This window comes from Vigna unguiculata, chromosome 8 (assembly GCF_037176805.1).
Source record: "Vigna unguiculata cultivar grain cowpea cultivar isolate G323 ecotype 2 chromosome 8, ASM3717680v1, whole genome shotgun sequence".
NCBI classification, from domain to species: domain Eukaryota; kingdom Viridiplantae; phylum Streptophyta; class Magnoliopsida; order Fabales; family Fabaceae; genus Vigna; species Vigna unguiculata.
This window is the reverse complement of record NC_140799.1, coordinates 3,769,342-3,830,289: the sequence shown is the minus strand read 5'-3', so window position 1 is coordinate 3,830,289 and position 60,948 is coordinate 3,769,342. Positions and strand designations below refer to the sequence as shown.

The following is a 60,948-nucleotide window of genomic DNA, read 5'->3' as shown; positions in this document are numbered from 1 at the left end:
CAAATATATCACTTGACTCACGAATTTTCATAAACTTTCATCTCAAATATTTTTATTTACCACAATTTTTTTTTTAATCCAAACAACTATTTTTTTTTCAAATTCATTCTTCTAAATCCATCTTTCGAAACAAACATCTGAAATCCATCTTTTAATTTTAAACATTTAAAAAAAAAAATAGAGGGCCTTTAAATGATCTGCCCTTGATTAAATTAATTAATTGGGTTGGTTATATTTGCTTTTATTAAAATCATCTGAAAAATTGTAAAAATAACTTGTCTTTTATGAAATAAAAATGCATAGCCACTAGATATTTTAAAATATACAAATACATTGTAATTTAATAGGTGAAAAAATGTTTTAAACATATTAGCCACATTTAAGCTTTAGGATAAACAAACAAGTTACATTGTAATACAAAGTTGCTTTTTCAATTTTTGAAGACAAAATCAAATACTTTAAAAAATATGAAAATGGTAAATCGAAACAAAAAATGAGATTGATTTTTAAGAAATAAAATCAGCTGGAAGATAAAATCTTATTTGTGTTTTTGTTGAAAAATAAAAACAAAAATTCAACTCAAGATTTTGAAATTATATATAAAAAAGTGGGGTTTAGCTTGGTTTAAATTGAATGTGATATTAAAAAAGAATTGAATTAAATAGTTTGTTGTGATTTAGTTTTTTAAAATAATGTTATTAGTATGATTACTTATTATTTTTAGTCATTAGTTTTCGTTGAAATATTTAATTAACTATGTTAGATAAGATCTTTTTTTAAATCATATATGTTATTTCATAAATTCAAACTAATATAAAAATGATGAAGATTAGGGATGAACATGGGGAATCTAATATATTAAATTTGCGTACCTTTCAAATAACAATTTTTTTTAATAAATCATAACCAACCAGGTTTTATAACTTTGGATAAACTATTATTTAATATGCAAACATTTAAAAAAGTTGAATAATTAAAATGTTGAAAAAGTTACGTGACCCTTTATTTTAAAATATTATGTTTTTGAATAATGTCTATTTTAGACTTCTCGAAACCCTTTCCTCTTAAAAAACAAAAGAGAAATATAAAACGTACACGTGAGTCTAAGAAACTAGGGACTAATGGTTCGTAAATAAGGAAACATCATAGTTTGAAGATTTTCCTCGTTTAGTAATGTCAAAGTTCATAAGAAAACAAAACACCATATGAATCCACAAATAGGAAAAATAAAAATTTCTTCTACCATATCATCTCAACTATACCTGATTGTTAAGTAATTATAGCTACACACAAAACTTGAGTCTAATTTGTCTTCATTAAAATTAATTTTCAAGTCATAGTAATTTATATGTCAATTATCTGTTTAATATTAATTATGTTAAAAATCTCATGTTAACTAAATATAACAAAAAGTTATTTTCTGTAAATTTTACACTTTAATATAATATCCTAATCATCATCATCTAAAGTGTATCTTAATTGACTATTGGACATATGTTAATATCTACTGTCAGCTTAAGATTATTTTGATATGTGTTGAAAATCTCGTATAACTTATCATCTAAAAATTAAATAAATTTAAATTATATAAATATATAAAAACATCATTTTACACACTATTTTTTATAAAATAAACTCTTGATAATATCAACATATATTTTACATTGATAGAGATGCAATTTGATTTAAAATTTCCATTAAATTTAACATATACCTTTTGAACCTGACATAATGTTAGCTTTTGCTCCTTCTATCAAGCAAAAAGTCTCAAAAGAAATCAATATCCAAACATCTAACATGTGTTTGTCCTAAAACCAAGTTTGTCGGAGGCAAAATCGATTCTCAAGATTCCCACATGTTCATGCTATTAATCTCAGCTGGATTCTCCATAAATTATTATTCAGCAAAGTCAAAGATGGAACTCAAACCCCAACAAAACCCAAATCTAGTGGAACAATAACAACATATTACAAATTGCAACAATGTTATAAGCAAAAACTAAATAGAAACAATAAGAACACATATTCATTCATCAACATAATCCAGAAGGAACATAACCAATTCAGAAAAGAGAAAGAAAACTTACTAATTTTACAGCTAGTTAAAATTTAACAAAAAAATATTACACTAAATAAAATGTAACAAAATTAAGATTACTTTCATAATTAATAATTGTTAATTATTTGGCAGATCCTCTGCCAATCATTTCCTTGTACCTCATGATGGAATCCAGCCTCTGCAGTTTGAGCTGCTGCTTGAACTTGTTGATGAAGTCGTCGGCTTTCGCGTCCACCTCGTCGTCGACGGCGGCGGCACTCACCTTCGCCTCCTTCACGGTGGCCGGGCGGCGGCTCTCCACGATATCCTCCTCCTTGAAGTGCGCGAACGCCGACTTGCTGCTGGCCGACTTCTTCATCTTCCGCGGCAGCTTCACCGGAACCTCGCCGGAAGAAGGCTTGGTGTCGGAGTGCGTCCTCGTGAAATGACCATCCTGCCCCTGCTGCTGCAATTTGCTGTAAATCTCGTCCAACGAAGAACCCTCCTCGCGCTCTCCGAGGCTGTAGTCGTAGCCGCCGTTCACGACAGGAAAGTCGTCGTCTTCCTCTTTTTCCTCGTCGGTTTCGACCACCTGGGGCGGCGGCACGTGGGGCTTGTCGGGCGCGTGGGAAAGCGTGGCGGCGTGCGGAGCGAGTTTTGAAGTGAAGGGTTCGGTGGGGAGGTAAGTGTAGAGGTTGATGGATTTGAGTCTTTGAAGGAGTGAGGGAGATCTAGCAAGTTGGAAGCTTTCATTTTCATGGGTATGGGTTTGGGTGTGGGATTCATGAAAGTGTGGGTATGGAGGGTCTTGGGAGGGGTAGAAGTTGATGGATTTGAGTCTCTGCAAGATTGAAGGGGATCTTGGGAGGTGGGGATGTGGAAAGTCATTTGCTTGATGATGTTGGGCATGGGGGTCATGGTGGTGGTGGTGTTTGGCAAGGTTGGAGATGATGAAGATGGTTCCGATGACTAGTTGGAGGAGGAGGAAGAAGACGGTGGGTGTGAACCAGCTGTAGATGGTGGCCAAGAATGTTGGGGAAGATGAAACTGCTTCCTCAAGCATGGTTTTGGTTTGAAGGTGAAGAAGGTGAAGAACAGAGGAAAAGGTTGTTGGTTGGTTGGGTTTGATTTGGTTATGTAGAGTGTGTGTACTTCTATGATGTTTTTGATATTTAGCTTAGTATGTGTGGATGGGTCACTCGGGTGTTATTGAGGGGTCAGACAGGGTAAATTATATGTACGGTCGTGAGGGGTCACTTGCATGTTGTTTAAATTTATGTGCTTTATTCGATCACCAAATATATAAATAGAAAGAAATTAACTTTTTACATAATATGAGAATATTGGAAAGGGTAAAAAGTATTTTTATTTATTTATTTATTTGTTTATTTTGTGTGTATTGAATGCTGTATGTATGAAGAGGCATGTGTGAAATAAAAGGATTGGTTGAGAGAACTCGAAGATCGAGAAAAGCGTGGTGGCATATGATGGGTCTGCAGCTAAGGGACAAAATTAGAGGGTAGATTTGTGAAACGTGGGACACTTGTTGGTTGAATTTTTGGATATTCATTTCGACCTTGACTTCAACAAAAGGGACATATTTTCTTTTTTCTGAATTCAATTTCAACCCATCTTATTAATCTAAAGGTATGGGTTATCACACCAACCACTCTTCACCTTCATTATTTTCTTTCATGATTTTTCACTTCTCTCTGAAAAAAAATTAATTTTTCAATACTCATATATTAATTTCTATCATTAAACTCTATATACAAGTATAGGTTAAATGATATATATATATATATATATATATATATTATTCCGATAGTAAATATGGTAGTATAGTTAAAAATAACTACTAAAGGTATTGTGCTTTTTAAAACGTTCATTTTATTATAACTTTATTTTTAAAAAATGTCTCAGATAATGAAAAAAAATTATTTAAATATTAATTTTTAAATTATGTGAGACTATTTCGATTAAAAATATATATAAGTTGATATATATGATATAATTTGAATGTTTGGAAATTTCTATTTTGAGCATAAGGATCTGAACTTACCGAATTTAGATAAATGCATGTTACACTCTGAGTCTATTGTCTTCTGCTTTTGAAATCGAAATCATCAAAACCTTTCCTAAACACCAACTCCACATTTTTCATCCCCATTTCAAATTCTTGTTCTTCCATTATGTCACTTATAAAGATAAAAGGCAAAACTAAAATAAAATTATATTTTCTCAATATATGTTTATCTTTTTACTATTACAATCAACACTGCACATATAATGTTTTTAAAAGTTAAGAGAGCACATGTATAATGTAGAAAGAAAAAAAAAGGTTAATAACTTATTGTTTTTTAAAATACATTAAAAGTTAACATGGAATTTTAAAAATACTGATAACATTATTAGAAAAATATCTCAAGAAAAGTGCAAGCGTGATTTATTAATATGGACAATTCTATTAATTTGTGCACATGCAAATCCTTATATGGTGGACTTAACAGGTGTGAAACGGTTGAATGATATAACTATTTTGGTATTAACTAATGGGTTGGTACAGTAGTGCCTTTCTATTTTAATCTAATTCTCAATTTTTTATTCATTTACTTACTCATGAATTTATGCCTTAGGTTTGTGTCGGTTTATCCTTACTACCACTTAGTTGTCACAAAATTAGAATACAAGTATACTTATTACCTTTTTTATGCTTCTATCTGTTTCCAGTTATTTAGATTAATCACATGACAGAGTTTATATATATATATATATATATATATATATATATATATATATATATATATATATATATATATATATATATATAAAAGGAGTAACAATATAAAGGAAGCTAATAAAAATAGATGTGACATCAATAAGAACAAGCATCAGTGTATTAAGGGTTTTTTCTCCGGTTATTTTTTTTATTTTACTCGGATCTAGAACCGAGACATATTGGGGTGAGGCCAAAAGGTACTTTTGACCTCGGTTGTTACCCGAAGTCATAGATATAGTCCCTTTTCTGTCCCGGGTCCATGAGAACCGAAGCCATAAGATAAATTTTTTTTTTTTAATTAAATTTTTCGCGGCACAGATCTGAAAGCCAGCTAACATCGGACCAAAACCAGAATCCTTTCATCCCTTCAACACCAGAATCAGAACGCGAATGCGAACCAGAACGCGAACCAGATCAGAACCCCCATCCCAACAATGAACGCTAACCAGAATCCCCCATCGACGAACCACCATTGTCGCAGCGATGAACGCGAACCACCACTGCAAGCCATCATCGGCGCAGCTGCGACGAACGACGAGAAGACAGATCCGGTGACGGTGCAGATTCACAACCTCTATTGCGGTGACGGTGGCTTTCTGCAGCGGCGGAGATCTCGACGGAGGTTCCTCTAGTGGAGCGCGATGGTGATCTCGCGAAAGGTGCTGCCATGGTGGATCGCGTCGCCGCGTTGCAGATCTGGTGCCCTGTTTTCGCGTCGCAGTGGTGGTTCGCGTTCGCAATGGAGTTTCACGGTGGCTAGGGTTTAGGGTTCCCATATGGTTCTGTGCGCGCGAGGAAGAAGATGGAAAAGATGGAGAAGATGCAACAGCGTGCGAGGAAGAAATAGAGGGGTTTGCGTTTTTGTGCCCTGATTAAACTATTTGGCCCCGGTTCAGTGCCACCCGAGGCCAAAGACGTAACCTTTTGGCTTTGGGTTTGTTCAATAGAATCATATAAGCACCTTTAGGCACCGGTTTTTTTTGAACCGAAGCCTATAACCCATTTTGGCACCGGTTTTTTTTTTAACCGAAGCTTATAACCCCTTTTGGCCTCGAATTTTTCTTGAACCGAGGCATAAAAGTTGTCTCAAATTGCAAAAATGTCACCGCGTCGTTATATGCTTCGGTTCCTTGCCAACCGAGGCCTATAAGACAATGTAAAAATGCAATTATGCACTAGTGAAGATAAAAACATGAAGTAAAAAAAAATAAAAAAAAAAATAGATTGGAACAAATAGATACTCATTTTATATTCAAGAAATATATTTATCTTCTACGTCAATAAAAAGAATAATCATCGATTGACTTTCACAAGTTTTTAAAATTACAAATTTTTTGTGTACTCCAAATGTTTTGCTTTTGGTGAATGAAGGTGATTATTTATATAATATGTATGAATTTCAAAGACTTAATTATCATGTACATGTTTATTAAGTGAAGCCTAAATGCTAACTCTATTTTATATCTTTAAACGTGTTTTAGCCAAATTGTTAAAAAAAGTTGTGAAGGTTATATCTTTTTTGTTTTTTAGCCAAATTGTTAAGAAAATTGTGGAGGGAAGATTTAAATTTTGAAATTTAAAATAAAATATAAAATCTTCTCTTACTTGGACAAGATTTGGAGGTGTACAAAACATTTTTTAACTTTTATTTATTCATATTTTTTTCTTACATTTTTTAACTTTTTTTAACTATTCCCTCCCTTCAATTTTGTAGAGATCTCCCATTATTTAGAAATGTGACCAAATTATGAAATATGAGTGTACAAACTTTGTATTACAAAGTTAGTTTTTAGGGTTGAGTTAAATTTAAATTTTACTTTCTAAATCATATTCAAAATTATGAGGTACGAAAGATTAATTTCAGTTAATTTTAGTACTCTCTCTTAGAGTGACTCAAATTTAAGGTTTTTGGTATAACATCAACAAAAACAAGTATGTTACTTCATAAAATAACATTATTCTTAGAATAAATACATTAATAATATAGTTTATTTAAAATTAAATTATATTTAAAATAAAAATACACATTGTTGTTTGCTTAGCAAGTTTATTAAAAATCTTGTCCAAACTTAGTTTTGTGCAACAATAAACACAATTATTTGAAAATAATAGTCGTTAACATACCATAACAAAATATATTGTTTACCTTGGATGTTACAATCATAGTTGGGTTGTTTAAATTCATATTATAGGTGACCAAATATCAGTATAGACTAAGTACTTGAAAGAAGATTAAAACAAATTTTGATCGATATAGTTAAAAGTATCATAACTAATAAATACAAACTATACAAAATATTGTTAGTCTTAAGATAAACAAAATTAAAAACAAAAAAAAAAATTCTTTGCAAAGTATATTACTTGAAAAGTAGTTTTTTCAATGGAGAACAAAAGTTGTGTGAAAAAACCACTATATTGTGACAAATGTTATTTGAGCAAACAAGAAAATATATTAAATAAAATTGTAAGAAATTTTTGAAAAAAAATAAGGACAATTAGCGGCGGCGGAGCTTGGTTAGAGCAGGCGGGGGCCACGGCCCCCCAAAATTTTCAATTTTTTTAAACTTTTTTTATTACTTTTTTAAATTATATATATTTATAATTTGTTAAATTTTTTAAGTTTTTAAATTTTTTAAATTATATGTATATTTTTAAATTAGATAATAGTATATTAAAAAATTAATGAAAATAAAATTATGTTTTTTTTTATAGGGTATAATATTTAATGTTAATGAATAATAAAATATTAAATCAAATAAAGAAAACAAATTATTAAGATAATTTTATGTTTTATTTTTATTGTCTTTTTAGTTTTTTCACGTGTTGTATTTATCTCTTACCCTTACCTGATTTCTTTTTATTATGTTACCATATAAGAACAAAAAAACGTAATTTTCTCATGTCTCACCTGTTAGTGAATTGATTATCATAATTTTTGTTAGTAATTATGTCTCTCAATTATTAATTATATTATGATAAATTACTTTTTAGTCTTAAACTTGTTTTTTAAATAGGTATATTGATGAAAAATAAAAGAATAAATTCATTTTTTAGAATTGATAAAAGAAGAGTAAAGGTCAAAACATGACAATACGGTTGTTAATCGCATAACAATGAAATGAAATGCGACTTTTGAATCGATATGTGCACATTAGAAAAATGGGAAATAAATATTTTGCAAATAATATGATTATTTATATTAAAAAAATAGCTGAAAATTTTAGTTATGATTAAATTATTTGATAAGTTTAAGAATATGAAAAAAGGATGGACAATCCGTTAGTTAGTGTAATTTGTTTTATAGTTATAGCTATACTAGAATATTATTTACTTTCATTGAATGAGTGACGACAGTAATATTAAATATGTAAATTTTAAGTATATTATTTTGGCTCCCCTAGATATTTTAGTCAAGATCCGCCACTGCTGGCATGGGTCCTATTGGTGTAAAGAAACACTTGGCACCATTTTTACCTTCCCACCCTATGGTAAGCACTTCTTTCATAGTTGTTGATATATTTGGTCATGTTTTTTATTACATCCATTACAAAGTGCATGGACAAAACCATACTCAAGGGAATATGCAGCCTTCCCAACTCCATGGCTCCGTGCTTCAAAGTTCTGGCCTACCACAGGTAATCATGCAGCTGTTTGTTTATATAAAACTATGTGTTCTGATTGAAATCTCACTTCAATTAGTGATAAGACAATTTACATTATATAAGTAATTGCAAACCTCACCTTACAAGTTAGTTTTATAGGACTAATTTAGACTTAAAGTTCACTTCTAAGATAGTATCAGAGTCATCTAAAACAACCTATCATAGCAAGATTTGTTGTATATTGGATCTATCGTGTGCTATGTTGTTGGAGCATCCATAAATATCTAGTCACACGTTTGAGATGTATACGACATGAGGAGGACTGGTTTTATAAGGTTGAGTTAGGTTTAAAGTCTAATTCTCAATACGTTCTTATGACATCCTTCTCATAATTAACCTTACCACCATTATCATCCCTTGTTTGATATTTTGTGCAATGTTGATATCTCTGCATAATTTGGTTTGACAGAAAGTAAATGCTTAGACTAACAAATGTAACATGTGTATCAGGACGTGTTGATAATGTGTATGGAGACTGCAACCTCATTTGCACCCTTCTCCCAGCATCACAGGCTGTTGAAGAAGAAGCTGCAGCCACAACATAGTGTGCTCCATTGACAACTATTTCCATTTCATGTTGTACATAAAACTCTTCCTATTCATATAGTTCTTACACCTCTTGAATATTGCTTCATCATATGTGATAATGATGATAATCCTTTCCTCTTAAGTTTCATCCAATCACAAGAAACAAAGCTGCTCCCAAGGAAAAAAAAAAGAAATCATTCACATAATTGCTGCTTCTATTATTAGGTTTAGAAATGTATTTTAGGCCTATGTATCACAGTAATGTGAAAAATAAATTTCATTCATATAACATAAGTGTAAAAAAAGAAAAAAAAAGTATTAGTTCCTTTCAATAAACAATGCATTTGCCATAATCAGTTCATAGAAATTTTATATTGTTGTGTTGTTCCGGTTGTCTCTCATCACCAACTATGACTTACTGTGTCATAGTAAACACTGTATTTGGATAAAATTTCAGAGTATAGTGTTGAATTTTTCAATGTATGTATGCAAATCTCAAGACAGTGAAAAACAAAGAATTTTGCTACTTTGAGAGTAACTATACTTCTTAAAAGAGCTGACATGCATACATGCTCTAACATGCTATGGTGTCTTTTATTTAATAGATTGTATCTTTTATAATAAAATAGTTATCCTTTTAACATTTTTTTTTATTTTAAATTATCAAAGTATATTTATTAAATTTTCTAGTTTGATATTTTTTTCGAGAGTTTATTTTAAATATAATATACTGGTGATCTTAAAAGTAATATTGATTATTAAGAATTTATAATCCAAATTAACGAAAATAATATTAAAATCAGTTTTAATTTTAGGAGAATTATTGATTATTAATCTATATGTACATCGTTTAAAAATGATAATTATTTTAAATAGATGAAATATTTCATTTAACAATATTATTGATGTAGATATAAATATAAATTATTTAATATTTTAGACTTAAAAGTTCAATATGTTGATGTGATAAATAGAATTGGTAGTCTCAATCTTTGGTTAATTTCTAATTCATTATATTATTGGATATTGATTGTATACCAATTTAAATTCTCAATTTATACTGTTTTCCACTATAAGTATCTTCATAAATAAGAAGAAAAAGAAAAACAAAGAAAAAATGTTAATTCTCATTTGCCATGGTCCGATAAAGAAAATGATAAAATTTTTATATAATAAAAATTAGGATTAAATATGTTTTTTTTCTCTTAACTTTTAGTGAATTTTAGAATTAGTCCATCTCGAAATTTTGGATTAATTTAATTCTTTATCTTTCAAAATACATGAATTTAGTTATTTTAATTAAATTATTTTTTTTGATTTATTTTATATTTTGTACGTATTTCAAGATTGTATTTGAGTTGTTTTAAATGTTTGGCACATTTTCGCTTTAGTGAGTCAAATACTATTATGAAATGCGCTTGAAATGTCAACTAAACTTAACAAAATTTGATTAAAATGACTAAATCCACGTATTTCGAAAGATGAATGACTAAATTGGTCTAAAATTTTGAAATGAACTAATTCCAAATCACTAAAAGTAAAGAGACCAAAAACATATTTAACCCTAAAAATTATATTCATCTTCTACTCATACCAAGTAAGGTTTCAGTTATTTAATTTCCCTTTGTTCTTTTTATTTGACTTGTATAATATACAATTCTATATTTGACTTGTATAGTTGAACTATCTATCTTAGTTAAATAATTAGAATCGGAAAAGGCTTAAATAAGTCTCGTATTTAATCAGTGAATTGTTTTTTTTTTTTTTTCTGTTGACTAAGCTATATAAGCAGTGGTGGAACTTCATGTAATATGTTGGGGATGTCAAAATTTTGGTTAAATTATTCTTTGGTCCATTTTTTTTGTCTAAAAATACCACTTTGGTCATCTAGTGTTTTTTAGTTTCAATTTAGTCTCGATTTTATAAAAATTAATGTATTTTTATCTTTTTTGTTAAATTTCTTGAAGCAGAACAAAATTTTTTCATCAAAATTGATACCAGGATTATGCCAATTACACCAACAAAGCAAATCATTCACAACTTAAATTTTGATGAAAAATTCTTGATTTGATTTAATAAATTTAACGAAAAAAGACAAAATTACACAATTTTTTAAAATTCGTACCAAAATTGAGATTAAAAAAAACTAGATGGCCAACTTAATATTTTTGAATAAAAATAAGAACCAAAAGAGTAATCCTAAATTTTTTAGATAAACTAGTCAAAACATAGTATTTAATTTTTTTATGATAATAAAAAAATAAAAAAATTATTATTATTATTATTATAAAATTAGATATAAATAACTTTTTATAATTTTAGTATAATTAATTTTCATTTATAATGGTTCAATTTTAAAAAATAAAAAATGATTAAATTAAACAAATAACCATTTAAAAGATAATATTAATAAAATAATTATTTTTATTTAAAAAATGTTTAAAAGATTAAATTGAAAAATAAATACTAAAAAGAAAACTTTTTCTTATATATATAAATGTATAAATATTTATTAAAATATTAAATTTAAAAAAATTATTTAAAATCATATATTAAATTATATAAATGTAAAAAAAAAAAATGGGGCCATAACCCCCTTAGTTCCAACATTGTTCCCATTGTATATAAGAATTAGCATTCTATAGTTTATAAAATAGAAAAATAAAATAAAAATTAATATTTCTTCCTAGTTTGAGAGCATTTGGCCCATAATTATTATAATTAAATATAATAATATTTTATGCATATAAAAAAGTAATGCATCTAGGATAAATAGGAATATATACAATGATGCCACGTAACATCTATCCACTTTGCAAATGTTTTTATAATAGATTAAATTACTCTGTAATAACATTTTTTAATTAAAAAAGACGAAGACAATTTATTTCTCTAAAATTGGTAATGTACTTTTGCTCTCTCCAGAATTTTTAATATATTTTTATTTTTACAAAAATAATGCATCGAAATTAATTTTGATTCAACACCTACATGCAAATATTTAAAATAAATATGCAGGAAAAAAAATTTAGCATATTTTAACATTGCAGAAAAAAAAAATTTCAAGAAATTAAAAGTAAATTATCAAAATTTTAATTTTAGAGGATCAAATCATATTTTATCTAATTTAAAATTAACAATTTAATTTTATATAGGATGATATAAAACAAATTACCTAAAGTATGTTTTTTTTTCTATTCTATTTATCTAAAGTGCAATTATTTTTATGTCCCGGTCTGCGAGGATAATATGATATTCTCATAGTTTCTTTGTGTATTTTCTAATTTTTAAAATCATCATTTTACTTTTTGTAAAAGTACTTCTGAATTACTTATAATAAAAAATTTCTAAATCTTCTGAAATTTTTGGGATGGGAGTTTTTAAATAAGATTTCTCGATTGAGATTTTAAAAAAATTCGTTTTCAAAAAAAAATCTAGAATAAGTTCTTTTATTTATTTTTGCATAGTATTATGTTTTTCTCTTCTTTCTCTGCAGAGATCTCTCTGTCATCTTCTTTTCACTGCGCGGAGGCAGCAGGAGTGTTGTGCACTAAGAAAGGATATTTTAGCCTTTTTGATACTAATATGGTGTGCACTTAACAATGATGGGGTGCAAGAAGGACAAACCATGTGCGAATTCTGAAGTGGACGCATTGTGTTTGGGCAAGCCCAATCAAACCCAATTTCATTGTTAACAAAAACCTAGTTTCACTGAGACAAGTAGTGGCGGCAAACTCCATTATTATCGTTGTCACTTTCATCCAAATTCCAAAACCCAGACAAGGCTTAAAGGTATTAGGGTTTTCTTTCTCCATTATTATCGTTGCCACTGCCAGACTTATTCCTTCATTCCTCTCACACTCTCTTCTCCTCCTCCTCCACCACCCGCGTTTTGGGAAACCAGAAGAGAGCACCCTCGTTTCTCCTCCACCCACGTCAAGAAACACGAAGGCAGAGTGCAGGCCATTCACGGCGTCTCCTTTCTCCTCCACCGTGACATCCACCACGTCGCTGGCAGGGGCAGCAGCGAGAGAACGCAGCGCCACCATCGGACTGCGATTGACGGACGATTCCGACCGCCACGACCACCACGAACACAGGTTTGTTTGTAATTTGCGTTCTGGTTCCCTTTTCTTTCGATTTGTAACCTAAATTTATGATTTTCGTAACCCTAAAATTGGTTTCCTGTAATTGGAAGTTATGGTGTATGTGTGGTTGTTGTTGCTGCGATTTGCCCTTGTTTGGATTGGACCCATTCTGTGAATCATAATTGTTGTGCTGTTGTTGGTTAAATTTTCCCCCAATTTCAATTTCGTAGTTGTTGCCGTTTTGGTCTGGTGGTGATGTTCATTTCTTTTTTCCTTGTTTTTCTAGTGTTACTATTTTTTATCTGACTGTGTGATAGGCTGATAGCTGTGGTTGTTTTCTTTGTTTGTCTGTTTATCTGTAATCATGTTGGAGATATGTGGAGAACATGTATTTCATCGTTGCACTGTGATCAAATAAATACTGCCACTGTTTCATATTATTCTATCATCTTTGAGACAAAATTATGTTCTTCATTAATGATTGAATTATATGATAGAAAGTACCAAGTTGCAAAGTTGTATGTGCCGTGTTTGCAAAGCTGGGATTGAGTTGTTTGGCATTAACTTAAATTGAAATTTGCTTATACACTGCAGTATATTTGATGTAGAACTATAATGCCACCTCCTTTTTAACTGTCAAGAGTACTCTAATTTGTTTGAGGCATCTCTACCGGGGTTTGATGATGGGGAGATTTCAGAAGATGCTCCTGTTGATTTGGATGGTTTAGATGCTTCTGCAGCACATGTTGCCAAACAAATTATACGACCTCTCATCCATAATTAATGCTTCTGTTTTTTTTATGTACTTGCTTGCACTTTGGTTATGCTCCATGCCTAAAGTACTCTAATTCAGACTTGTTATTGATGTTGCAGCAGTGTCTTGATGACTTGCAGTGTCATCTATAAGGATGTTTGATTTAGGAGCCAGTTGGTGCCACCACTTTATGCACCATAACATTTACCTTTTAGGGTTTTTTCAATGAGATAAACTTAGACCCAATAATTACAAGGTATATGGAACAGCTAATGTGTATATCAACAAAAAGGAGATATCCTGTGATCATTGTCCATGGAGGATGTGTTTATAGGGTAGGGGAGAAGTAGCAAAGGGAAGAATGGAAATTGGCTAGGCATTTGCACTGGGGACAGAGTTGGCATCTTGCAACTATAGTTGCTGTCTTCTTGCCTGCTTGCCATTTTCTGTCTTCCTGGTTTCTTTTTCTAAGCTGGAATTATATTGCTGCTGTAAAAAAGTTCTCTTAGAATATCATCTATTTATTTTCATATACTACCAGTTTCCATTAGGTTTTGTTAGGTCATATCATTTAAGATTTTTTTGTTTATTTTTAAGAATCAAAAAAAAGATGTTTGAGGACCGTGAATCCTAGTAATGTGTCACAAAGGAATCGAGGTGTGCTTAACGTGAGATATATGATTTTATCTTCCTGCTCAATGCTTTTCCTTTTGTAACAACCAAGGTGCTCAGAAAAAAAAAAAGCCACTTGTATCAGAACGGTTGATGATCTAGTCCTCCAGTTGTGCCTTACTAAATTGGATTTTCTATATCTATGGGAATTTTTAATACATATATTTGGTATGACACTTGTGAAACATGCATAAAGCCTGCCCCAATTGAAACTTGGTAGCTCGGGTTGTATCTTCTCTAGAATCTCACTCCCACAGGCTTGGTGGGAGATTTAGCAAATGAGAGTAGTTTTATGTAATTCGGAATGGAAATACGAGAATGGGCCCAGCGATCTCTTTGCTAACATGTTCACATCAACAATTCAAGCCTTATCATATTTATAGTACACACAAATACATAAAACTATGGTAAGATACACTTTACTGTCATTGATAAAATAGTAAGGAACTCCAAGAGATGCTTTCTTTCAATAGGAATCAATCTTTAATTTATTATACTCCATTATAAAAAAAATTACAGATTTTAACAAGTTCATGCTAGTATTACTATTATTTTAGCTGGGAACAACTTAAGAATTTGTTTTTTTGACTAATGCGGGTGGCGGGGCTTGCTTGGTTGCTCACGTTCAGTGCATGTAGCTTCTCCTCGTTGTTCCATCTTCTTGGTTCCATAATTTCATGTCCAATTGGCTGTGCTATGGTATCTTGAATCAAACAAATCCAACATATTAGAAGTAAACAACAGTTTTATGTTTGATGCCTCTGCAATTCTCGCTCAGTCTGGGAAAACTAAACCAATTAGACACTTTATCAACTCTTGCTCTATTGTTGCATAGAAATCATTCAAATAAACCATCATCTTCTCCATTCAGTTGAATCCCTGACCTGCCCTTTTAGGCCTTTATTTGATGGCCATTGTGGTTGTGGTTCTGACTTTTCTGCCAATATCGGTTGACTTTGACATCTAGTACAAAAGCCTCAACTTTTTTAACTGTTGTTTTAAGGTGATTCACAATCCCTCTGGAATGACTGAAATGTAGAACTGGAGGGAAAAATGTGGTTGTTTTGCCCTTAGGATGGTAGTTGTCCACTGCTGTTTATCACAATTTATGCTTGGAATTGGGAACTTATTCATGCAAATATGTTTTATTGACCAAATACATTTTTCTTGGTGCTAAATCATTGTCAACTTGATTTTGATCTGAGATTGATAAACACAGTAGGATATGTTGCATAATATATAATGTATGATTAAATTTTTTTCCATAATTATGCATAGTAAAATTGTTAGTAATCTTTCATGAACATTTTCCGTCGTTATTTTTTTATGCAACCTGGATGTCATAACCACTAGTAATTTGGTGTTAACATGTAAATTCTGCTGTTGAAGTTAACACTTGATTTTGGTTCGGGAGTTGTGGCATCATATTTCTCCACTACCCTGATTTTAGCTGGTTCTGAATTTTCATTTGCATTGCTTTAGTTGATGTTTTGGCATTGAAACTTGTACAGGGGTGAGATTGTTATCTAGCTAAAAAGCATGTCAGCTGGGCCTGGACTTGAGTCCCTTGTAGATCGTAAGCCATCTATAAATATTTATGTTTTGCTATGATGTTTTATATTCTATACATAGCTATGTTATTTACTGTGCTTATCAATGACAATTATTTTAGTTAATTAAGCATTGGTAATTGCTATCCCTTACTGAATCTTTGGGTTGTTGACAGAGACAATTTCAGTCATTACAAATGATGGACGGAATATAGTGGTAAGCTTTTGTATATGAACAAAATTCAGCTTTTTTGTCAGTTTGTTGTGTTTTAATAAGTGTCATTGCTCAAACTTCTAATTTCTCTGTTTTTTTGTTCAGGGAGTCCTGAAGGGTTTTGACCAGGCCACAAATATAATTCTTGATGAGTCCCATGAACGTGTTTATTCTACAAAGGTATGCTGAAACTATGCAGTTGTAGAAACATTCCTTCAAAGATTAATGAGCCATAACTTTAGTGAACTTTGATATGTAGCTTCAAAAGTTAGTTCCTTAAAATTGGACATTCTCACTAGTGAGGGTAAAGTAAGCCTATTTTTGCCATTCAATGTTTTAAGACTTAGATTGACCCTTTCCGTTATTATGAAACACATAAACCTTATCCCTCTTGCCCACTTGTTCTCTCTATTAGATGACAAGGGAGGCTATGCAGTATTAGATTCTGCATTAGGCAAAGGGAGGCTATGCAGTACTAGATCCATGTCCACCACGCCAAATGTTAGATATACTTGAGAGTGAGGCATTTTTCCATGACTAAGAAAGACCTTGCAAAACTGGTTTGGTAATTCCAACATTGGCAACAACCACAATATTTTTATCTTACTAGGAGAGGTCTGTTACATGAATTACACTACACCATTGCCTTTGGTGAAAAACCAAATTCTGAAGGATACTATTCATCATGAGACTCCTTTGAGTAATTTCCTTCTATGTCTCCCTTTACTCATTTTCACAAAACTGAATCATATGATATGCTCTCTTCATCCGTCTCTAATAGCCTTTGAAAATGTCTGTTGGTATGGCATCTATGATTTACCAAATATTTTTCCTCTGTTCCTTGTAATTGCACTATATATAATCACTTTTACACTTAATGAAAATCCCTTTGGTTCTATAATTCTCACTCCCAAAATTTAACTACTTTTTCATGATTCAACTTGTTAATTTTCGTCCATTTTTGGTTGAAGAAAATTTACTTTCTTTGCATTTAATCAATGTTCCCCCTGATATTTTTGTCTGTTTCATAGATATTTGTCTCTTATATGTTGTTTGTGAGCACTGGAATTTTCCCCTTCAATTTGAGGACAAGAACTTCCTAAAATAAAGATAAAATGCTGGAATACTTCTCCGCCTTTTTTGCATTCATTTCAGTGTTTTTATAGGAAGAGAATTCCTATCCATCTATTGGCCTTCTGCAGCAAGGAAGGGAATGACAGAATTAGTAATAATGGAATGAAAATGGAAGCTTGTTAAGAAATCTTAAATAACAAACTCAGAAAATAAATTTAATATTCTAGGAATTTAGTCTCTGAAATGCACATGTTTGGAGACATTTCTCTTGAGCCTGATGACTATTGACCCAATGAAGCTTTGGACCTTCCTTAGCATTTCCTGAATTCCTGAATTCTTCTCCATGTTGGGCTCCCCATCATATTATTGCTACTTCTATCTTGAAAATTATCTCTCAATATAGGCCTCTGCCCCGACAATGATTGTTGCATTTTTTTCTTCTATTTTTTGTTGTGCTCTTCTCTATTTTATGTATATGCTGCATCTATCTTTTTCTCCATATCTGGATCCTTGAGTACAAGTGATTTTGTGTGTAAGGGAAGTAGAATGCAAGGTGAAGAAAAATGAAATGGAAGAGGGATTGTTAGCTTAATGATGAGACTAAAAAAACTAAAGCCTTCTGTTTTTGGGGGTTCACAAAGTCTAATAATGCGTGCTTGTCTCCGGAAGCCCCATTGTGTCTTTCCTAATATACATGCATACATACATAACTATGTATATGTCTATAGATTAAAAAAAAAAGAGTAACATTACAATTTGAAATGTTATTCTCAGGCATTAAAACTTGGGACAGTAAAGTTCTGGTTACTTCCTACAAAGTGAGATTGTTCACTTTAGAAAAGTCGATCCCTAGCTTTGAGATATTGATTGCTCTACCAGGAATTGTCAATTGTTTGTTAATTCTGCTATAATCTCTCCCGACCCTAAATTTTTGTATCAGCTGCATATTTTTTCTTGAATGTCACGCTTTAAGTCTTTCCTATTTTTATGTCTTCCTGATGGTTCATGTTTCTAACTACAGGAAGGTGTACAACAACTTGTTCTTGGTTTATACATCATCAGGGGTGACAACATGTATGACCCTTACTCCATTTTTCAAGTTGTTCATCACTTAGATTTCATGTTGTGGCACTATTTACATGCCTTAAATTATGTATGATGGTTTCCCTTTGGTCATTGCAGAAGTGTTGTTGGTGAACTGGATGAAGATCTGGATTCTAATCTGGATTTATCAAAACTTAGAGCTCATCCCTTGAAACCTGTCATCCATTGAGTGAAAAGAGTGGGTTTTGCGGCACTTTATACCAAGTACGCTGTGAAACTCTCTAAGAATATGCAGATAACAGAACTTTTCTAATATTCTGATTCTATTAAGCATGTAAGTTTTGTCAAACAAATGAATGCAACAAATTTGTGACTATCTGACGTGAAGAACTGTCCTCTATTTGGTTAAAATTGATACGGAAGTTATTTACAAGTGAAAAATGTGTATGATTATAGTTATTTTAAAAAACTTATATTTTACAAAAAGGAAAAACTCTTTCTTTTTTCTTTTTCTGTGTGAATTGAGTGCAGCATGAAGAAGGCATGTGAAATTGATTATTGAGGGGGAAGAGGATTCGAATGTTAACAAACACGTGGTGGCGGCATAAGAACATAATCTTAATTGTAGAGGTGAATGTCATTTTAATCATAAATTGTTTGACTCAATAATTTTAAAAATATACAATTATATATTAAATAATTAAATAGTATTAATATAGGAAGAAGCTAGTTGTTAGATATCTTATATATCTTTTATTATTATTTTCTTATCATTATTTGTATCTTGAGTTTAGTCCAGAATTTTTATTATAAATATAGTATCTTATTTATTATAAATAGAGTATCTTATGTCTATTTTTGACATAAAAGAGATTAATTCTACATCTATTTTTTCATTATATTCAATACTAATAATGAAAAAAAGAATGAAACTAAAAATGTAGAACTGGTATAGGCATGTCCTTTATCGATATGAACAAAATAAGAATATGAAATTAAACAAAATAAAAGAGAAAAAAAAAACTGAGATGAAAGAAGCAAGACACATCATTTGAGATGCTAGAAGTATCTTCATATTATAAATGTTGAAAAGAAGCATTATTAATTATTAAATATCAAATGTCATAAGTTGAATAATCCAAAATTTTGTTGTTTTTTACAGCAGGTAAAGATGGTTCTTTATATAATATATCATCTGATATTCCATGGTTAATGCTTACTAAATTAAACCTAAATACTAAATGTAGATCCTTCCATACCTAAATACTAAATTAAACCTAAAAACTAGCTTTTCCCGGGATTTTTAGAGTGTAGTTTAATTATTGTTAATAAGAAATCAGTAACTTCATTTACCATATTTGAATTAGCATAATTAACAATTCGTAATGTTTATAATATATTTGTCGTCATATTTTGTACAATAATTAAACAAAATATAATATTATAAAATGAATAAAGTCCAATTCAACATAACTCTCTAAAAAAGTGACATAATGGAAGAATGAGGACGGGTGGTGCTATCGGTGGCTGGAGTGAAGCGGAGGAGCTAGGGTTCAGAATGAGTCGCGATTTCTCTTTTGGGGGTGCAGAAAGAAAAACGTGGGATGCAGGAAGCAGCATCCCAATCTACTATTTACACTCCCATTTCCATCCTTATATTAAGCCTAGTTAGTTCCCTTTATTACTGTATTTTATTATCATTTACCATTGTTTTATATTTTTTGGTTTTTTTGGTCGAGCTTCTTTTATTTTAAGTTCTATTTCAATTTTTATACTCGCAATACTTTTACTATTTGTTATTATATATTTTTTACATACAGACCAATTTTTATTTTTTTTAAATCAAAATTACATATTATGAAAATTCAATTAATAATATTTAGAATTATTAATTATTATGTTGAGTTTTATCTCATTTGATAATTAAAGTTTTTCTTTATCTAAAAGTTAAGTGAAACTCTTTCAAGGTAAATATATAGTAATTTTTCTAATCATGGATAATCGGTATTATGTTATGATCAAAAGAAACTAGTAGGTAGATGTATAATGTTTTTATTTTTAAACAATAAATATAAAAAATTTTTTTTTTTGTGTGTGTGATAGTAAGTCATTCAGTAGTTTTATCTTAAAATAGAACATATTTTGGGACATTTTAAAATTTTTCATTTTTTTTTTTGCCGACTTTCACCGTTTTTCGTATTCGTATATATTTATTAAAAATACTTTGAACTTTTAGTATATACATTATATTATATATACATATAAATTGAAATAAATATCTTAAGAAAAATATTTGTAATTTCCACCCAGCGTTTTTAGGAGGTATTTTTTCAATGATAATACTTTTAGGATTTTTGATAGCATTTAAACGTGTTTTAGCCAAATTGTTAAAAAAAGTTGTGAAGGTTATATCTTTTTTGTTTTTTAGCCAAATTGTTAAGAAAATTGTGGAGGGAAGATTTAAATTTTGAAATTTAAAATAAAATATAAAATCTTCTCTTACTTGGACAAGATTTGGAGGTGTACAAAACATTTTTTAACTTTTATTTATTCATATTTTTTTCTTACATTTTTTTAACTTTTTTTAACTATTCTCTCTCTTCAATCTTGTAGAGATCTTCCATTATTTAGAAATGTGACCAAATTATGAAATATGAGAGTGTACAAACTTTGTATTACAAAGTTAGTTTTTAGGATTGAGTTAAATTTAAATTTTACTTTCTAAATCATATTCAAAATTATGAAGAAGGAAAGATTAATTTCAATTAATTTTAGTACTCTCTTTTAGAGTGACTCAAATTTAAGGTTTTTAGTATAAACATAGACAAAAACAAGTATGTTACTTCATAAAATAACATTATTCTTAGAATAAATACATTAATAATATAGTTTATTTAAAATTAAATTATATTTAAAATAAAAATACACATTGTTGTTTGCTTAGCAAGTTTATTAAAAATCTTGTCCAAACTTAGTTTTGTGCAACAATAAACACAATTATTTGAAAATAATAGTCGTTAACATACCAGAACAAAATATATTGTTTATCTTGGATGTTACAATCATAGTTGGGTTGTTTAAATTCATATTATAGGTGACCAAATATTAGTGTAGACTAAGTTCTTGAAAGAAGATTAAAACAAATTGTTGATCGATATAGTTAAAAGTATCATAACTAATAAATACAAATTATACAAAATATTGTTAGTCTTAATACAAACAAAATTAAAAACAAAAAAAAAAAATTCTTCGCAAAGTATATTACTTGAAAAGTAGTTTTTTCAACGGAGAACAAAAGTTGTGTGAAAAAACCACTATATTGTGGTAGATGTTATTTGAGCAAACAAGAAAATATATTAAATAAAATTGTAAGAAATTTTTGAAAACAAATAAGGACAATCAACGCCAAATAAGGATCTTTCGTGTATAATCCTGCATAATCTCGAATGTTATCAGTTCCGGTACGTAGACCAAATGATACAATGCAAGCAAAAGTTCCTAGATTCATCGAGATATAGAACAACATATAAGTTATCATGCTTGCATATCCACCATTGGAGTCTCCAACAATTATTCCAATAATTACATATCTGATATGACCTATGGACAAATACGCAAGCATACGTTTCATGCTTGTTTGGGTAATAGCAATCAGATTCCCCAATATCATGCTAAGAATAGCTAGGATTTCCAGAAGAATTTACCATTCGTTTGATGAGAAATAAAAAGGGATATCGAAAATTCGAGTGGCTGAAGCTGAAGCAGCTACTTTCGAAGTAACAGAAAGAAAAGCAACGACTGGAGTGGGAGAGTCAGAGTCGAAAAGAAGATTCCTCACTTCTTTCTCTCATTCAAAATCGTGCATGAGACTTTCATCTCGCATGACTCCTAAGTGATAAAAGAAAGAGGATGAGTTCTTCTTTCTTTTTTGATTACTTTCCTCGCGTATGTATAAGACCGAATCCTTTCTATTTTGAATTTTCAAAAGGATTACTAATCCTTAACTTTTCGAGGAATCCTTCATCAGTGGTTGTGAATGATCTATTTTTCTCAATCTCTATGACTTGTTCCTACGGAACCGAGATCGAAAACATTAAGAATAAGAAATAGAACCATCTGATTTGATTCGTTCTCAATAGCCACGAGATGATCATCTTAGGATGATCCTTTTGTTGACGGATGCTCCTATTTCGGAGCTTGGTTAGAGCAGGCGGGGGCCACGGCCCCCCCAAAATTTTCAATTTTTTTAAACTTTTTTTATTACTTTTTTAAATTATATATATATATATATATATATATATATATAATTTGTTAAATTATTTATGTTTTTAAATTTTTTAAATTAGATAATAGTATATTAAAAAATCAATGAAAATAAAATTATGTATTTTTTTTATTTTTTTATAAGGTATAATATTTAATGTTAATGAATAATAAAATATTAAATCAAATATAATAAAGAAAACAAATTATTAAGATAATTTTATTTTTTATTTTTATTGTCTTTTTAGTTTTTTAACGTGTTGTATTTATCTCTTACCCTTACCTGATTTCTTTTTATTACGTTACCACATAAGAACAAAAAAACGTAATTTTCTCCTGTCTCACTTGTTAGTGAATTGATTATCATAATTTTTGTTAGTAATTATGTTTCTCAATTATTAATTATATTATGATAAATTACTTTTTAGTCTTAAACTTGTTTTTTAAATAGGTATATTGATGAAAAACAAATGAATAAATTCATTTTTTAGAATTGATAAAAGAAGAGTGAAGATCAAAACATGACAATACGGTTGTTAATCGCATAACAATGAAATGAAATGCGACTTTTGAATTGATATGTGCACATTAGGAAAATGAGAAATAAATATTTTGCAAATAATATGATTATTTATATTAAAAAAATAGCTGAAAAATTTAGTTATGATTAAATTATTTGATAAGTTTAAGAATATGAAAAAAGGATGGACAATTCATTAGTTAGTGTAATTTGTTTTATAGTTATAGCTATACTAGAATATTATTTACTTTCATTTAATGAGTGACGACAGTAATATTAAATATGTAAATTTTAAGTATATTATTTTGGCTCTCCCAGATATTTTAGTCAAGATCCGCCACTGCTGGCATGGGTCCTATTGGTGTAAAGAAACACTTGACACCATTTTTACCTTCCCACCCTGTGGTAAGCACTTCTTTCATAGTTGTTGATATATTTGGTCATGTTTTTTAAATTACATCCATTACAAAGTGCATCGCTTTCAGAGAAAAAAACAACTAGTCTTTAGTTTAATTTTCTACATTGGATGGCATTGTTCCTTTTTATTTAATAGGTAGAACTTAAACTCCTGTGAAGATAAATCATTTGTGTGACTTTGTTCTTGGTGTTTATTATCTGTTTTCAAAATGAAGATATCAACTGGTGGAATTCCTGCCCCTGAAAACCCTCAACCACTTGGTACCATCTATGTTGCACCATGGGGATCAACACTCATATTGCCAATCTCTTACACTTACATAGCTATGATGGGTTCTCAAGGACTCACTGATGCATCAAAGATAGCCATTTTGAATGCAAACTACATGGCCAAATGATTGGAGGTTTGTCCCTTTCTTCCCTTGTTCTAGTTAGTTTCATATTGTTGTGGTTTTACTTACACTTTGATTCCTACAGAACTATTACCCAGTTCTTTTTCGTGGAGTTAATGGAACAATTGCTTATGAGTTCATTATTGACTTGAGAGGCTTCAAGGTTCACTTCTAAGATAGTATCAGAGTCATCTAAAATAACCTATCATAGCAAGATTTGTTGTATATTGGATCTATCGTGTGCTATGTTGTTGGAGCATCCATAAATATCTAGTCACACGTTTGAGATGTATACGACATGAGGAGGACTGGTTTTATAAGGTTGAGTTAGGTTTAAAGTCTAATTCTCAATACGTTCTTATGACATCCTTCTCATAATTAACCTTACCACCATTATCATCCCTTGTTTGATATTTTGTGCAATGCTGATATCTCTGCATAATTTGGTTTGACATAAAGTAAATGCTTAGACTAACAAATGTAACATGTGTATCAGGACGTGTTGATAATGTGTATGGAGACTGCAACCTCATTTGCACCCTTCTCCCAGCATCACAGGCTATTGAAGAAGAAGCTGCAACCACAACATAGTGTGCTCCATTGAACACTATTTCCATTTCATGTTGTACATAAAACTCTTCTTATTCATACAGTTCTTGCACCTCTTGAATATTGCTTCATCATATGTGATAATGATGATAATCCTCTCCTCTTAAGTTTCATCCAATCACAAGAAACAAAGTTGCTCCCAAGGAAAAAAAAATCATTCACATAATTGCTGCTTCTATTATTAGGTTTAGAAATGTATTTTAGGCCTATGTATCACAGTAATGTGAAAAATAAATTTCATTCATATAACATAAGTGTAAAAAAAGAAAAAAAAATCAGTATTAGTTCCTTTCAATAAACAATGCATTTGCGATAATCAGTTCATAGAAATTTTATATTGTTGTGTTGTTCCGGTTGTCTCTCATCACCAACTGTAACTTACTGCGTCATAGTAAACACTGTATTTGGATAAAATTTCAGAGTATAGTGTTTAATTTTTCAATGTATGTATGCAAATCTCAAGACAGTGAAAAACAAATAATTTTGTTACTTTGAGAGTAACTATACTTCTTAAAAGAGGTGACATGCATACATGCTCTAACATGCTATGGTGTCTTTTATTTAATAGATTGTATCTTCTATAATAAAATAGTTACACTATTAGAAATTTGTCAATTACCTGCCAAATTTATTGCAAATTATTTTTATAGAAATTTGATGCAAAATTTGTTATGAATTTATTGTTACATTGTTCTTTTCTTGCAAATTTAAATTTTTAAAAAAATTCACATAAAACTTTTATATTTGTTACAAATTTTCCTGCAATTTTAAATTAGTAAAAAAATATTAAACTTTTTTACTGATTTTCGCTTGACATTTTTTTGCAGGAACTTCATGCAAATTTTACTTATTATTTATTCATTTGATTTTATGACTTAAAAGAAGCAAGAAAAGTCACATGTATTTTAAAGTTTTTGGTGCATGTTTTCTTGGGAAAAGAAATTTGCAAATAAGCTTTATAATAAATTAAAATTGGCAGGAAATCTATCGTTTTCTTATGGATATTTTTCCACAGAAAAATAAAATAAAATATAGAGTATTTTGTTTTCTCTAACAAATCAACTATAACACCTACACTCAACCAAACTTGCCCATTCTCTTCACGGTTTAGATTCGGATCGAAAGCGAATAGAGAGATATACAACATGTGAGAGTGATTGAGAAATGAGGAAAGCATTGTCAATGGGATTCGAAGGCATTAGCATCATTTCTCCGTCACCACCGCAAGCTCTCCTTTAAGAGACTCAAAGACTTCGATCAAGAAGATGCTTTTGACCTCTGGTATGAGCACTCCCCGAGGAACGCCAACACGATCTTCTCGCCAAGGATCACCAAGGATCGTTAAGGACATTGAGGTAATTTACTTTCCTCCGATTATAAAGCTTTAGAAGATTCGATACTAGATTTCGTTACATTTCTTATTTTCCGTTCATTTTTTTTGTTTTTTTTTAATTATTGTGTTCTGTGTTACAGAGTTTAGATCTTTCAAGAATTTACCAGACTATTCAATGCTCCATGTGATCTCAAGGTTTTGATGTTACTTATTGATTGTGTGTTTGTTAATTAATCCAAACAATTTCTTCTTTTCATGTGCATGAGTGTTATTTAGTGGTTGTTTGTTTGCCTCCTATGGCTGAATTGTGATTGCTTTTTAGGGTTGTCGTTCGCGGCCATTGAGCTTGTGCCGGAGAGCAGTGTGTCCACGGTGGAGGAGAGAGAAGCCAGGGGTTAGTGATAGTTGGTGGAAAATGGGGTTGATGAGTATTTAAGATGCTAAATAGCTCTATTACTTTTACAAGTGGTCGGCTATACCTGAATTTTTTTTGGATGATCGTATGCACATTTTTCTTAAGTTTTTTTAGTGAGTGGAAGCTAATTGTTTGCATTTTTATGTAAGATTTTTTGCAAGGTTATGGTATATTCTTCTTTTTAATCATTTCTGTTAAAGATGCAATATAACAACCGTTCATGAGTCTTCACTTAAAACCTTTACATTTGGGATTGAGAGCTCGTGACAATTTCAAAATGCAGAGTTCTATATCTTAATTTTTTTATAGTTCTTATGAACTTTGATAAAATGACACATGTTCAAGATTAAGCAAGGAAGATTATATTATCATTGTTTGGATTTTATTAGAATGAATTGATATTAATTTGAAGTTTGAACTACATTTGAGTGATGACATATGTCTTTTAAGATAAATTGTTCTTTGAACCCATGCACTTCATACAAACTACTGTATTTCGTTTCTCCTTTTTACTATGATATAAACTTTCTTATTTGCTTTAGAAGGGAAAAATGTGAAAACAAAGTTGGCTCTAGGTCATTTTGTGACTTATAAGTTATTTGAACTCTACTAATCTTTGTAGTTAAGGTCTCTTTTTGCATTTTTTTTTAATTCCTAAGGAACAGATGTACATATTAAAGTTAAGATGTTGCTATTCTTAAGCTTAAGCTAGAAGAGGTACAAAGGCACTTTAGCAGTTTTCTCAAAAAGTTATATCATGAGGTTTGTTTGCATGATTGAATGTAAGGGTGGAGCTTATATTTATCACTATTAAGATATTTATTTCTCATGCTTTCCTCCTGTGTTTCAACTTCCACTACCGTGTTTATAATTATTCATTTTGTATTGTATTAGATAATATTCTGGCTTGCCACAACCTATAACCACAATGGAGGATTGAAAGTGATCGAGGACTGAAGGTTCTTTGATAAATTGTGCTATTAGTTGCTTATTTTATATTGAGGATTATGTCTATCTTACTATTCCCCTAAAATATGAACTGGTTCGACATTAGACTTGTAGCTAGATATTTTTTGTCTTAATTATATTTCAATTTGAAAACTAACAACCCCTGGCATCTTGATACACATGCACACACATGTAAACAATACTTTATTATAGCATTATAAATACACAAACTATGACGCAGGCATGGAAGTTGTGAGTTTCTCTTCTCTTGGCCCAACACAAAGCCAAACACATATCTTCTATGTTGTTATGCTTAGGTTGCTATAATTGAAACCAAACAGGGGAAGGACTACTCTAAGTTCTCCTCCAAGCTTACTGCTTCCAAAATTTATGGGATAGTCTTTGCCCCACGGGAACAGTCTACAACTACTCTAAGTTGTTGTCTGGATAATGGCCAAGATTAGGGCATAATAATTAAACTAAATAAAATATAATTGTATATTATCTTCATGAGGAATTAAAAATTCAAGTTAGAGCTTAAGAAATATAATTGTTTTGGTATTTAAATCTAAACAAATTTATTTGAATATATATATATATATATATATATATATATATATATTATTGTTGTTTAGGGTTTAGGCTAATCACTAGGAGTGAGATGTGTATACACTCTTCCTCTTCCTCAGTTAATTAGATATAGAGTTCTTTCCCCTCTAGTTTTATGGTCTTTATCATGTCAGAGTGATTTTCTTTCTGTAATTTTTGTTTATGCTTTTTATAAGGACATAATCTAGGATCATTCTCATATAAATTTGTACTCTATAACACTATAATTTTCCTTTTCTAGTAAGAAAGGAATTGATTAAGATAAAAGGTAATCGTGAGCATAAGGGTAGAACACCACATGAAGCTAAAAAAAGACTTAGTCTCTAACTGTTGGAGTATAGCCTGGATAATTATTATGGTTCAATAATCTAGGGAAGCAGAGTTGGTTACAGTACCATTTGGTTATAAACTTTTGTTTCAATTTTGGTGAAGAAAGAGTTAAGCCCAATACTGACATGAAAGTAGAAAGCTGATTCATAATCTTTTTGTTCACTATTCATGTTGATGACTTTATCATTTCTATATCGTGTCCTCTGTATAGCTAAGTTATTCATCTTCGGCACAGTACATTATACAACACTTCAGGGCTGCAACAGGGTGTAAGAAGCTGGAGGGGACATTATCTATTACCTTCGATTGCAGATTTTTCAAAGAATACACTTTTGGTGCATACTTGAAGAGAAGAAACCTTAAGCATCACTGTAAAATTATTGTTATATTATATATTTTCAGTGTAACCTTTTTTAGTTTTATTAAGATCTTCATACTCCAAGTCCAATTTATGAATCAATTATGATTCTTTCATATAATTTATTTGGTTATGGAAGTGAATTGTTTTCAAGATTATTTACAAAAAGCCTACTCTTTTTTTATCGTTGATCTAAAGTATTCAAATAACTTGTTCATAAAATGAAATATAAAATATGTTTTATTTTATATAAAATAAAATATAGAATTTATTCAATTAAAACTACAAGAAATATTTTATTTAATTAAATTGTAAAATATAAAATATATCAACATATACAAAATTTAAAATAAAATAAAATTCCATTCAAAATATATATATAAAATATATAAAGAGTATAATAACATCATTAGTCCCAAAGAATAATATTATATATATATATATATATATATTTTTTAAATTTATAAAATGTTTCTTGCGAATTTTCTTGCAAAATTATTGGTAAAAAATTATATTTACAAATTCATTTTGGCAGGAAAAATTATTTGCGATATTTTTATAAGAAATTACTTGCAAATATAAAATACATAAGAAAATTACTTGCGAAACATAAATTCGCAAGAAAAAGTACCTGCGATTTTTTAAATTAATTTTTTCGCAAGAAAAATTGCTGCGAATTTTTTTCATAAGAAAATTTGATGCGAATATTTTTTATAAAAAAATTTGCAAGAAATTTCCTGTGAATTTTTAAATTCCACGGTAACTAATTACCCACAAAGGTATTACCTACCGATCAAAATTCATACAAAAAATGGCAAGAAACTCTTTTCCTGCAAATTTTTGTAAAAAATCTGCAAGAAAATTTGCATGAAATAATAAAAATTCTAGTAGTGTATCCTTTTAACATTTTTTTTTATTTTAAATTATCAAAGTTTATTTATTAAATTTTCTAGTTTGATATTTCTTCGAGAGTTTATTTTAATTATAATATATTGGTGATCTTAAAAGTAATATTGATTATTAAGAATTTCTAATCCAAATTAACGAAAATAATATTAAAATTAGTTTTAATTTTAGGAGAATTATTGATTATTAATCTATATGTACATCGTTTAAAAATGATAATTATTTTAAATAGATGAAATATTTCATTTAACAATATTATTGATGTAGATATAAATATAAATTATTTAATATTTTAAAAGTTCAATATGTTGATGTGATAAATAGAATTGGTAGTCTCAATCTTTCTTTGGTTAATTTCTAATTCATTATATTATTGGATATTGATTGTGTACCAATTTAAATTCTCAATTTATATTGTTTTCCACTCTAAGTATCTTCATAAATAAAAAGAAAAAGAAAAAATGTTAATTCTCATTTGCCATGGTCTGATAAAGAAAATGATAAAATTTTCATATAATAAAAATTAGGATTAAATATGTTTTTTTTGTCTCTTAACTTTTAGTGAATTTTGAAATTAGTCCATCTCGAAATTTTGGATTAATTTAATTCTTTATCTTTCAAAATACGTGAATTTAGTTATTTTAATTAAATTATTTTTTTATTTACTTTATATTTTGTACGTATTTCAGTATTGTATTTGAGTTGTTTTTAATGTTTGGCACATTTTCGCTTTAGTAAGTCAAATACTATTATGAAATGCGTTTGAAATGTCAACTAAAATTAACAAAATTTGATTAAAATGACTAAATCCACGTATTTCGAAAGATGAATGACTAAATTGGTCTAAAATTTTGAAATTAACTAATTCTAAATCACTAAAAATAAAAAGACCAAAAACATATTTAACCCTAAAAACACTACTAGAAAATTGTCAATTACCTGCCAAATTTTTTGCAAAATTTTTTTATAGAAATTTCATTCAAAATTTGTTATGAATTTATTGTTATATGATTTTTTTCTTGTATTTTTGAAAAATTTCACATAAAACTTTTATATTTATTACAAAATTTCCTGCAAATTTAAATTAGTAAGAAAATACTAAATTTTTTTACAGATTTTCGCTTGACACTTTTTTTCAGGAACTTCATGCAAAATTTACTGAAAACTTATTTCTTTTTTATTTAAATTTGCACGTTAAATAAAAAAACAAGAAAAGACGCAGGTTATTTAAAGTTCTTTATGCACATTTTGTTGGGAGAAGAAATTGGCAAATAAGTTTTACAATATTTTAATAAAATTTGGCAGGAAATTTACAATCTCTTTTATACGTGGTTTTTTATGCATATTTTTTCCCAGAAAAGTATTATAAGCATTTTATTATTATTATTATTATTATTATTATTATTATTATTTAACTCATTTACTTTATGTATTTAAACATGTAAAATATTTTTAAAATATTTTTAATCTTAAAATTTACTTAATCAAACTTATATAACCTTCATTTATATTTTTAATGTTTTTATTAATAATTATCATAGACTATAAATATCATTCATTACGAGAAAAATAATTATTACTTAAAATATTTTCTGCAAAAATTTATTCATAAAAAATACATTTATTTTAATGGTTAAATTAATTATTTTCATATAATTATTAGTAAAAGATTATTTTTAAAATATGAAAAGAAATTAAAAAAAAATTGGTGCTCATTCAAATTCAATCTTACTCTCACTCCTTTCTCTGAAACTACTCCTTCCATTCTTCTCTTTACAGCGTACTTTCATTTTTCTTTGTACTGCCACTTTTTACATTATACAATAAAAAATTAACAGTTCTCTCATTTTATTCTTCATTTCACTTCTAATTTGCAGTTGTTCAACATCCCTATTAATATTTGCATCTGAACCTAGACTCTTTCATCTCTCTCAGCAGTGCGTAAAGAATGAGTAGAAGCATCTGAAGCGGGAGCTGTTGTGGGCGCAAGAGGTGGTGAAGCAAATCCATTCAGTGTCGTCAGTGATTGGCAAGTTCATGGAGATGGTGAATCAGAATAACAGCATCATCGGATCCGCCATCGAATCCTCAACACCATCAACCTCGAGCTAGTCAAACCTTCTACCTCTGTTGCACTCCACCGCCACTCCAATGCGCTCGTCGACGTCGTCTCGCCGCCGGAGGCTGATTTCAGTATTTCGCTCCTCAGCCAGTTTGAGATGCTTGACGTCACTTATAATGTCAGTTTTTTTTGCGTTTTATCGTTCTCACTTGTCGAGTTTAGGTGAATGATCATACCTAGGGTTTTTGGCTAGTGTTGAATTAGATTCTTTCACTTTTGATTTTCCCTTGCAGTTTGGTTAGGGTTTGTTGAGGCTACATCATTCCTTTTTGGATCGGAAGTATACAATATGGCTTGATCTTTCCCAACCATGTATTTTGTGTTGAGGGAGCACGACTAATAATTTTCATGTTTATGCAGATTCAGTTTTTTAAGGTGCTAGTAACGGTGTGTCCTAAAGGACTTTTTTGCTTTAGAGCCTTACATGTGATGAGAGGTTCTTTTCTTGTCAATTTTAATTGAATTGTTGGTGGTATGGACAACAAAAATGTAGGTTTGTGGGAGACATAATTTGAGGATGATAAAGCTTGTAGCAAAAGTGGCAAAAAGTGAGTTCAAATTTCATAACTATTAATTCCATCACGGTCTACCTTGCTATGTAGTGAGCCTTATTTTACTTTGGAGCTATGGCTAATATAGGAATTAATGTTCCCAAACAAACCAAATGATAAAAGAATTCTCTGCTTAAATTTTCACATGGGCATTTTCTAGCCAATATTGTTTATCATTCTTAAAAAGTGGCTTGTCATTCCAAGTCTCCAAGGAAAAGATAAAACAATTAGTACAAACTGTTAAATAATTAAGACTTGTATAATCTATGTTGCTAACTTTTTGCTTCTTTATAGCTAAGCTATTAATCTTCGACATAATACATTATACAACACTTCAAGATTGTGCAACAGGGTGTAAGAAGCTGGATGGGACAGTGAAAAATGTGTTCACAACAGGGAAAATGACAATGGATGTGGTATTTGAGCTTGGATCCACCAATGGTTTCCGATTTATATAAATCAGGTTCCTGGCATTATATTATTTAGTACAATTTTGAGTAGCCCTGTCAAAATTTTAACTATTGTTTCGCAATTAGTGCAATGTCGCACAATTTTCTGTTTTATTTAATGAACTCAGTTTCAAAATACCTAATTTTTAATAAATTTTAGTTGATAACAAAATTTGTGTTGGAAGAAGTTTGTATTTTATAGTTGTTGTATTCTTTTTATGCAGGCACAAGATTACTTATTCGTTCGAGATTTTGTCCCATTTGTGGCTAATGTGTTGATAAAAGCTCGGAAGGAATCAGATGCGAGTGGTGACATGGAAGTAATATTGCGGGTCATTGTTTCCATGAAGGACTAGATATCATGATTTAAGAGAGAAGCTAGCAAGTGGGGTATTTCACTCTCTGAAGTTGTTCCTCAGCAAGCAAACCAAAAATACCATGAGTAGGTTTCTTAATCTTCTGTCATCATATTCTGATCAATGTATTGTAGGCAACAAAATTTTCTCATATTTCTGTGGGAGATTTAAGAAATGATTGAGTTTTAAAATGATCAATTATGCCAAGGTTTAATGAACTATAGACTAGATTTTACGGGTTAGATCCTTCCTTAGGTGTACTCTAATGTAATAAAACAAAAACCCCTCCTAGACATGGATACATGGAATGTTAGACAAATCATTTGGTACTCTGGTCTGCCAGGTTGTTTGTATTGTAACATATGAACATTGTGACAGGTTGTTGGAAAGTCTAATGAGTCCAGACGTGGAATATACTGTAGCTATCACAGCATTTTGGGCCATTGAAGCAGTGTATCAGTAGAGCTTTTTTTGCTGCATTGCTCACTGTATCAACATAAAATAAATTTCAATTTAGATTTGGCTTGGGCATTTCATTAAAGTTTTAAGATTTGGGGAGTTGAAAGGAGCATGGGCAATGATTGAACAAGTTAAAGGTTTTCATATTCAGTTTTTTCTCTTCTTGGTGCAAGTCCTTTCCTTCCAACAACATATTCAGTTGCTTGGCATTGGCTTAAAAAGTGAATTAGAGGTACATTGCTTTTTTGCTTATTCAACATTTGAATTTTATTTTTCGTGATGGTTATCTAAATAATGCAAGTGTATTGATTGCTATCTTTCCCATTAAACTTCAATAACATTATTTATTACCTTCAATTGTAGATTTATCTCTCTACACAGTTTCAGAGAATACACTTTTGGTGAATACTTGAAGAGAAGAAATCTTGCACATCATTGTGATTATTGTTGTTATATATTTGCAGTGTAATTTTTTCTAGTTTTATTATGATCTTCATACTCCAAGTCCAATCTATGAATTATGTTATGATTCCTCGATATAATTTATTCTAGTTATGGAAGTTGATTGTTTTCAAGATTATTTCTACTCTTTTTTTTTTTTTGTATCAAATAGCGTGTTCATAAGATGTAAAATATAAAATATATTTTCTTTTATAAAAAGTAAAATGTAGAATATATTTAATTAAAACTACAAGAAATATTTTATTAATTAAATTGTAAAATATAAAATATACCAGAATATACAGATTTTAAAATAAAATAAAATTATATTCAAATAAAGAATAAAATAACATCATTAGGCTCCAAAGAGTAATTATATATTGTTTAAAATTTATAAAAAGTTTCTTGCAAATTTTCTTGCAAAATTATTGGTAGAAAAAATATACTTACAAATTTATTTTTGTAGGAAAAATTACTTGCGAATAATTTTTGGCAAGAAATTACTTGCGAATTTAAAATATGCAAGAAAATTATTTGCGAAATGTAAATTTGCAAGAAAAAATACCTGTAAATTTTTAGTTTGATTTTTTCGCAGGAAAAATTGTTGCGAATTTTTTTCGTAAAAAAATTTGATACGAATATTTTTCATAAAAAAATTTGCAAGAAATTTCCTGCGAATTTTTAAATTCCACGATAATTAATTATCCACGAAGATATTATCTATCGATCAGAAAATTTCGTAATAAAAATGGCAGGAAACTCTTTTCCTGCAAATTTTTGTAGAAAATTTACAAAAAAATTCCCAAGTAATATCGAAAATTCTAGTAGTGCAATTATATTCATCTTCTACTCATACCAAGTAAGGTTTCAGTTATTTAATTTCCCTTTGTTCTTTTTATTTGACTTGTATAATATACAATTCTATATTTGACTTGTATAGTTGAACTATCTATCTTAGTTAAATAATTAGAATCGGAAAAGGTTTAAATAAGTCTTGTTAGGGATGGCAACGGGGCGGGGCGGGGACGAGTTTCACTATCCCATACCCATCCCCGCATAAAAAATTCATCCCCATCCCCATACCCAAACCCAACGGGTATCAAACTTTTTTCCCATCCCCATCCCCACCGGGTAACGGGTATAATCTCGTACCCATACCCGTACCCATGTTCTAACTACTTCAATATTAATTTTTATAAAAGAAAAAAAATTACGGTAAAGAAAACATAATATTATGAAATATTCAATATTAGAAGGATTTTCTTCGATGCCAAATACATTAAAATAAATTATAATTGTTTATATTTTATATTAGAATACCAAATAAAATTTCATGTGAACCAAAACATTTATTAAATTTGCAAACTACAACATTAATGAACTTAGTTGATAAAATTAAAAAATATTTCAAAAAAGTATAAAAGGAAAACAAATATTCAAATTAAAATATATTTTAAATGTTTGTTTACTTCAATTTTTTAAATTCTAATAAATCTCTTTTTTATACACTAATAAAAGTTATAATATATCACTTGATCAAAATGACACAAAGAACAAATATTCAAATTAAAATATATTTTAAATATTTGTTTACTTCAATTTTTTAAATTATAATGAATCTCTTTTTTATACACTAATAAAAAGTTATAATACATCACTTGATCAAAATAACACAAAAAACAAATAATAAACATAATAATAAAATTTTGACATAGATTTTGTATCTTTTGAACTTCAATATATGTTGCATAGTGACAAAAAAATATTCATAGAAATTACATTAAATTTTTATATTGTAGTAAATAAAAGTTATTTATACAATTAAAGTAAAAAAAATTACAGTATGATTAATAGTGAGTTATAAAATAACAAATAATTAGATAGAATATATCGAAATATTTTATTCTACATGATGAAAATAAACAATAAATAAAAATATTAAAAAACTAACAAATGTGTGTTTTAGAAATAATTTGAGAGACTATCGAAAGAAATCGCACAAAGGAAATCAAATGTATAATTAAGGTATGATAAAATGAAAAAAACCTTAGAGAACTAATTATTAAATTATGTTTGAAGTGGTTAAAAATAAATAGAAATATCATTAGTGACCAAAAAATTTATCATTAAATTACAAATAAATTAGTAATTAAATTGGTCACTAAATCAAGTACCGATTCGATCATTGAATCAGTCACTAATTTAGACAATAAATCAACTACTACCACCAATGACGAAAAATAGTGACTGATATGGGTTACTGACTAAATCAGTCACCATTTCATTTTTTCTTGTAGTGAATTATCATATACTATTCCTAAATATCATTATATATATATATATATATATATATATATATATATATATATATAATTTTAACCACTTCAAACAGAATTTAAAGTGAAACAATTACATTATGATATATTATTCTACATGATGAAAATAAAAACAATAAATAAAAATATTAAAAAACTAACAAATGTGTGTTTTAGAAATAATTTGAGAGACTATCGAAAAAAATCACACAAAGGAAATCAAATGTATAACTAAGGTATGATAAGACGAAAAATATCTCAGAGAACTAAGAAAACTTTTCAAATATCAACATATATACTTAATGGTTGAAAAATAACGAAAATTACTTTAATGAAACAAAAGAGTTCTTCAAATTAAACAAAAATTAATAATAATAATAATAATAAGTAAAGAATTTTTTTTATATTACCTTAAATTGAGAGTATAAACATTCTCATGTGAAAGGAAAATTTATAATAAATAAAAATATTAAAAAATAATATAAATATTCAAATGTAAGGCATAATTTTTTTTATTAACATACATTATTTTAACATAATTACATAAAGGTTATGATAAGATAAAAAATATATTGGAGATGAGAATGAGTTTAATGACAAATGAAATAATTAAAAGAAATAAAAAATAGAATATATATATATATATATATATATATATATATATATATATATATATGGGTTACTTGATTAATTGTGAATATTTTAATAATTTAAACGAGAATGAAGATATGGCGGGGACGGGTATTATGGCGGGTATATGTACATCCCCATACCCATCCCCATACCCAACTGAAAAAGTCGGGGATTCCCCATACCCATACCCATACCCAGTCAATGCGGGGATTCCCCGTCAAAACGGGGACGGGTTCGGACAATACCCACGGGGACGGGTTTATTTGCCATCTCGTATTTAATCAGTGAATTGTTTTTTTTTTCTTTTTCTGTTGACTAAGCTATATAAGCAGTGGTGGAACTTCATGTAATATGTTGGGGATGTCAAAATTTTGGTTAAATTATTCTTTGGTCCATTTTTTTGTCTAAAAATACCACTTTGGTCATCTAGTGTTTTTTAGTTTCAATTTAGTCTCGATTTTATAAAAATTAATGTATTTTTATCTTTTTTGTTAAATTTCTTGAAGCAGAACAAAATTTTTTCATCAAAATTGATACCAGGATTATGCCAATTACACCAACAAAGCAAATCATTCACAACATGTGTATCAGGACGTGTTGATAATGTGTATGGAGACTGCAACCTCATTTGCACCCTTCTCCCAGCATCACAGGCTGTTGAAGAAGAAGCTGCAGCCACAGCATAGTGTGCTCCATTGACAACTATTTCCATTTCATGTTGTACATAAAACTCTTCCTATTCATATAGTTCTTACACCTCTTGAATATTGCTTCATCATATGTGATAATGATGATAATCCTTTCCTCTTAAGTTTCATCCAATCACAAGAAACAAAGCTGCTCCCAAGGAAAAAAAAAGAAATCATTCACATAATTGCTGCTTCTATTATTAGGTTTAGAAATGTATTTTAGGCCTATGTATCACAGTAATGTGAAAAATAAATTTCATTCATATAACATAAGTGTAAAAAAAGAAAAAAAAAGTATTAGTTCCTTTCAATAAACAATGCATTTGCCATAATCAGTTCATAGAAATTTTATATTGTTGTGTTGTTCCGGTTGTCTCTCATCACCAACTATGACTTACTGTGTCATAGTAAACACTGTATTTGGATAAAATTTCAGAGTATAGTGTTGAATTTTTCAATGTATGTATGCAAATCTCAAGACAGTGAAAAACAAAGAATTTTGCTACTTTGAGAGTAACTATACTTCTTAAAAGAGCTGACATGCATACATGCTCTAACATGCTATGGTGTCTTTTATTTAATAGATTGTATCTTTTATAATAAAATAGTTATCCTTTTAACATTTTTTTTTATTTTAAATTATCAAAGTATATTTATTAAATTTTCTAGTTTGATATTTTTTTCGAGAGTTTATTTTAAATATAATATACTGGTGATCTTAAAAGTAATATTGATTATTAAGAATTTATAATCCAAATTAACGAAAATAATATTAAAATCAGTTTTAATTTTAGGAGAATTATTGATTATTAATCTATATGTACATCGTTTAAAAATGATAATTATTTTAAATAGATGAAATATTTCATTTAACAATATTATTGATGTAGATATAAATATAAATTATTTAATATTTTAGACTTAAAAGTTCAATATGTTGATGTGATAAATAGAATTGGTAGTCTCAATCTTTGGTTAATTTCTAATTCATTATATTATTGGATATTGATTGTATACCAATTTAAATTCTCAATTTATACTGTTTTCCACTATAAGTATCTTCATAAATAAGAAGAAAAAGAAAAACAAAGAAAAAATGTTAATTCTCATTTGCCATGGTCCGATAAAGAAAATGATAAAATTTTTATATAATAAAAATTAGGATTAAATATGTTTTTTTTCTCTTAACTTTTAGTGAATTTTAGAATTAGTCCATCTCGAAATTTTGGATTAATTTAATTCTTTATCTTTCAAAATACATGAATTTAGTTATTTTAATTAAATTATTTTTTTTGATTTATTTTATATTTTGTACGTATTTCAAGATTGTATTTGAGTTGTTTTAAATGTTTGGCACATTTTCGCTTTAGTGAGTCAAATACTATTATGAAATGCGCTTGAAATGTCAACTAAACTTAACAAAATTTGATTAAAATGACTAAATCCACGTATTTCGAAAGATGAATGACTAAATTGGTCTAAAATTTTGAAATGAACTAATTCCAAATCACTAAAAGTAAAGAGACCAAAAACATATTTAACCCTAAAAATTATATTCATCTTCTACTCATACCAAGTAAGGTTTCAGTTATTTAATTTCCCTTTGTTCTTTTTATTTGACTTGTATAATATACAATTCTATATTTGACTTGTATAGTTGAACTATCTATCTTAGTTAAATAATTAGAATCGGAAAAGGCTTAAATAAGTCTCGTATTTAATCAGTGAATTGTTTTTTTTTTTTTTTTCTGTTGACTAAGCTATATAAGCAGTGGTGGAACTTCATGTAATATGTTGGGGATGTCAAAATTTTGGTTAAATTATTCTTTGGTCCATTTTTTTTGTCTAAAAATACCACTTTGGTCATCTAGTGTTTTTTAGTTTCAATTTAGTCTCGATTTTATAAAAATTAATGTATTTTTATCTTTTTTGTTAAATTTCTTGAAGCAGAACAAAATTTTTTCATCAAAATTGATACCAGGATTATGCCAATTACACCAACAAAGCAAATCATTCACAACTTAAATTTTGATGAAAAATTCTTGATTTGATTTAATAAATTTAACGAAAAAAGACAAAATTACACAATTTTTTAAAATTCGTACCAAAATTGAGATTAAAAAAAACTAGATGGCCAACTTAATATTTTTGAATAAAAATAAGAACCAAAAGAGTAATCCTAAATTTTTTAGATAAACTAGTCAAAACATAGTATTTAATTTTTTTATGATAATAAAAAAATAAAAAAATTATTATTATTATTATTATAAAATTAGATATAAATAACTTTTTATAATTTTAGTATAATTAATTTTCATTTATAATGGTTCAATTTTAAAAAATAAAAAATGATTAAATTAAACAAATAACCATTTAAAAGATAATATTAATAAAATAATTATTTTTATTTAAAAAATGTTTAAAAGATTAAATTGAAAAATAAATACTAAAAAGAAAACTTTTTCTTATATATATAAATGTATAAATATTTATTAAAATATTAAATTTAAAAAAATTATTTAAAATCATATATTAAATTATATAAATGTAAAAAAAAAAAATGGGGCCATAACCCCCTTAGTTCCAACATTGTTCCCATTGTATATAAGAATTAGCATTCTATAGTTTATAAAATAGAAAAATAAAATAAAAATTAATATTTCTTCCTAGTTTGAGAGCATTTGGCCCATAATTATTATAATTAAATATAATAATATTTTATGCATATAAAAAAGTAATGCATCTAGGATAAATAGGAATATATACAATGATGCCACGTAACATCTATCCACTTTGCAAATGTTTTTATAATAGATTAAATTACTCTGTAATAACATTTTTTAATTAAAAAAGACGAAGACAATTTATTTCTCTAAAATTGGTAATGTACTTTTGCTCTCTCCAGAATTTTTAATATATTTTTATTTTTACAAAAATAATGCATCGAAATTAATTTTGATTCAACACCTACATGCAAATATTTAAAATAAATATGCAGGAAAAAAAATTTAGCATATTTTAACATTGCAGAAAAAAAAAATTTCAAGAAATTAAAAGTAAATTATCAAAATTTTAATTTTAGAGGATCAAATCATATTTTATCTAATTTAAAATTAACAATTTAATTTTATATAGGATGATATAAAACAAATTACCTAAAGTATGTTTTTTTTTCTATTCTATTTATCTAAAGTGCAATTATTTTTATGTCCCGGTCTGCGAGGATAATATGATATTCTCATAGTTTCTTTGTGTATTTTCTAATTTTTAAAATCATCATTTTACTTTTTGTAAAAGTACTTCTGAATTACTTATAATAAAAAATTTCTAAATCTTCTGAAATTTTTGGGATGGGAGTTTTTAAATAAGATTTCTCGATTGAGATTTTAAAAAAATTCGTTTTCAAAAAAAAATCTAGAATAAGTTCTTTTATTTATTTTTGCATAGTATTATGTTTTTCTCTTCTTTCTCTGCAGAGATCTCTCTGTCATCTTCTTTTCACTGCGCGGAGGCAGCAGGAGTGTTGTGCACTAAGAAAGGATATTTTAGCCTTTTTGATACTAATATGGTGTGCACTTAACAATGATGGGGTGCAAGAAGGACAAACCATGTGCGAATTCTGAAGTGGACGCATTGTGTTTGGGCAAGCCCAATCAAACCCAATTTCATTGTTAACAAAAACCTAGTTTCACTGAGACAAGTAGTGGCGGCAAACTCCATTATTATCGTTGTCACTTTCATCCAAATTCCAAAACCCAGACAAGGCTTAAAGGTATTAGGGTTTTCTTTCTCCATTATTATCGTTGCCACTGCCAGACTTATTCCTTCATTCCTCTCACACTCTCTTCTCCTCCTCCTCCACCACCCGCGTTTTGGGAAACCAGAAGAGAGCACCCTCGTTTCTCCTCCACCCACGTCAAGAAACACGAAGGCAGAGTGCAGGCCATTCACGGCGTCTCCTTTCTCCTCCACCGTGACATCCACCACGTCGCTGGCAGGGGCAGCAGCGAGAGAACGCAGCGCCACCATCGGACTGCGATTGACGGACGATTCCGACCGCCACGACCACCACGAACACAGGTTTGTTTGTAATTTGCGTTCTGGTTCCCTTTTCTTTCGATTTGTAACCTAAATTTATGATTTTCGTAACCCTAAAATTGGTTTCCTGTAATTGGAAGTTATGGTGTATGTGTGGTTGTTGTTGCTGCGATTTGCCCTTGTTTGGATTGGACCCATTCTGTGAATCATAATTGTTGTGCTGTTGTTGGTTAAATTTTCCCCCAATTTCAATTTCGTAGTTGTTGCCGTTTTGGTCTGGTGGTGATGTTCATTTCTTTTTTCCTTGTTTTTCTAGTGTTACTATTTTTTATCTGACTGTGTGATAGGCTGATAGCTGTGGTTGTTTTCTTTGTTTGTCTGTTTATCTGTAATCATGTTGGAGATATGTGGAGAACATGTATTTCATCGTTGCACTGTGATCAAATAAATACTGCCACTGTTTCATATTATTCTATCATCTTTGAGACAAAATTATGTTCTTCATTAATGATTGAATTATATGATAGAAAGTACCAAGTTGCAAAGTTGTATGTGCCGTGTTTGCAAAGCTGGGATTGAGTTGTTTGGCATTAACTTAAATTGAAATTTGCTTATACACTGCAGTATATTTGATGTAGAACTATAATGCCACCTCCTTTTTAACTGTCAAGAGTACTCTAATTTGTTTGAGGCATCTCTACCGGGGTTTGATGATGGGGAGATTTCAGAAGATGCTCCTGTTGATTTGGATGGTTTAGATGCTTCTGCAGCACATGTTGCCAAACAAATTATACGACCTCTCATCCATAATTAATGCTTCTGTTTTTTTTATGTACTTGCTTGCACTTTGGTTATGCTCCATGCCTAAAGTACTCTAATTCAGACTTGTTATTGATGTTGCAGCAGTGTCTTGATGACTTGCAGTGTCATCTATAAGGATGTTTGATTTAGGAGCCAGTTGGTGCCACCACTTTATGCACCATAACATTTACCTTTTAGGGTTTTTTCAATGAGATAAACTTAGACCCAATAATTACAAGGTATATGGAACAGCTAATGTGTATATCAACAAAGGGAGTATATGTCCTGGGATAATATTCCATGGGGAATGTGTTTATAGGGCAGGGAGTCAGTACCAAAAGGGTGAATGGAAATTAGGTGAGGAAATGGTTAGGCGTTTGCCTTGGGCGACAGAGATGGTGCCTTGCATTTCTAGTTGTTATATTCTTTTCTGCATTGCTATTTTCTGTTTCCTTGCATTTTAAATTCCATAGAATTTTGAAATTATCCATATAGAACCTTTGCTACTTTGTTAAATTTTGTAATGAAATAGATCTAAATAATTTATGTGAATGAATTCTTTTACAAATGAAGGTATTCAACTATTAACAATTCAGCTTGCTGTTATTTTAAATTCCTCGGAATTTTCAAATGAATAAACCCTAAAGCACAGGCACATGGCATTGAAATATCACTTTTTCTTACAATTTCCTAGAGCCCATCTTTTTTCCTGCTTTGGGGATGACTAATCTTAATCCTAACCATCCGAATTGCCTATATTGTCGAATAGGTCCCTGACTTGTCTAGAATGCCAACTTAATTCGGAGGCAGTTTCACTAATTCAAAACAGTGGTTTGACAGACTTGTTTTGTTTGAGTTTGATCTGCCTTTTTATTTTACAACCTTATTCTTTGCCTGTCATTGCTAGTTTGTTGTTTTCGACAAAACACTTGCACCACGAATCTTATCTTAGTTGTGACGTACTTTCCTTTCTTTAAATAGTTATACCTTTTTCTTCAACTCAAGTGAAGAATTTCAATGGAGAACGGAGACATCCCTGAAAATGCCAATGAGCGTATGTATATGCATTTCTTTTTTGTTTCTGGATTTTCACTTTTCTAATTTTATATATACCTATGAATATCATTGTTTTGTATTTTGTATCGTGTCATTTACAGATTGCCCAGGCCCTCAGTCTGAATCTGCCGGAAAATCTGATGCATGTGAAGGGTGCCCAAATCAGCAAATTTGTGCAACTGCCCCCAAAGGACCTGACCCTGGTACTCTTATTCTTTTATACTTTCCAGCGGCTATCAATTTCTAAACAATGACATGGTTTATTTATGGAAGCCTGTTCTAGGTTATTTAGTATATACATTGCTTGTATATGATTTCCTCCTAGGCTTTGTTATCACTCAGCTTATTTAGTATACATTGCTAGTAGATGATTTTCCCCTAGGCTTTGTTGTCACTGCTTATGTGGATTGACTAGTGCGGGAAGGGAGTGAATCTCTTTCTTCAGTCATTCCCATGTCAGGGATGTGGAATTTTTTGTGATGGCATTGTTATGTCAAGAAATTTCAAGCAAGGACTGGGGAAACATTCGAGGTGTCATTGCTTTTGCTTAGTTTACTTATTGTTTAATCTAACTGGTCGTTAATTCCGTGTACTATTGGATATAGTTAGGAGTAATTAAGTATAGTTTAGCTTCAAATAAACTTCTTTTCTGATTGTCCTATTCAAATTAATAGAGTCCATTCCGTAATATTGATTTGATTCTGATGCATAGGGATTTCAGAATATTGCTTCCTGAAATTTGTTGGTATCTCATTCTCTTTGTTTAGTGCTGTCTGTTTTAGAACCTACGTTAGTGTTTGTTATTTCAATGTGACCACCTATCAACGTAAAATGCATTTTGAGCCTCAGTGCCAGCCTTTTCATATTCAATTTCTGAATTTGTAGTTCTAGTGTTGTGTGTAGTTGTAGCTGTAACTTTTTATACTGTAAAAACTAACATAGCACTAAGTACTCAGTTCCTTCATATAATCTTGTAGAAGACTAAAACATATATTTGTTCAACCATGTGTTGGAGTTGGATATCATTTAAGTTTAGACATAAATTATTCTTAATTAAGGACAATTGACATGATAGCAACCTTCAAACGGAATGCGAGACCCATACCAAAATGGTTAAGCTAGCTATTTAGCAAACACAATTAGGCCTGTGACATTTAAAAGGTTAAATAATAAAATTTACAACGCAACACAAACAGAGAAGAAAAAAAAGTGCTTAACAGGTTTTAGATATTCTTGGGTCCTCACAACAAGATATTGACTTGAGCCGACTGGACAGAAAAAAAGTGCTTAATATGTTTTATATTCTGCATTTTCTTCTCGGTCTTATTTTCCCTTCATTTGATGGTTTATAGTGATAAAGCATTTTTTCTTAATGGTTAGACCATGTGCTCCCTTGCTGTTTTTTCTGTAGTACTCTTGGGTTGTGTTGGATAGGGAATTTAAAAACATTTAATAATTTAAAATGTTGAGAAATTGATTTGCCTTCATTTTTGAAAAAATTTCCCTTCTACCATTGTTTTTGCAGATCTGGTTCCCATTGCAGAAAGAATGGCTACTGTGAAACACAAGATATTGGTCTTGTCAGGAAAGGGAGGAGTTGGTAAGAGCACGTTCTCTGCCCAGCTGGCATTTGCTTTAGCAGCAAGGGATTTTCAAGTAGGTCTTCTTGATGTTGATATTTGTGGTCCAAGCATCCCAAAGATGCTTGGCCTAGAAGGTCAAGAGATACACCAGAGCAACCTTGGTTGGTCTCCTGTGTATGTGGAGTCCAACCTTGGGGTCATGTCAATTGGGTTCATGCTTCCCAACCCTGATGAAGCTGTTATATGGAGAGGCCCACGCAAAAATGGACTTATCAAGCAGTTTCTAAAAGATGTCTACTGGGGTGAACTTGATTTCCTAATCGTGGATGCTCCACCAGGAACCTCAGATGAGCACATTTCCATTGTTCAATGCCTTGATCCCACTGGAGTAGATGGTGCAATCATAGTGACCACACCTCAACAAGTCTCTCTAATTGATGTGAGAAAAGAAGTGAATTTTTGCAAGAAAGTTGGCGTGAAAGTTCTTGGGGTTGTAGAGAATATGAGTAGTCTGTGCCAGCCCATCACAGATTTCAAGTTTTTGAGAATGTCTGATAATGGGGAGCAGAAAGATGTTACACAATGGGTTTGGGAATATATGAAAGAAAAAGCACCAGAGATGCTGAATTTGATTGCTTGCACTGAAGTATTTGATAGCAGGGGTGGCGGAGCAGTGAAAATGTGCAATGAAATGGGTGTACCCTTTCTTGGTAAAGTTCCTTTAGATCCACAACTTTGTAAGGTAGCTGAAGAAGGTACATCCTGCTTTACTAATAAAGATTGTGTTGTTAGTGCTCCGGCATTAAAGAAGATTATAGAGGAGTTGATTGAAAATAATGGGTGGTCACTGTTATTGAGTAATGGAGCTTAGGAGATTTTGATTTATGGTGATCTTTGTAAATCAAAATATGATTTGTGTTTGAGACGTTTTGGTATGTGAAGTATCGGTTTTCTAGGCTCGGATGTAGTTACAAATTATGTTACAATGAAATAAGTTCTCACGTTTTATGTGCTCGAATTCCGTATGCAATGTTTGTTTCTTTTTTTTTGTTATTCATTTTTAAAGTATATTTCTTACCGAAAATGATAGTAACACTTTTTTCTCTTACAACCGTTGACAACCTGAGTTGGCATGGGACATGACAATAATTTTTCATTTTTTTTTATCGAAAATGATATTTTGACTATTTTTTTATAGTGTCTACGTGTCGTTTATGAATTTGATTTTCTATTTTTTTTTGTGATGCTCATGTGTGGTATTGGGGCAAAAGTTTGTCTTTGGCAGAGAAAACATATTTAAAAATGGTGAAAAGTCGGGTATTTCTTCATCTTCTTCATCAAGGCATTCCTTTGTCCACTTCTTAGAAATCATTGACGTTTCTTCCATTGGTGGTTCGTGTACTGTCTTCTTTTAAAAATTTAAAAATCGGTTCGATAATTGCGCGTTTTTGAGTGTGGGGTGTTTTAGGATATTGAGATCCTTGCGAAATTGAAAGTATTGTACGTTGTTTGAGTGTGAGTTTCATCTACTTTACATTTCTTGTTCGATTTTTCGTGGATGTGTTATGTGTGCACGGTATCGTTAGTTAATATTTCTCATTCAATTTTTTGTGGGTGTGCCTTGCCTTCTGTCCCAAAGAAAATGCATCAACACCATCTTAAATTACCAGTTGCTATCAAACATATGTGAGAAACTGAATGTAAATAAATGAGGAGTTGCGAAGGACTTTTTAAACAAGATTTCAAAAATTTGGAAAATTACACACACCATCATAAATATACTTCAAATGAATCATAGTAATTAGTTTTAAGTGTTTATGAAATCCAACTAATGACATGCCTTCACTACTATCTCAACAAATTTCACTGTAGCTATCAAATATATGTGGGAACAATGTAAATAAATGGGAGCTGCAAAGGATTTTTTAACAAGATTTCAAAAACTTGAAAAATTATACACATCATCTCAGATATACTTCCAATAGACCGACCATAGTAATTAGTTTCAACTGCTTATGAATCCCAACTAATGAAGTATCTTTACTATTGTCCCAAAAAAAATCCATTACAGCTACTGTTCCAAAAAAAAATATACTGCAGAAATATGTGGAAAGTCCAGTACAAATGAGTGGAGAGTTGAGAAAAACTTTTTGAACAAGATTTCAAAAATTTGAAAAATTGCATACACCATCTCAAATGTACTTCAAATAGATCATAATAATTAATTTTAAGTGCTTATAAACCCCTACTAATGAAGCGCCTTCGCCTTCACTACTGTCCTAGAAAAGTTTCACCGCAAATAAAAAGTTAGAGTGTGAAAATAAAATTTGAACATTAGGTTGGCAGTAAAAAAAATATGAGTGATAAGAATATGAAAAATTGGGTGCAATTAAAATAAATTAGGTTTATATTATTTTTTAACAAAAGTTGGGCCACGAAGATGGGCTCAAATGACTTTTTTGTTTATAAATCCTAATTAATTATTTTTTATTTACCATTATTTTTGAATTTGTTTTAAAAATATATTTTATTAGGTCTTGACAACAAGTAACTATATTCTTTTTCTTATTTATTCTAAATTATTAAGGATTTTATTTAAAAGAATCAGGTTTTAGACAACATCATGTTTAAAATAAAATTATCTAATAAATATATTACACCCTTTACATAAAAATTGGAAAAATGAAATAATCAAAGATCATCTAATACTAGATGGAGTTTGTTTTGCGTTTTTGGAAATATGCTTGATCCTTCGGTATCATTTCATCAATGAGTATATATATATTTTGTTCTAATGTTATTAACTTAATCAAAATAATATTGTATTCAACTTTTTTTTCTCTAATTATTCATTATTATTATAATTATTATTATTTAATCAACACTTACATATATTTCTAACATTATTTTTAATTAATCATTATATATTTTAATTTCAATTTTTCGTTGAATTATTAATATTAATAATATGAATATTATTTAATATTACCATTATTTAAATAAATAACTATAATTTGTTTTAACTTGTTGGTTTTAAATCTTTTAAATCTATATATTTGTAACTAGGGATTAGGGATGACAACGGAACATGGGATTTGGCTATCTCATATACATTCCCATAAAAAAATTCATCGACATCCGTATATTTCAATAGGTATCAAACTTTTGTCTCATCTCCATCTCCATCGAGTAATGAGTACATTTTCGTACCCATACCCGTATCCGTTTTCTTACTGTTTCAATATTAATTAATTAATTTTATAAAATAATAAAAATTACGGTAAAGGAAAGATAATATTATCAAATATTCAATATTAAGAGGTTGTTTCTACAATATCAAATATTTATAAATAAATTATAATTGTATATATTTCAAATTAGAATACCAAATAAAATTTAATTTAATGAGAACCAAAACATTTATTAAATTTGCAAATATTGATGAAACCTAATTGATAACATTTTAAAAATATATTTTAAAAAATATAATAGAAAAAAAATATTCAAATTAAAATATATTTTAAATGTTTGTTTACTTCAGTCTTTTTAATTCTAATGAATCTATTTTTTATATACTAATAAAAGTTATAATATATCACTTGATCAAAATCATAGACAGAACAAATACTAAACTAATAATAATAAAACTTTAACATAGATATGGTATCTTTTGAACATCATTATATGTTGGATGGTGATAAAAATAAATTAATGGCAGTTACATTTAATTTTTATATTATAATAAATAAAATTTATTTATACAATTATAGTGAAAAAATTACAGTATGATTGATAATAAGTTAGAAAATAAAAAATAAGTATATAAAATATATCAGAATAGTATTCTAACTGATAACAATAAATAACAAATAAAAATAATAAAAAATATCAAATGTGTATCTTAAAAACAATTTGAGAGATTATTGAATGAAATCGCACAAAGAAAAACAAATATATAATTAAGGGTAATATAAGATGATAAATACCTTGGAGATCTAACAAATTTTTTTAAATATCAACGTAGTCAATGATTGAGAGATAACGAAAATTGTGTTAGGGAAATAAGAGTTCTTCAAATGAAACAAATATTAATAATAATAGAGTAAAGAAGATAATTTTTTTTATATTACTTAGTAAATGAAATATTCATGCTATTAAACACTTAAATTGAGAGAGTATTAAACATTCTCATATATATATATATATAAACTTAATTAATTAATTATAAATATTTTAATAATTTAAACTGAATATTATGAATAATATCTATAATATAATAAATGATTATGTTATTCTTAATAAAAAATTATATTTAAAGTAAATAAATTTGTTATATGCTATCTTTATTTATGGATTCAAAAAGGCTATATGAATACAACATACATTAGTCATACATTAGTCATTTTCTTTGATGTCAAAAGAATCTTTTATATGTGATTCTTCACTTTGTTTCTCTTCAGAATATGAAACATTTTCATCATGAGATAACAACTCAGAAATTTTAATATTGAACCTATGAAATAATATGTTAGGGTGTGTTTGGATTGAGAGTGGGTATGATAGCGAGTGAATAGATGTATTTGAGAAAATAATTGTGGTGTTGTTTGAGTTAAGAAGTTTGAAGGGATGAATGAAAATATTTAAATGAAAATTTTATGAGAGTTTATGAATAATGTTATATGTGTAAGGATGGCAACGGAGCGGGGCGGAGCAGGGACGAGTTTTACTATCCCAGACCCATACCCGTAAAAAAAATTTATCCTCATCTCAATACCTAAATCCAACGGGTATCAAATTTTTGTCTCATCCCCATCCCCACCGGGTAACGGGTATAATCTTGTACCCATACCCGTACCCGTTTTCTTACTACTTTAATATTAATTTTAATTAATTTTTATAAAATAATAAAAATTTACGATAAAGGAAACATAATATTATCAAATATTCAATATTAGGAGGATTATTTGTTTCTTCGATATCTAATACTTTAAAATAAATTATAATTGTTTACATTTTATATTAGAATACCAAATAAAATCTCATGAGAACCAAATCATTTATTAAATTTTTCAAACATTAATGAAACCTAGTTATAAATTTAAAAAATATTTTTAAAATAATATAAAAGGAAAAAAATATTCAAATTAAAATATATTTTAAATGTTTGTTTACTTCAATTTTTTAAACTATAATAAATATATTTTTTATACACTAATAAAAGTTATAATACATTACTAGATCAAAATGACGAAAAGAACAAATAATAAACATAATAATAAAATTTTAGCATAGATCGTGTATCTTTTGAACTCCAATATATGTTGGATGGTGGTAAAAAAATATTCATGGCAATTACATTACATTTTTATATTGTAGTAAATAAAAATTATTTATACAATTATAGTGAAAAAATTAAAGTATGGTTGTAATGAGTTAGAAAATAAAAAATAATTAGACAAAATTTATCGAAATAATATTCTACATGATGAAAGTAAACAAAATATAAAAATATTAAAAAATTAACAAATGTGTGTCTTATAAACAATTTGGAGATTATTGAAAGAAATCGCACAAAAAAAAATATATATATAATTAAGGGTATGATAGGATGAAAAATATCTTAAAGATCTAATAAAATTTTTCAAATATCAACATATATACTCAATGGTTGATAAAAAATGACGCAAAAAACAGATAATAAACATAATAATAAAATTTTATCATAGATTTTATATCTTTTGCACTCCAATATATGTTGGATGGTGATAAAAAAAATTCATGGCAATTACATTAAATTTTTTTATTGTAGTAAATAAATTTTTTTTATACAATTATAGTGAAAAAATTAAAGTATGATTGTAATGAGTTAGAAAATAAAAAATAATTAGATAAAATTTATCGAAATAATATTCTACCTGATGAAAATAAAAAAATAAAAAAATTAACAAATTAACAAATGTGTGTCTCATAAACAATTTGAAGACTATTGAAAGGCATCACACAAAGAAAAACAAATGTATATTTAAGGGTATGATAAGATGACAAATATCTTAGAGATCTAAGAAAACTTTTCAAATATCAACATATATACTCAATGGTTGAGAAATAACAAAAATTATTTTAGGGAAACAAAAGAGTTCTTCAAATGAAACAAAAATTAATAATAATAAGTAAAGAACTTTTATTTTATTTTATATTACCTAGTAAATGAAAGGTTTATGCTGTTAAACACTTAAATTGAGAGTACTAAATATTTTCATGTGAAAGGAAAATATACAATAAAAAAATATTAAAAAATAATATAAATATTCAAATGTTAGACATAAAAGTTTTTTAATTAACATACATAATTTTAATATAATTACATAAAGGTTGTGATAAGATAAAAAATATATTGGAGATGCGAATGAGTTTCATGATAAACCAAATAATTAGAAGAAATAAAAATTAGAAAGTATATATATATATATAGTTAGTTAATTAATTAATTATGAATATTTTAATAATTTAAATGAGTATGGAGATATGACGGGGACGAATATTATAGCGGGGATATATACATCTCATCCCCATACCCATACCCATACCCAGTCAATGCGGGGATTCCCCGTCAAAACGGGGACGAGTTCAGACAATACCCACAGGGACAGGTTTATTTGCCATCTCTATATATGTGTGATAAATTAAAAAAAAATGTTTTGATTGATAAAAAAAATATTACCACTTTACCCTTGTGTAGAGATGTGGTATAAGTTTAAATGTAAATAGTGAAAATTATATTAAAGTAAAGTTGAATTTGTTATTTATGATAAAAATAATTAAAATTTGAAAAATAAATTTAAAATTTATAAAAGGCATTTGTAGGAATAAATGTCAAATACATTATCTTAAATAATTTATTTTATATAATTATTAAAATCATTGTCATTATTAATATTAATTATAATATTATAATTTGTTAAAATTTGTTGTTATTAATATTAATTATAATTATAATAAATTATAATTAAAAAATAACTATAATAAATTACAAAAATTCATCGTACACAAATATATGATTTTATTTCTTCATACTATGAAAATTAATATGAAATTATGATTTATCTTTTATTTAAAATTAATTTAACTAAATTATGATTAATATATTTGTTACCTAAATTAAATTAAATTATATAAATAACCTAATTAAAGCTGTACATACCAAAATACTACCATAACCGATTGCAGGATGATTTATAAAACCATGGAATCGATTCCAGTCTCATTATTTGATGAGAATCGATTCTAGTTTACCCTCACTAATACAGAACCGATTCTTCCACCTCCATAATCGATTCCACCATGCTGAATAACTTAAAGTAGGTTCAGACAAACAGAGAATCGATTCCAAACCCAACAAAACACCCCATAATCAATTCCATTAACATAGCATCACCAAAAATTGGTTCCTTCTTCCTATAAATCAATTCCATTAACACCCATATAAACAAAAAAAACAGTAAACTGAAACAATGAAATCTGATTGACCGGTAAAAGATTTTATACTTGAAAAATGAGATAGAGATCATATATATATTTTTTTTCATCTGAGAAAAAAGTTATGTATGCCTTTCGTGTGCCTGCAAAACCGTTCTTTTAACGTATAATATGTCTACAAAACTGTGGTCCATTTATTTTATTCTTATTTTTGGTGGCATAAGATTATCTTGATTTAATTAATGTTGGAATTGAATTGATAGATTATAACTCATTTAGATTAAAATTTTACCTAAATAATTCAATATCGCTTTCTACAGCGTCAATAAAACAAATTCCCCGTCAAAAGTCCAAAACTGACGTAATCATAGAATAAAGTAAAAAGAAATTGTAAACTCATCAAAGCTAAAGAAATGAAATAAAATCATACCTATTTAATTTTTGAAATTAAATTATAATTTGTTAATTGTATTTTGGGTTTAAACGTGGATATTAGTAACATGGTGTGAATGTCTTTATTCGTTGAGATGCTACCACAGTAGTCGGATAGTCGGTTATGAATTCTGTTTCCTCCCAACGACGACGTTCACTCTCACTTCATTTAAGTGCTCCCACCACAGTCCACACGCACGGCACGTGCTCCCCTTGTTCCAACCAAAGCCATCTTCTTATTTCTTTTTCATTTCCCCCAAAACAAAACTCACACAACAGATTAAATTCCCACACGCTCCCTTTCTCCATGTTTCTAATTCAGGTTTCTTCTTCGTTTTCTCTTTTCCACTTCTATCACTTCCTTTTCTTATCCATCGCCCTTCTCTTCTTCTTCTTCTTCATTTTCAGGATCTCTTCTCCCTCCCGCGCCTCCACCACGTCTTCTCAGGTACTCCTCTTCCCTCAATCTTCCAACCTATTTTCATCTTCACACCTTATTTTTTCACCACACTCCTCGTTCTGCTTCAATTCCTGCAATTAAAATGCAAACTCCTAATTCAAACCACAAATTACAGTTTCCTCGTCTTAATGCACCAAAATCTTCAATAATTAACCTAAAACAATAAACATCTCTCATTTTACTTGCTAATGCCTCAATTAAATCAACAGGTACTTCATTTCTCGAATTAAATCGATTCATAAGCTGATATTAATGACTGAATTAAGCAGGAAAGTAACAACGAGTGCATATATATGTGATATATATATGATTTTGAAAGAAAAAAAAAAGTTAAAGAAATGAAAGAGTCTAATAAACGGTTATTAATTCGGCTATTTGATTGTGTTGTATTTTCTTGAAGCAGAATCGGTTTTGCAGTCTCTAAGCGAGTCGGTTACGAGTTCGAGTTGCAAAAGCACGGAGTTGGAGCAATGTCGCGACGAGTCAGCGGCGTTGGTGTTGAAATTCGTGGCGATGGCGTCGATTTTGTTGGCCGGATTTGGAGGGGTCGCGATTCCGCTGGCGGGGAAGTCGCGGCGGTTGCTGCGGCCGGACGGAGATGCCTTTACGGCGGCGAAGGCGTTCGCGGCGGGGGTGATTCTAGCCACGGGGTTTGTGCACATGCTGAGGGATTCGTGGGAGGCGCTTGGAGACCCGTGTCTGAGAACCTACTGGGGCGCGTGGGCGAAGTTTCCTTTCACCGGTTTTTTCGCCATGGTGTCCGCGCTCTGCACTCTCCTCGTTGACTTTATGGCGACTGCGTACTACGAGCGGAAGGAGGAGCTTGGGCGCGTGGAGCGTGCGAAGGTCGTAGAGTGTGGGAGTGACGAGGAGGCGCTGTTGGAAACGGGAATAGTGGAGGTTAAGGACGTTGGGGGAGAGGGAAGTCACGCGGTGCAGCAAACACACTCCCACTCGCACCACCGTGATGATGTGGAAAGTACCGTTCGGCACGTTGTGGTCTCACAGGTAATGCATTTACTATTCCTTGTTTGTTTGTTCAAGTAATATTGGTTACAATTTACTAAAATTTAAATATAATGAGAAATTTCTTAAATAAGAAATAAAATTTACAAAAGAAAAATGTAATTTTTATTAAATTTGAAGTAGTAATAAAGAGTATTTTTTAAAAGAGTGTGTTATAAGATATGGTGGTAAAGTTTTGCCTTTTAAATATGTGTGATTTCGGGAAAATTAAAAACAATAACCGGTCATGTTTTAGTTTTGTAGTGTTGATCTAGATGGTTTCTTATGGATATTTGCTTGCTTTTCTTTTTGAGCAACAGTATATTGATATCTTAATTTTATTTATACTTATTACATATTCAATTTTTATTTTTTTATTACATTATATAACTTATAAATCTATCATATTTTTATTTTATATATACAAGCATAAACCCACTTGTTATAAGAGTGTATATGATTTTTTAAATATACATAATATTATATTAATAGATAATAATATTGTAATATTATTAATTTAATATATAAAATAAATTTATATTTATTAAAAGAAAGATATGTTTATATGATTTTTTAAATATACATAATATTATATTAATAGATAATAATATTGTAATTTATTAATTTAATATACAAAATAAATTTATATTTATTAAAAACAAAATAAAATGAATAGAAAAAATGAAAAAAATAATTATAGATGAATAGATAAAAAAGGAAAGAAGATAATTTTATGAAAAACATGTAGTTTTTAAAAGTTTAACAAATAATTATATTAATTATATTATAAAGAGTAAAATTAAAATTATGAGATGTAAATATATTTTTTAATTCCCATGAATTATTTTGCTTCCTCTGTTTTAGCAAAAAAATAGCTTGGTACTTCAAAATTAAGTTGGAGGGGATGGTAGATGGTGCTTTTGAATAAAAGTATTTTACGAATTGAGAGATGTTTAAAGCGGCACAAATATTAGATGCCATTCTCAAGTAAGTATTATAGTATTAATAATCTTATGGTACATCATACTATGTAAATGAATGAGATTAAGAAAATGAGAAGTGTTAAATTTTATTTAATACATTCTTTTACACTTTATTATTAGAAAAAAAAGTATTGAGAATTACAAAAATGTAAGTACAACTTATTATTTAGAAGTTGTTACACGTGATTTTATCATTTTTAAATAAAATTTGTTTTGAAGAGGAGTGTATTACTGTCATGAATGTACAATATTGTTGCTAATACTACTCATTAAAAGGTATTTATGTTATTAATCTGTTTTAATTAAATTTAAAGTTTTAGTTTTAAATTGATTTTGTTTTTGAATTTTTTTTGAAAGAAGTAAAAAAATTAAAAAGACTTGCGGTAAATTAAAAATTTTATATTAAGAATTTGTTTTCATACTGGTAGCAAAATTCAATTTTTGTTTTCAACTAAACAGGCAGTTTTAAGATTAAAAATATATTGCTTTTAAGAAAAAAAATCATGTATAGTTGCAATTATTAAAAACGTCTTATTTTAATTTATTTTTGTTTTTTATTTTTTCTGAATTTAATAAATCATCTTACATATATAATAAATGATTTTTCTATTGAAAAAGTGATACTTTATATATAAAGAAGAAAAAAAACTCAAACAAACTCACCCAAAATTTCAAGCGCATGCACAAGGAATTATTTTTAATTATATAATAGTTGCTAGTATGACACTTTTTCAGTAAATGTTTTATTATTGGCTAATATTTATTAAAAGTTATAAAATCGAAAATATTTAGTTAAAGTTAGAATAAAAAATTTGTGATTTTAGTAAGTTTTATAATAAAAATGCTTCAAAAGAATATATTCCCTACATTTTCGTGAAAAAATAAGAAATTCAAGCACATAGTTATTTAGTGGTTACTAATCATTCATTGGCATTGCGTAGAAGAATCATTTTGTAGAAGAATCATTTTGGATTGCTTGGTCTATAAGTGCATCGAGTCCTAAAAGTTTCGTCCATCAATTTTTGGTTACTTTTTTTAATACAAAAATGGATGGAGCAGCCGGTGTGGACCTGTCAATGGAATCAATTATTATTTAGCCGAACTAATTTGGTTTGAAGCTTTGAAAATAAACTCATTCATCTACCTTTTCTCACACCCTTTTACTATGATGTCTAAACCGTTTTTACATTTGCCTTTATACTGTTGTCTGCTTATATTTTTAGTATAATGTTATTTTTTTATACCTTACATTTTACACTTATTAAATCATCTAACACTTCTCTTTATCTTATCCTTTTCTTTCTCGTATCACCCATTCCATATGCCATTCTTGTTCTCTCTTCCGTACCACCCATCCTTACATCAAAAGCATTGAAAAAAAAAATGATTTTTCGCTACAGTTTGATTTTTGTGCACTCTTAATTTAAAGAATTTTGCAGCTGTCAACTAGGCAATAATCACCAATATATGACTTTTCAAATAATTATTAAAAACTTAAACCATTTCATGAAATATGGTGAGATGTACGTATACGTCTTTATTTTAATTAATTCTTTTTAGTTTAGTATGAAAAATATTAGACACGCTCTCTGTCTTAATACACGCTATCTTTAACTTCAATTTGTTAAAAAATATCGTAGAAAAACTGTGGGTTTACTTTTATTTAATGACCCTGACTTAAAAGTTATGTAGTTTGTAAAGTAGTAATGTGCCTCTTCTCGTGTAGTGTCTGCTAGTAAAATACTATGAATTTTCTAAAATTTCTGAAATAAAGGGTCCATGAAGATTGCTTAAAGTTTATTTTGATTAATAATAATTAACAAATAACAAATTATGCAAGCTTCTGACGTCCAACTTGTATTTAGGTATTGGAACTTGGGATTGTATCTCATTCAATGATAATTGGGTTATCTCTGGGAGTTTCGCAAAGCCCTTGTACGATGAGACCCCTAATTGTGGCATTATCGTTCCATCAGTTCTTCGAAGGATTTGCACTTGGTGGATGTATCTCCCAAGCCCAATTCAAGACCTTGTCAGCAACACTAATGTCATGTTTTTTTGCACTAACAACGCCCCTAGGTGTTGCCATTGGGGCTGCTATTGCTTCAGTTTTTAATCCTTACAGTCCAGGAGCACTCATCACTGAAGGCATCTTGGACTCTTTATCAGCTGGGATTTTGATGTACATGGCTCTAGTCGACTTAATAGCTGCAGATTTTCTCAGTAAGAAAATGCATTGCAACTTTAGGCTTCAGATCACATGTTACTGCTTGCTTTTCCTTGGAGCTGGATTGATGTCTTCACTCGCAATTTGGGCATGATCCTTCTCAATCTTGTAAATTATTTTTCAGGTAATATCCATGTATAGTTTATTTGTTTTTATTGTTCTCATATACCTATCTATAACTAATTAACTCTAGAAAAAGACAGATAATTATAACATTACATCATGTGTGGTTCTACTTGTGAGCCCACTCAAAATATGTCACAACTTAAAGCATGCAACTGTACTTAATTATTAATACTGTGGGATGATATCAGGCCTCCATCATAATAAAGTATTGTGGCATTTCAATACTAATTAATATGAAGGTTGTTAGCTTCAGGTTCACATCACCTTCATCCCCACATTGGTTGCATTTATAAAAGTCAATGCAACTGCTATTTGGGTTCTTTCATCATCCTGAAGTATTGATGTTCAAGATAGTTTTACTTGACTTAAATAAGACTAATAAATTATAATACTTTAATCTTTTGAATATTTTAACTAGTTAATTAAAATTACTTCTTAACCTCGTTTGCTGTCGTTTTTGCAGCTGGTAAAGTGTTAATAACAGGCAATAGCATGTAGTAGTGTTCCGATGAAAGGTTCACTTATAAAAGTCAAGTTATTCTTGTGTCACTCACTGTGATGCCTCTCCATTAATTGGCCTCACCAACAATGCGTGAGTGTACCCTAACAAAATTAATCAAACATATCTATATTTACTCTCGTTGAAAAAGAGTAAATATCTTTTCATATATATATAATTTTTTTTTCATAATCTCTTTATAGAACATTAACAAAATTTAAATGCAATCAGGGTGCTTTTAATTTTTTTTGTTTGTGATTTTAGTCGTCTTATTTTCTTTATACCATTTAATCTCCAGATTTTAGACAATTCATTATTTTATTCTAATTTTTCATTTTGTATGCATATATACTATTTCTTCTATTGTGATGAAATAAAACACTAAATTTAGCATATTCATTGGTAGTATCATTAAGAAAAGTCCTGTTAATTAAAATATAAAAGAAATCACATCAATTTACGGATTGACCCAAAATTGTAATTTAATGTCTGAGGACTAAATTTGTGAGAAAAAAATCACGTATAAATTTGTTATTTATATAAAAGAGTAATGTTACCATGACACATATTACATTGACATATGTTGAAGGGATAATATTGTCATAAAAAAATTTATATTTGTAAAGAAAAAAATAAATAAAGAATGATGAAAGGTAATATGAAATGATCGTAGAAAAATGTTCTGTGTCATCGCTAAATTTTTTTACTATAAACTAATTGATTGTCTGAACATGGTGAGTACCTAATTTGCACTCTCCATTTCTGGCTAGACCTTCTTTAGAGTCTGGAGTCTTCTCCATTCAAAGTTTGGTGCCAAGGGAGAGTGAAGAAGTTGATATAAGTTGAGAAGAAACATAATGAAATCTTGTTAGATTTAAAGTTTAGGAAAAGATATGGTTGTGACAGGTAACTCAAGCAAGATAGAGACAGGAGAAACTCATAAATCATGTATTAATCACGCAAAGTGTATTTATTCACGCCTTATTTATTAAATATAGATTTGTTAATTCAAAAATTTGCATAGTTTAATTATATATAAAGAGTTCATAGCAATTAAATTAGATTTAGTAGTTTGAAAAATTAATAGGTTAAAAGAGATTATGATTTAAATTAATTGGGACTATCCATAGTTTGACTTGTTTAGCTTGTGGTTTAAATATATTTAAGATTGATATCTAAGTTTAAGAATAAATCTATTTATAAACTAATAAATTATATTTTTAAGTAAAATTAATTTTATTAATATGATTTAAATTTAGATATATAATTTTAAATTATTATGATTTATTTACTTTTTTAAAATAGAGTCACACCAATCCATTTCAAGCTTATATAGATCCGAGGTCCATGACCCAATTTTTCTATTTTTAATGTATAGTAGTTATTGGGCTTAAGTTTTCTAACTTGGTAATTGCTTCTTGTACCCAATAAAAGGTTTTTCGAAAATATTTTCATTAAAATGAGGAAATGTTTTTTTTTTTTAAAAAAGAAATTTCAAAATTATTTATTGTTTTTCGAAAAATAAATTCCGAAACTAATGAGGTGAAGAAAGAAAATTACCGTGCAGAGAGTAATTCCCCACTATCAGTACCCTGTTACATCTTAATAAAGTTAATCTATTCGACTTTTGCTTTCTGCATTCTCAAAATTATTTCTGGACCTCTAAACTAATAATGAAATTACAAAATTACCCCATAAACATTTATACACACATGCAAAATATTATTTTTAATATGTCATGCTTTAATAGTTAATATAATTTTGCCGATAAAAAAATAGTTAATATAATATTATTTGAGCGAGTAACTATTGTTTAAGCTTTATACATATTATTATGCTTCTTGAGAAGAAAGAATTACTTTATATTTATCTTTATTTGACTAGGAATAAATAGTTTGAGTGATACAAGGCATGTCAATAGGATAGATAGGGTATGGGTAATAACTTTTTCGTACCTTACTCATTTGATAAATATTCATCTCATACTCGTATCTATATCTGTTGGATATCCGTTATGCGGGTACCCGCATAATTTTTTAATATCCATGGATATCTACGAATACTTGCGGATATTTACAAAAAAAATAAAAATAAATATTTAACAACATATTTTAATGGTAAATTCAAATAAAATACAACACATAACCTTCATAAATTTCAAACAAAGTCCAAATAATTATTTAAATAGCATTGAATAATAGTTTACAAAGAAATGATTTTTTTAAAACTAACTGATAAAAAAATAACTTATTCAAAATCAATATATTAATATATTAATATTTTAATCATTTTTTATTTTTTAATTTAAATCAAAGTATAGCGGTACAAGTATCCACGGGTACGAATACTATGATACCCGTACCTGCCCCGTTAACATACAAATATAAAAAATACCCGTACCCCCGTTACCTGTCGATATCCATTTACAATATTAATTTTCTATCCGTTGTGAGTTTTATCCGCAAATACCTACCGGTACAGATTTTGTTGACATCCCTAAATAAGAGTAATGTTTGAGCAATATGTCACTTTGTGCTCAAGTAAAAAAAAATGTAAAAACCAATAATTACATAAATTTTATACGTGATATTTCAATGTCAAATTAATTATTTTCTTTATTCAAAAAAATTTAAAATACTTATTTACATTCACTAAACATCCAAACCAATTACTATGCTGGAGGCCTAGTAAAGGACCTTAATAACCAAACCAAATAATCTCAAACTTGAATCTCCACCATTTCAG

The 60,948-nt window shown here is 29.0% G+C and overlaps 4 protein-coding genes and 2 long non-coding RNA genes across 16 annotated transcripts; 5 read left to right on the top strand and 1 right to left on the bottom strand.

The window, feature by feature from the left end:
* Positions 1–2,003: 2,003 nt before the first annotated feature.
* LOC114193443 (pathogen-associated molecular patterns-induced protein A70-like) lies at positions 2,004–3,286 on the bottom strand. Its single transcript, XM_028083246.2, has one exon. It carries the CDS (start codon positions 3,098–3,100, stop codon positions 2,180–2,182), a length of 921 nt encoding a protein of 306 aa, XP_027939047.1. The 5' UTR covers positions 3,101–3,286; the 3' UTR covers positions 2,004–2,179.
* Positions 3,287–8,248: 4,962 nt separating this feature from the next.
* Positions 8,249–9,212, top strand: LOC146884031 (uncharacterized). The gene is made up of 2 exons (XR_014983990.1): positions 8,249–8,451; positions 8,929–9,212. It is a non-coding gene; the product is annotated as an uncharacterized LOC146884031 (long non-coding RNA).
* Positions 9,213–12,647: 3,435 nt separating this feature from the next.
* Positions 12,648–18,778, top strand: LSM8 (Small nuclear ribonucleoprotein family protein). Of its 4 annotated transcripts, none has more exons than XM_085665698.1 (7): positions 12,648–12,798; positions 12,911–13,106; positions 16,032–16,096; positions 16,247–16,287; positions 16,390–16,464; positions 18,380–18,432; positions 18,541–18,778. In XM_085665698.1, exons 3-7 carry the CDS (start codon positions 16,060–16,062, stop codon positions 18,629–18,631), a joined length of 297 nt encoding a protein of 98 aa, XP_085521824.1. In that variant the 5' UTR covers positions 12,648–12,798; positions 12,911–13,106; positions 16,032–16,059; the 3' UTR covers positions 18,632–18,778. The 4 variants fall into 4 exon arrangements, with proteins under 4 accessions (XP_085521824.1, XP_085521826.1, XP_085521825.1 ...); XM_085665700.1 differs by adding an exon at positions 13,971–14,104 and having other exon boundaries at positions 12,720–13,106; XM_085665699.1 differs by adding an exon at positions 13,968–14,104 and having other exon boundaries at positions 12,720–13,106.
* A 4,750-nt stretch (positions 18,779–23,528) lies between these two features.
* Positions 23,529–24,157, top strand: LOC146884030 (uncharacterized). The gene is made up of 3 exons (XR_014984048.1): positions 23,529–23,590; positions 23,818–24,006; positions 24,080–24,157. It is a non-coding gene; the product is annotated as an uncharacterized LOC146884030 (long non-coding RNA).
* A 16,980-nt stretch (positions 24,158–41,137) lies between these two features.
* On the top strand, positions 41,138–46,013 carry NBP35 (nucleotide binding protein 35). Of its 5 annotated transcripts, none has more exons than XM_028084166.2 (5): positions 41,138–41,289; positions 41,402–41,597; positions 43,338–43,410; positions 43,514–43,615; positions 44,938–46,013. In XM_028084166.2, the coding sequence occupies exons 3-5, from the start codon at positions 43,374–43,376 to the stop codon at positions 45,864–45,866; spliced, it is 1,068 nt and encodes a 355-aa protein (XP_027939967.1). In that variant the 5' UTR covers positions 41,138–41,289; positions 41,402–41,597; positions 43,338–43,373; the 3' UTR covers positions 45,867–46,013. The 5 variants fall into 5 exon arrangements, with proteins under 5 accessions (XP_027939967.1, XP_085521840.1, XP_027939965.1 ...); XM_085665714.1 differs by adding an exon at positions 42,462–42,713 and having other exon boundaries at positions 41,209–41,597; XM_028084164.2 differs by adding an exon at positions 42,459–42,595 and having other exon boundaries at positions 41,209–41,597.
* A 7,046-nt stretch (positions 46,014–53,059) lies between these two features.
* On the top strand, positions 53,060–59,218 carry LOC114193043 (zinc transporter 4, chloroplastic-like). Of its 4 annotated transcripts, none has more exons than XM_085665276.1 (5): positions 53,060–53,225; positions 53,312–53,351; positions 53,767–54,371; positions 57,217–57,702; positions 58,985–59,218. In XM_085665276.1, the coding sequence occupies exons 1-4, from the start codon at positions 53,211–53,213 to the stop codon at positions 57,670–57,672; spliced, it is 1,116 nt and encodes a 371-aa protein (XP_085521402.1). In that variant the 5' UTR covers positions 53,060–53,210; the 3' UTR covers positions 57,673–57,702; positions 58,985–59,218. The 4 variants fall into 4 exon arrangements, with proteins under 4 accessions (XP_085521402.1, XP_027938541.2, XP_027938540.2 ...); XM_028082740.2 differs by having other exon boundaries at positions 58,974–59,218; XM_028082739.2 differs by lacking the exon at positions 58,985–59,218 and adding an exon at positions 58,168–58,445 and having other exon boundaries at positions 53,061–53,225.
* The last annotated feature ends 1,730 nt before the right edge of the window (positions 59,219–60,948 follow it).

Coding starts and splice junctions, on each gene's coding strand:
- LOC114193443 (XM_028083246.2), bottom strand. CDS start 3,100: ATGCTTGAGGAAGCAGTTTCATCTTCCCCAACATTCTTGGCCACCATC.
- LSM8 (XM_085665698.1), top strand. CDS start 16,060: ATGTCAGCTGGGCCTGGACTTGAGTCCCTTGTAGATC. Junction 16,288..16,389: donor ATGATGGACGGAATATAGTG/GTAAGCTTTTGT, acceptor TTTTTTGTTCAG/GGAGTCCTGAAGGGTTTTGA. Junction 16,465..18,379: donor AACGTGTTTATTCTACAAAG/GTATGCTGAAAC, acceptor TTCTAACTACAG/GAAGGTGTACAACAACTTGT.
- NBP35 (XM_028084166.2), top strand. CDS start 43,374: ATGGAGAACGGAGACATCCCTGAAAATGCCAATGAGC. Junction 43,411..43,513: donor CCCTGAAAATGCCAATGAGC/GTATGTATATGC, acceptor TGTCATTTACAG/ATTGCCCAGGCCCTCAGTCT. Junction 43,616..44,937: donor CCCCAAAGGACCTGACCCTG/GTACTCTTATTC, acceptor TTGTTTTTGCAG/ATCTGGTTCCCATTGCAGAA.
- LOC114193043 (XM_085665276.1), top strand. Junction 53,352..53,766: donor CCTCCACCACGTCTTCTCAG/GTACTCCTCTTC, acceptor TTCTTGAAGCAG/AATCGGTTTTGCAGTCTCTA. Junction 54,372..57,216: donor GGCACGTTGTGGTCTCACAG/GTAATGCATTTA, acceptor ACTTGTATTTAG/GTATTGGAACTTGGGATTGT.